Genomic DNA, 72,089 nt, shown 5'->3' with positions numbered 1-72,089 from the left:
TTTAACTGCAATAGTGACCGAACCCTAGGAATGAAATCAAGGTATGTAGAAATTTTGTGGTCTTTTTTTTAATCATAGTAACATATAAGTTAACAAAGTAACATAATTCGGTTTTTTTTATTGCTATAATGATGTGAGTTTGAATTCCAAAATAAATAATCTAATCTTTAATTTGTTGATTTGGATACAAATGGAACTCCTTATTTTAAGACAGATGGTATGATCAATTGATGTGTAGGTATGCCTGATTCCTGTGCAGGCATGCGATTTATGTGTAGGCATGTTCGATTCTTATTTAGGTATGCTCGATTCATGTGTAGGTATGATGATAGTTTGTATAATCGATTCCTGTGTAAGCATGCTCGATTCGTGGTTAGGTATTCTAGATTCATGTGTAGTTATGATAGATTAGTAATCTCGATTCATGTGTAGGTATGACGTTAGATTTGTATGCTCGATTCCTATGTAGGCATGTTCAATTCTTGAGTAGGTATGGTCAATTCATGTGTAGCTATAGCTGATAAATTAGTATGCTCGATTCATGTGTATGTATGATGTTATATTTGTATGCTCTATTCATGTGTAGGTACGATATAAATGATGCAGAAACTTAATGAGTCAACTATGTGCTATAGTGTTGGAATAATTTTCATGGATGTATATAACTACAATATTTAGTTTTAGTGAGAAGTTGTTATTTGTATTATATGTTTTTGTATGTAATTGTGTATAATCAGTATTAAAGTTGTGTTGATGTCGTATATATACAAATGGATAATACAATCTTATTTTGATCTAGGTTATTATGATATATGTAGTACTTATGATTTTGTAGATGTAGTTTAATGTGTGTTAAGCTGAAGATGTATGTTACGCAAGAGGTTGTGTAGGGAATTTGTGTTTTTGGGATTTGTGAGGTTATCCGTATGATTTAGTCATTATAATATATTGGAATGTTTACTTGTGTGAGATAATATGTTACTATAAGAATAAGTATTTGTAAGATTTATGAGGGTATTATGTCTCTGTATGCTATTTTGTTGATATGTAGATTTTGTAAGGAATAACATATGTGGATTTGGTTGTGTAGGTTTGTGTTATTTCTGCAATTTGGCTGTGTAGGGTTGTGTTATTTAGTGTAGGGTATATTTGCTGGAAATATTGAATGTATGTTGTCTATGTAAAATAATCTATTGGAATGTTTGGTTGTGCGGGATATTATGTTAGCATAAGAATAAAGTATTTGTAGGATTTTTGAAGGTATTATGTCTCTGTATGATGTTTTCTCTATGTTGACTGGGAATAACATAGGTGGATTTGGTTGTGTAGGGTTAGTTGTTTGATTGTTTGGTATATTATTTTCTTTTATTAAGAAACATTCTGTAGGTTGAGTAAGAAACCATTTGTAGTATACAATGTATCGCATATGTGTTCCGTGATTTGTTATGGTGTTGTATGAATTTCATTTTACCGGTGTATGATTCAGTATCGGGTGTTTTAAAGTTTATTTGTTTTGAATTTTTTAAACATAATAAATGATATTTGGGGCTTGCAAGGTTTCACAGATAACAAAGGCGTGGCTCTGGTAAAAAAACATAATTATACGCACCCTAAATAACGAGCTAGCTCTGATGAAAATCATCATTATACGCACCCTAAAAACAATCAACCAATAGAGGCTTGGCCTCCTGCGAACACCTTTTTTTTTAATGAACTATTGTGTTTTGATCATGGTTCTTTTGTGGATTTGGAATTATTCTTAAAAGTATTAATGTAATAAGTTAGAATTCTGATTTTCTAATTTGTATTTTGTAATATGTGTATTGTGTATTTTAATTAGCATGCACCAAGTTCTTTCCTTAGCAGTTGAAACAAGTTTTGCATAATTCAAGTATATCTAAATTATGATTGAACTTACAACCGATGTACATAGTGTATGATTATAATATGTATTCTTAGTATTTAACATGTGAATTTTAATGAACCGGGTGGAATGACCTTTTGTGAATAATAGTATATGTGAATTCCAATATAGTTGTACAAACTGAAGAAATGGACTTTTGATAATCAAATATCTTATTTTAATTGGCCATAAAGTTACACAATTGAATTGAAATATTTAGGTTTATTTGAATGTTCGATAAAAGGGGTTTGTTAGAATTTGGTTGTAGGCTATCACAAATTCAAAATTTAAAACATAATATGGAAAAGCTGATAAATTATATATATATATATATATATATATATATAAAGGGGTTTGTTAGAATTTGGTTGTAGGCTATCACAAATTCAAAATTTAAAACATAATATGGAAAAGCTGATAAATTATATATATATATATATATATATATATATATATATATATATATATATATATATATATATATATAGGGAGAGGATCATGAGAGAACTTCATTTTATGGAGAGAACTAAAGAACTAATAATAAGTATTTTTAATTTAATTAAAAAAATATTTTTAAAATTTTTTTTCTTTCATCCTCTTATTATATGTTGTTATTCTTCACCACAAAAAAAATAAAATAATAATAAAATAAAAAAAATTAACGAGTAATGCATATATTCAATACACCGACTTTTTTTATAATGCATATGCGCAATAGTGTGCATTTTGATATTTGAAATAGTGTTGAATAGCATATATATAGTTGTTTGTATTGTTTATTAGCAATAGTGTTATATTATATACAAAAATTATAAAAAATCGATATAGTGCATATGTGCATTAGTGTTGTATTACATATATGTGATAATGTGTTTTGCATACAATTATTAGTGTCGTATTTGCATATATTCAATAGTGTGTGTTGGATAATGCAATTGTGTTGTATTATATGCAATAAAACATTATTGTATATATGCAATAGGCATTAGTGCACATATGCACTACAGTACTACACCAACAAGTTGTTTTTTTTGTTTTTTTTAGTATCAATATCATCTTATTAGAATAAGAAAAGAAAAAAAATCACAAAATAATTTTTTTTAAAATAGTTAAAAATAATTATTTACTAGTTCTCTAGTTCTCTCTAGATCCAACCCATATATATATATATATATATATATATATATATATATATATATATATAACTTGCAATTTATTGTTACTTACCAAAAATATAAAAATCATATTTTACAAACATACCCCTATCATAAAAAAGTGATAAAGAAAAAGAATAAATTGTGATTGGTTGGATTTATTTCTCGCACTTCTCGCTCTAAAATATCTTCTGAAATGAGCCTGATCCTATACAATATAGGTCGTCACATAGCGTCACATTTCATTGATAAAGAAAAAGACTAAATTGTGATTGGTTGGATTTAATTGCTGACTGAGCATCGCATCACATAGCGCAAGTGGTCCCATTTTGTAGTCCCTTCACTACACATAGCCTTAGATAGCCATGATGTAATCACCTATGACTTTCCCATGGTTAAGAAACTTTGGAACAGATCCAAGCGACTATTAAACCACTCGTAAAAACACACTTCTACAAAACGAACTTCTCGCCAAACGTTTCACGAATAGTTCAATGAAATGAACGTTTAGTTCGTTTCCAAGCCTAAGTTTAAATCTTTTAAAATAGAATGGGCTTAAATTTTTTAATGTGTTTAATAGGTTATTTGAATTTAATTGTTTAAATGCTTTTGTTTTAATGGACGTATATAGTTGTTTGTTTATAAGGCTATGTATAGTTAAGGGGCTACAAAATGGGCGTTTTGCGTCATGTGACGCCCAGTCAGTAAATGGTGGGTTTTTGTTTGTGGGGTGTAATGGTGTTGTGGCTTAATACATACATATATATATATATATCACACACCCCTAATATAATAATAATATATATACACACAACACACGCTCAAGGCCGGCATCAAATTCCTTACGCCCCACCCCTTTTCGCCCCAAAAGTTGCCCAGGGGGCGGTGTGCTCGCACTTCTTCGTCCAATTTCGCCTGAAATTCCCGCCCACTACGGGTAGCCTAATGGGCTTATTTGTTAATTAGTTTATAATTATGATTATATTTGTTTAATAAAAAGATATTTTTTTTGAGGATCTTTGTCTAAACATTTTGGGGTTGATGCTAAAAGGTGTTATAATTTCACGGGGTTGTTCAAATCGTCTATATACAGTTATAAAAGAAACTAATGGGTACAGCACCCCTGCTCTTTTAATTGATACATTGACTGTAACTTGATACCATACTAAATTAAAACAATACCTACTGAATTTTAGCCACATCACGACAAAAGAATCACGGTTGTTTTTATTAAATAAGACTGATGATGCCAAGCCCCACTAGGCTGGCCACAATTCCACAAAGGAACAGTCTCTTTCTTGGTTGTTTGGTCCCGTTGGCTAAAATTATTGTCCTTGGGGCTTATTTTGGTTCACTTGTTCTCACCAAATCTATGCGGCCTTTTTAATATGATTTTTCCTTCGCTTTATGCGGTTAAAAGATGATGTTTCCTAGTTTTTAAACTCACACATTCTTTGTTTTAACACGTTTTATAAATATTTTATCTCACTGTAAAAGTGCATGCCTGATAATCAAATAACTTTCAACATAAAGCTTCGCAAAATTGATGTCAACTGAAATACAAGTGCTAGTTTGTTGATTTGATTTTACAACGTTTAAAACTACCCATACACCCGAGTGATTTTTTAGAGATGAGATGCCACGAATGCGACTACCCATAGAGTTTTGGACGTCCATCGCTTATCACGATGCCGCCTAGTAGGCATGCCTCATTATCCTCTAGCTCTGCCACGTGGGGACACGTGGCGTGACACGCGTCATGGCATGTCAGACCACGTCATCACAGTACGCGATGACATAATGACATTGGATGATCGCGTATCGCGACACCGCCCATCCTGGGAGTTTGTGACATACCCATCGCGGTACGCGATGGGTTGTCTTTCTGATCCACCGCGTATCGCGATGTGTCAAGAAATCAGATTTTTCATTTTTTGGTCCTTAAACTTGAATGCTTGCCATTTCTTGGTCTCGCTTCCACTTTTCAAAAACATTAAGGCGGATCTCAAGCGGCGCTGCGAGCGTGCGAAGTGCACCATATTGCGCCCATCGTCCGTGCCCTAGCCTGTGCCCGTGCACGTCGTCGGGTGCTTCGCACTCTTCGCTAGGACCACTGGTGCATGCATGACATAAAAAAATATTACTATGGAAACTTTTCTCCTTTAAAAGAGTTTTCAAATATTTCCTATTTTTCATGTGGGATGAACTTTATGTTCCTTATTTATACCTATGTGAAGGAGTTTCTTTTTCTTCCTTCTTTCCATGCGGGATGGATTCCTTTCCCCATTCCTTAATATGAAATTCTTCCAACTTAATACACACACACACACATATAGATACTAGTAGATACACGCGTGATGCGGCGGGGGTTTATAAAACTTGCAAACAAAAACGTTAATTGTACACAACAGAAATTTAATAAGATCATATTAACATATTGCTAAGGTGAAGTCGAATGTGGGAGTAGAAAAATACTAATGTATGTACTCACTTAAAGCGACAAATCTTTTAAGAGATTTATGTAAACAATAATCGTACTCAATAAACGAACCATTCTACACAAAAAATGTCGTATATTCTTTGCACTTAGTTTGTTATACAATTTATATCTAGATGTAGACAAAAAGTCAAAAACAAATAAGGTGCAACTCGCATACTCTAAGGTAATTTTGCAAATGATCAAAATGGAAATTTGTTGGCGGTTTCATGAGTAGGCCTGTAAACGAACCGAACGTTGGTGAACTGTTCGTGAATTGTTCGGCGGGAAGTTCGTTTATGTTCGTTTATTTAATAAACGAACGAACATGAACAAAAAGTGCGTGTTCATTTAATTAAACGAACGAACATGAACACATGTTCCGTTCGTTCGTTTATGTTCGATCTGTTTGTTTATTTATGTTTGATTATGTATTAATAAAAACTAATGAAATATTATTTGAATGATTCATCTACTTAAATTTTATATTTGTAATTTGTGTTCATTTAAGTGTTTTCATTTATGTTTGTTTATGTTTGTTTGTGTTCACATATCTTAATTTATCTTTGTTCAGTTATATTAGTTTAGATTTTAAACAAACGAACGTAAACGAACACAAATGTTCATGTTTAAAATAAACAAACATGAACATAAATATTTGTTCGATTAAGTGTTCGTGTTCGTTTAAAGTTAAATGAACGAAAACGAACATGCCCTTGTTCGTGTCCGTTCAATTTGTTTACATGCTTTCATTATTCACATTGATGAATACATCGGTCTTAATCTCTAGGCTCTGCCGATTTTATTGGTGTTCGTTTGTGTTCGTGAACCGTTCGTGAACACATTAATTTCCTTAATGAACGAACACGAACATAAAATCCAGTTCGGTAAGTGTTCATGAACCGTTCGTGAACACATTATTTCCTTAACGAACGAACATGAACAAGGCTTTGTTCGTGTTCGTTCGATTCGCTTACAGCCTTAGTCATGAGCTACTGGAATTTTGTTGTGGTAGACCAGCAACGGTGCAATTTGAACATGTCATAGGTACTGTGTTAACAGTTATTTACAGCTAGCATACGCCATTTGGATTTTTGTTGATGTTTTTGCTGATTATGTTGTGGTAAAGTATGATATCCAGATGTGGTAGAGAATCCTCTAAGGAATAAGCTCCTTGTGGCGAGTGCAAATGACACCATGTAGTCGTCCTTAAACTTCAGTGATATAGCCTGTTGAGCTCTAACATATCTCCAATAACAATCACCTGAGATTCATATGCAGTGGTAAAAAATGTGACATTTTTTCTTACAAATTAACACAAAATTATTATTAACTGATATTACATACCTCATACATCACATCAGTTTGGTTTAATCTATGGCCATTTGAATTACATCAACGTGTCCACAGAATAAATGTTTGATAAATAAATTTGCAAACGTGTGTACAACAATAACACCAAGAGGTTTGTAAAGCAAAATTTTCACATGTGCAATGGCACATAGTGCTTAACTCTCTAAGCATAAAGTTCCACACTATGTTCAGGAACTTAAATGTTTTTGACCAAGGGATGTTTAGCTCCCTAATTCGACAGACTAAATTTTGTATAAAATCTTAAAACACTAACATTGACTTTATATATCTAGAATGATATTTGAGAAAAATAATCCCTTTCGGGTTAGCCCAACCTGATTCGTTACCAGAGGCGGATCCATAAATTTTCTATACGGAGGGCACAAAAAAGACGGGTAAAAAAATGGGTTGGTCAAAGAGTACAGGGTCGGCCCAACCATTATGAAGGCCCAAAGCGAAATGAACTTTCCGGGCCCATTTTTGAATTACATTGTTATATAAATGCATGCCAAAAAGACCCGGTCGGGCCAATTTAAAAATGGTCGGATGGGCTATCAAAACTCAAAATTATGTATTATTTTGATGATTTAAGTTTTATAAAACTGCACTTTAGGAGACTATATTTATATCAAACAAAACATGTATAAAGTTAATTAAAACCAATTAAAAATTTATTTTCTCATAAGGGCTTAAACTATCTAACCGATACGTGCAACATATTCGGTAATATTGCTAAGTATGACATTATCATTAGCATAGAAACTTAAACAAATTGTATCTCAAGTAAAACAAGTATAACTTAAAACAAAACTAATATATGCATGCTTATATATATCAAACTAACAGAAAGCTCACATATAAGATGCACTATATTTGAGACACCAAGAGCATAAAATATTAATTAAACATTGTCGCATTATCACTAACATAGAGAAAATGTAAAATACAATTATTAAAAGAAACCTTAGAAAAGAGGTAATTTGTTAATGGCTATATGGAATTCTAACAACACTCAATTTATCATTAGTTGAGACCACGGGACTAATTTGTGCTTGAATTTTAAACGTATGGCTAACCAATTTTTTGTTTCCACATGAGTTGTTAACATGACAATTGAATTTAAATAGCAGCCAACAGGCGCCCGGTGGGCACCGGTCGGCAAGCGAAAGGTGGGCATCGGCGAACAGCGGCCGACTTTTGTAAGATATAAGCGGCTATTGTCAAGCACTGCGGCACGGGGACGGTGGGCACCGGCCCACCGTAGCAAAGCCTTGACTCCACCCTGCTCGTTAAGACACATGCCAAAAAACAACCCATCTTGACCTTACTCGTTTTGTTATCATATTTACACACTAAACTATTTATAAAAAAATAAAAGTGAACAAAATACATTTCTGGTCAGTCCACCCCAGCCCATTTACCTTCATGTAAAGCCGGCATGGAGACTCAACCAAAAAACAACATTAATAAACGTTGAATAATAGATGGCACAACAACCACTCCAATCATCCATCACCCCCAAGAACCTGTTTCACAAAACCGTTTACAAAATATGATCAAAAATTTAAGATGTATCATGTATCATCATATTGTTTGTGGAAGATATGAAGTCATGATAAATAGCATTATCAAAAAGTTATTACCAAAATTTATATGAAGCTGAAGAACCAACAATATAACTAACTTCTCATATGACCAAACTATCCTTTTAACGACTAATGCAGTTTTCAGTGTTCCATTCCACTCAATTTAAATCCCAATCCATTTTGACCTGACCCATTGAAAGTCAAAATTAATGAATCTTCTACATGCTAAACAAATATACGGAATAGCATCCTATGTAAAGCATTAGCTTACTAACTCTCTGTAAATCATACAGGTATTAGATAAACGAACAAATAATAAAAAAATATAAAAGTTTGTTTTCAATCTTGCATATATGTATATACACATAGTCATCTTCTAACACATGAGAAGCCCATGTGCCCACACTACCCAAGTCTAGCCAATCATCCACATTCAATCGGTCGGACTTACAATTGTGTTAATGCCTTCAAGTTTCCTCCTCTGAACATATACATAAATGTGACTTTTTATCATTTTATGTTAAAAAAGTTTTGAACAACCAAATTTATATTATGCTAAGTACAAACAATTTATGTATATGTCACAACTGCACTAACCTAAACTACAAACTTAGATCTTTCCTATTTTGGTTTGGCTTAACTTTTCAATCTGACCCATTTTAACCCGACCCGTATTGTGCCCACCCTACCAAAAACTTTTGTATCCGCCTCTGTGTTTTATTAGTGATATATAGTATTATTATATATAGATTTGGTAGTCAATGTTGAATATTAGCCTAATATAGATTTGACCCTTTGTACTTTATATATTTTGATATCTTTGTGAATGAAATGGATCGAACATTATTCACCATATTAAAATGTTTGAAGTACAACACGAGCTCAGGCTGAGTTTAGGCCCGGTTAAAGTTTTTCTCAAAATATTTAAAAATAATTAAAAAGATATATGGTTTTTCTCAAAATATTTAATTAACTAATACTATAAATATGGTTTCCTATTTAACTAAAACCAAATTTTTTTTTGATTTTGCTATCTACAAACCAACATAACCAAAAAAAAGACCCTTACTAACTAATTTTTGAAAAAATTAGGCTAAGAATGTCCAAGACCATAATATTGTTGGGTCAACTTTTTTTCAACGCAAAGATTTTTAAGCACAAATGTTAAACCAAAAAAAAAAAGAAAAATCAAACTAAACCCATTGTGAAAACCAAAACCAAACGGTTACCAAAAAATAAATAAAAACCTAGTTTTTAGTTCGGTTTGAGCTTAAAACCATCCTCTAGTTCAATTCGTATTTGACACGCGTGTCTTAAAAAGTTTGCAAAAATTAGATGTACTCTAACACATGAACTGCAACATGATTCTAAAACTGTTATAATAGCCTAAAATAAGAGTATAAAAATTACCATAATACCCTCAAACAACATGATGACAACTAAGCTACAAGTCTTTTGGTCTAATTTTCATTTGTTACCTCTGGAAGTGTCGTGCATGTAATTTAAACGGGCTTGCTCTAAATTATCATTTCTACTTGAACTCACTACAAGCAAATGGGATGATATTCCCAACCCAGACATACTTCCCTGCACACAAAGAAAATAAGTTATGTGTTAGTTCATTTACATTCGTTTATATCTTAAAGTCGTCCGCTTAAATAAGTAATAAAATTTATTTATTACTAATGTTGGTTTAAAATCAAATTGAATTTCATATTAAAAACCTTTACTATATATTTTAGTCTAATTTAAAATCAATTTGGATATTTTGTTTCCTAATAAACCCATAACATCAAACACAAAAATAAGAATAAAATCAAATAGCATGTTCAAGCTACCTCAATTTTAGCAAGGGCTATATCATAGCAGCCCATATTTCATTACGCTGAATAAACACAAAAACGTAAGAAAAACTATGTGAAAATTAAGTCAAATTCAAACAACTTATGCAGCAAGAACAAACCTGAGCCAAATTAAACAAGGTCCTCAAAAGTGGTGTATGTGGCTTTATCTCTGATCTGAATAATAATTCAATTTGAAAAGTATTTGAGTATCATCTTGTTTCATGCATCCTGTGACATTCAAATTTGCATACTCAAAATAGCAAAGATCTATTTCACACATTCCCAAACCAATAACAGCTACTATAAGGTAGTGCAACTGTATTATATCCTTCCAATGTTTCATTGTTGCACAAAATTAAGAAACCATAAAAGACCAGGATAAGATAAGCTAATGACTTAAATCAATAAAATGGCAAAAGTGGTGTCATCTTTCCTTTTAGGTAACCTATGTAAGTATTCAAGTTTGTTTGTAAAAGCTAACATAAATTAGTTTTAACCACAACATTTATTACTTATTAGTTTATAAAATATGTATAACCCGTGCCCTTCGAACTAACCCCATTGTCCCAAACTAAACACCAACAGTTGTGTTTCTTTTGACTTTGGAAATGAGTTGATTTTTGTTTTATTTTTTTTAAAAAAATTTTATTATTTGTTTTTGCAGATCTTATTAAATTGACCTTGTGACATTGTTATAAATATACATAAAAATTTGATATGCTTAACTAATTCAACCAATTTCATTTGCAGCTCCTTAATATTTTGCCCATTTAATCCGCTATAAGTTAAACAACAAATTACATGGCTTTTTAAAAGATGAACAAAATACCTTTGACAAACAATGAAAGTTGAGTGAGAGTTCTTCACATCACGAATTTTCCCCTTGTAAACAATTCGAGCTGCATGAAACCAAACACATATCATTAGAAACAAAATAAGCTATCAAGTTAATATCCAAAAGCATGTTAAAAGGATATAGTATTAAGGATTGTTAATGCAGACATGTCGGGTCGATAAAAGGTTAAAACATGTAAAAGTTGGTTAGTGTTGTAAACGGGTCGGATTGATTTTTGAGTGACTGAATATACCTCTTTTTGAGTGTAGGTGTCATCTGTGATATAACACGTGGAGCAATGATATCTTCATGCTTTGTTAAAAGGATGACAACCAAATAAACATACTATTAGATTGTGTTAAAAGAATGGGTTAAGATTATTTAGGCTAGCTTGATAAAACAAAAAGGAATACTTACTTACATGACTATGTACTCTTTAGAGAGATCTTATATTCTTCACAAACCTAAACATCGGAAGAAACAAATAATGAACAAATAGCTTTTTAAATCACTCACTAAATTTAGTTGTGAGGTTCTGATTAATAATTGAGATAAACAATTTGAAAATTTGATTAATAATAATAATAATAATAATAGTGGTAGTAGTAGACAGAAAACCTAAAATTGAAACTGATAAGTTGCAGTGAATCCAACGAAAGGCTATTTAGATGAAGACTTATAATTACCAGATATAGATGTCATTTCCGGGTGGGTCGAGTCGGATAAATCGGGCCACAAAATGGCGCGTCACCCCTTCAACGACACCATTAGCCGAGGGTTTACTCCAATCCAATTTCATTACACCGGCAGATTGCAATTATTACCGCCATGGTAAGCCTCCGGCTGCGTCTAGATCGGAAAATTGAGAACGGGTACAGAACCCCCAGGTGACGGAGGAGACGAACGTAGATCTTAGCATGACTCCATTTTGAGCTCAGATTGTTCGATCTGTACCAAATTAAACACAAAATCGTTAACGAAAAAGTGTGGAATAAGTGGGTGGAGTCGAGGGTTGGGTTTTCTTCTATTTCAAAGACGATCGTAGAGGAACCGATGGAAGATTTTTCTGTTTTTAAGAGATCTAGGTTTGGTATTTGATTTTTTTGAATCAACCATAACAGACCAGAGCACACGGGATATGTTGGTTTGGAAACCTGTGCATTATAAAGTTATACTATATGCATCAAGAGTAGTGAAACTCTTAATACTAAGAGTTTTTGATAAATAACAATTTGTCCATCCTATATACATTTTAATATAGTATATGTATATATATATATACACTGTATATTATTTCTTTACCATAGTTATTATTAAAATAATTTTGGGTCCTTCTATTTTCAAAGTTAACATTTTTTACCCAAAATAAATATTGTATTTTTTTTTAGATGTTACAAATTATGTCTTGAACATGATACCTAATAATAAGAAAGATGTAACGCCATATGGAAGTTCGATCTTTCCTTGGTTTGGCCGGGTATTATCGGCGTTTCATTCTAAACTTCTCCAAAATCGAGTTACCCCTCAGTGCATTAACTCATTAGGGAAAAACTTACGAATGGGGAACGAAATAAGAAGAAGCTTTTCAAACTCTAAATCATATGCTTTGCAATGCCCCCGTTTTAACCCTTCCCGAAGGAAACGACGACTTTCTTGTATTTTGCAATGCATCCAACCAAGATCTCGGTTGCGTTCTCATGCAACGAGGTCAAGTTATCGCTTATGCCTCAAGGCAACTTAAAGTTCACGTCAAGAATTACACGACTCATGATCTCAAACTTGGTGCCGTCGTTTTCGCTCTCAAAATTTGGTGACACTATCTTTACGGTACTAAATGTATAGTATTCACCGATCATAAAAGTCTTCAACGCATTTTCGACCAAAAAGATCTCAACATGAGACAATGTCGTTGGGCCAAATTACTGAGTGACTACGATTGCGAGATTTGCTACCACCCCGGTAAAGCGACCGCGGTCGATGCCCTTAGTCGTAAAGGTAATGTCAAATCCATTCTGCTTCATAGCATCATCATCGCAACCGATCTTTAAGACCGCATCTATCGATCCCAATGCACCTCTTTGATGAAGGCAACATGTACGACGAGAAGTCGTGTGGAGACGAACTTCAACTCGAAACCAAACCCGATGGCTTGATTTATTTTCTCAACCGTTTATGGGATCCCAAACGTGACAACCTTCGTACTTTCATTCTAGACGAAGCTCATAAGTCGCGATATTTTGTACATCCCTGTGGGGATAAAATGTACTTCGATCTTCGTTCCATTTTTTGGTGGCCCGGTATGAAAAACGATGTGACACTTTACGTTTCAAAATGTCTTACATGCTCAAAGGTTAAAGCCGAACATCAAAAAAATTTTGGTTTACTCGAGCAACCACCGATTCTCGTTTGGAAATGGGAAGACATTGCCATGGACTTTATCACCAAGTTACCCACCACTCAAAAGCAAAATGATAGTATTTGAGTAATAATCGATCCATTAACCAAATCGGCCTACCCATTTGAGAGAAGTACTATGTCGAACAACTCGCTCAAATCGATGTCCGTGAAATCGTGTGCCGCCATGGTATACCACTGACCATTATCTCCGATCGTGATGCTCATTTCACCTCTCATTTTTGGAAATCACTTCGAGAAGCTTTGGGTACTCGCCTTGATCTTAGTACCACGTATCATCCTCAAACCGATGGCCAATCCGAGCATACAATCCAAACCACCCTAGAGGATATGCTTCGATCTTGTGTACTTGATTTTCGTGGAAATTGGGATTCCCATATTCCGCTTATCGACTTCTCATACAACAATATATTTCATTCTAGCATTGGTATGGCTCCATTAGAAGCTCTTTATGGTTGCAAGTGTCCCTCTCCGATTTGTGGAACGGGACTGGTGAAGCCCAAATTACCATTCCTGGGATGGTTCAAGACACTACATATCATATCGATTAAATCCGCAAGAATCTTCTCGTCGCTAGAAGTCGTCAAAAGAGCTATGCTGAAAATGTTGAAAGCCTCTAGTGTTCAATGTTGACGACCTTGTCTTTCTTAAAGTATCCCCTTGGAAAGGGATAGTCCGTTTTGAAAAGAAAAGAAAACTAGCACCCCGTTTCGTAGGCCCATTCAAAATTCTCAAAAGGATTGGAAAAGTGGCTTATAAACTCGAGTTACCGCAAGAACTTACCGGTGTTTATCCGACCTTTCACGTCTCGAACCTCAAAAAGTATTAGCCGAAGATAACCTCCACACACCTCTCGATGAAGTGCGTATCGATGAGACAATGCAAATGATTGAAAGACCCATCGAACCAAACGAAGCCACATCCGATTAGTTAAAGTCCGTTGAGAATCACGGCATGGCGTAATATTTACTTGGAATGAGAACACGTTATAAAGGAAAAGTACCTGCACTTATTCGTTACTCTTTATTCCTAATTTCTGTAAGGCCCCAAACCCGGTGCCTCACTTTAACGTTGGATTTAATCATAAACACAGTTCTAAATATCAGAGTTAATTAAAACTTTCGCGGAAACGTTAACTTCAAACATTCGTTACAAAACATTTGATCTTTTCTTTAAAACCATAACATAAATCAACATATTAAAACATCATTTCTTCCATCTTCAGATGCCAGCCATTTAATCCATGCCATGTGCCATCCTCATGCTATCTTGTTAAACCTATTTACCTGTGTGCATATTAAAAGTCAGCTACGCTGAGTGAGTTCTAGTTAATCAGGCGACATACAACACATACGTATATCATACATACATACATATCCGAAGATACATACCCATACTTAATCAGTTACCCTAATACCATACATACATACATATCTACAATCACTAACCTCAGTCTATCGAGAGTACGTTCATAGTCCGCCGTCTATACCTGTACTCAAGGTCATGAACATGAAAAAGGTCCGCAGTCCTTACCTATGTTTACCAATTATGGGATGTGCAAGGTCCGCATTCCTTCCCTATACCATCCTATATTAACAACACGTACAAGGTCCTCAGTCCTTCCCAATGTTGCAACCTAAACCATAGCACGTACGAAGTCCGCAGTCCTCCCCTATGCTACCACAACACAAATACAACACGTATAAGGTCCACAGTCCTTTCCTATTCTGGGGCCTATCTATAATACGTATAAAGTCCACAGTCCTTATCTACGTTGACGTCTATTATATATAACACGTATAAGGCCGACTGTCCTTATCTACGTTCACATCTATCATCAATATCACGTATAAGGCCCGCAGTCCTTAACTACGTTCCCATCTAACATCTATCACACGTATAAGGCCCGCAGTCCTTAACTACGCCACCACATGCCAAGTCTATGTCCAACGGAAGTTAGAGGGATTTGCCGTCCTAACTTAGTATGTTGGACGTAGAACTTACATACCATTCCCGTACCTGTATAGATATACAATAAGTACACTGTAGCATAAGAACACGCTAGGCGTTCTTAACATCCTTTGTTTAACAGTCATACCCCTTGTCGGTACGTGTAATATCCAAAGATCGTTCACGCCCCGACAAGTGTTCATTTATAATGTTCATACATCATCCCTACATTACATATGACATTTATATCTTTATTTATAAACTGACAGTACGCGCAATATCCGAAGATCGTTCACGTACGACAATCAATCATTCATATATCATATATACACATCAATCATACCATTAACTATCACTTGACGGTACATGCAATATCCGAAGATCGTTCATGCATCGTCAAACAATCATCATACACAAATCATACAAGTCATACACTTACCAATTAAGGTAAGGGTATTAACTATCACATCAAGTATGCACACAGCCCCGAAAACATAACAAGGAAGTGGGGCTAGAAACTCACATGAACTCAGTTACTTCTTCCGTTAACGGTTATCCCCTTCTTGGGTTGTGCGCGACTAACTATTTAATCATTACATATATCAAATACTACTCCAGCCATTCTCATTGCTACTTAATTAGTCTTACGCGTCTAAGCCGGTTTTACTTCCTTGAATCATTACCGGGTTAGTTAATCCTGACTCGTTAATCCTTTATAGGTATCTTTCATAAATTATCAAAGTCCAAGGGCTAATATGTAATTATCTCATTCTTTTCTAAGTCCAGGGACTGTTCTGTCATTATGCCAAACTTCTAGTTCGTTATCCAGTCCTTAACGAATTGGACTATATAACGAACTGGTCATCATAACGAATTGGACATCATTCGTATGGTTTGGTTAACGAATTGAACTTCATAGCGAACTGAACCCTTAAACGAACTGAACCCTTAACAAACTGGGGTTCATTCGTCAGTTCTTCCAAACTTCTAATTCGTTATTCAGAACCCATCTGGATTCGTTACCTTAACATAGCGAACTGGTGAATAACGAATCACCTGATTCGTTATTTTAACATAACGAACTAAGCGAGTAACGAATCACTTAATTCGTTATCTTGACTTATCATAACGAATTGGCTTTAACGAATGATCGTAATGAACTGCATAACGAATTAAGGCTAGTTCATTGTTTTCCTTAAAGAATCATCATAACGAATTAACACGCGAATTGCTTAGCGAACGAGACTAGTTCGTTAATGTTACGTAACAAATTAGGGTTAGGGTTCGTTAGATGTCAGATGTCACATCAGAACATTCCTTGATGTGACTTAACCTTCGGCGCCGCACTTGCCGGAAAAACGTATTCCAGCACCGTTTTCACCGTTTTCCGTCCCGTTCGATCCAGATCTGAGCTAGGGTGAACCCTAAGCTCATCTTAGGTTCGGTTTATACCCGATTCCACCCGGATCTTGTGACTTTAAGGGTTTAACGGTGTCGGCTCGTCGTTTCGTGACTCAATCTAACGGGTTTGAGTTCAAACAACATCATACTATCATTACCTCGGGTCGGAAATCGGTTCTCCTTCTTCTTCTCCTTGGCTTCGGCTTAGAGAGTGAGAGAGAGTAAGATGACAGAGAGCTAAGTGTGTGTTTTGGTGGTGTATGGAATATGTGTAAAATGAATGATTTAGGCATCATGAAGGTATTTATATGATGGGTCATGGGCATGAGCCCATGGTCTATCTTCCTTACATTTTAACCCAAGTCCATTACCCATATTACTTAACCCAACACAAGCCCGACTCGTATTAACTCCTACTTTATTTTATTGTCTTCCCACTAAACCCGAGTAAACTTTCCCACTAATATTTATTAATATAATTAATATTATCCTTAGAAATTTCGGGATGTTACAAGTCTTCCCCCCTTAAAGAGGTTTCGTCCCCGAAACCTAACTTATTTCTCGCAGAAGGAACACTTCTTATATTCACACACTTTATTGAACCGCCTTTGCTTTTCGGGTTATCCTTCTTATCCTGACTTGAATTCTTCGAGTGGTGATCATGTGTTTTAGCTATTAAGGTAGCTTGTCCATGAGGCTCTCGATGTCTCAAGTCTCATCTCATCTTCCCAAGGAACCTTGTTTTATTTACTAATGCTAACGCCTAAGATGACACTCTAACACAACACAACTATTTATCATAACCAACATGCATCCAAGACAATTCATAACATAATCAATAAACACCGGTCTAAACTTTAAAACAAGTACATAAAAACACGTGTCAAGTCATTCATAAATCAAACATAAATTAAAACTTAATAAGACTATTGCATAAGCAATTATTCCTTCATCGAGTGATCCTCCTTGCAGTTGCCCTAAGTCCTTACCCCCTTCGCACCTCCCACCTCTTATTCCTTGCAATCCCCAGCCATGTGATCAACTCTTCCGCATTTGAAACACTTCGGAGGATCAGGGCATTCTCGAGAGTAATTCCCACTCTTTTCGCACCGGTAGCACCGGTCTGTCCCAGTATTGCATTCTCCCTGGTGCACTTGTCCACACGTCTTACATGCATCCTTGTTCCTAACCTTAGCCTTCCTCTCATCAGTTGTTGTCACCATTTCGCCAGACCGCTTAGCAGAGGTAGCCCATTTCTTCTCCTTATTTTCCTCCACCACCACATCGTCCTCAGCCAGGTCAGCATAAACCACTTTTGCCAGCTCGACAGCTGAGTCAAAAGTAGCAGGTTTATTTTCCCTGACTAACATGCGGACTTTTTGTGGCAATCCCCTCACATAACATTTGATTCTCTTAGCCTCAATATCAACTATATTAGGCACTAACCTAGACAGTCGGTTGAATTCAGTAGTATACTCGCGGTGTGTCATCTTCCCCGCCTTCAGATTCAGAAACTTCATCTCGGTCCTCTCAACCTCAGCATCAGCACAAAACCTTTTTATCACTAACTCCTTCAAGTCCTTCCATCTCATTGCCTCAATCTCTTCTCGGGTCTTCCTTTGTTCCACAGTTTCCCACCAGTACATAGCCTCATCTTCAAATGACTGAGTGGCATAACCCACTGCTTGGTCGGGACATCACTCGCTAATTCGGATAATCTTGTCCATTGCGGTTATCCATTGGAGAGTAGCGATTGCGTCTCCCAAAACAGTTAGCTTCGGTGGGTCACAGCCCTTGAAGGACTTGTAGTTACACCCACCTCGGCCTCTCTTTCCATCATCAACCTTCACCGATTGGCCTTCGCTCAAGTCACCCTTCTCCCCTCCGTCATCCTTTTAACCTTTTTACCATTCTCCCTTGATCGCGCAGCAGTTCTTGCAGGACTTTCAGCAGATTTCTCAGGATTCCGATCCTTCATGGCAGTTGCCACAGCTTGGGCAATGGCATCTAGAACAGCAGGGGCAAGTTGATGTCCTTCGTTGTTACCCGGATTTCCTCCAGTTGTGCTTCCTTCATCTCCGGTGTTGGAAGCTGTTTCTACCGAGGGTTGTCGGACCATACGAGGCCTGCCTCGACGCCTAGTGCGACCTCCAGTGCCAACATTCTCTCCTATTTCAGCAATTGGTATTCTGGAAGAGGAAAACACAAACGTCATCACTCGAGGAATTATTTAGCACATGATTCGTAAAGTAAGTAGTTAATGACGTTCATCAAGTGTAATTAACTATTTGCATTACTCCTCAGGTCCTACATTCTTCCCTTCATGATTTCACTTGTGCTAGTTTCTACTTTTAAACAGTTAATCAACCGACAATCAAGAAATCATATCCCTAACCTGCATATATCCTTCCTTTAACAATTAAGCAAACATCTTTATACATTATTTAACATACTTTATCGTTACTGAGCTTGCTTGAGTGACACATGGCTATCCTGAACTGGCATCTTCTTTCCTTTCTTACTAAATTCCCTTTCTCCGTTTGAGTCTCAGCATGTAGGATGCTTAAATCTCTCGAACTTTGCTCTGATACCAACTTGTAAGGACCCGAACCCGGTGCCTCACTTTAACGTTGGATTTACTCATAAACACAGTTCTAAATATCAGAGTTAATTAAAACTTTCGCGGAAACGTTAACTTCAAACATTCGTTACAAAACATTTAATCTTTTCTTTAAAACCATAACATAAATCATCATATTAAAACATCATTTCTTCCATCTTCAGATGCCAAGCCATTTAATCCATGCCATGTGCCATCCTCATGCTAGCTTGTTAAACCTATTTACCTGCGTGCATACTAAAAGTCAGCTACGCTGAGTGAGTTCTAGTTAATCAGGCGACATACAACACATACGTATATCATACATACATATATATCCGAAGATACATACCCATACTTAATCAATTACCCTACTAACATACATACATATCTACAATCACTAACCTCAGTCTACCGAGAGTATGTTCATAGTCCACCGTCTATACCTGTACTCAAGGTCGTGAACACGAAAAAGGTCCGCAGTCCTTACCTATGTTCACCAATTATGGTACGTGCAAGGTCCGCAATCCTTCCCTATACCATCCTATATAAACAACACGTACAAGGTCCTCAGTCCTTCCCTATGTTGCAACCTAAACCATAGCACGTACGAAGTCCACAGTCCTCCCCTATGCTACCACAACACAAATAGAGCACGTATAAGGTCCACAGTCCTTTCCTATGTTGGGGCCTATCTATAATACGTATAAGGTCCACATTCCTTATCTAGGTTGAAGTCTATTATCTATAATACGTAAAAGGCCCACTATCCTTATCTACGTTCACATCTATCATCTATATCACGTATAAGGCCCGCAGTCCTTAACTACGTTCCCATCTAGCATCTATCACACGTATAAGGCCCGAAGTCCTTAACTACGCCACCACATGCCAAGTCTATGTTCAACGGAAGTTAGAGGGATTTGCCGTCCTAACTTAGTATGTCGGACGTATAACTTACATACCACACCCGTACCTGTATAGATATACAATAAGTACACTGTAGCATAAGAACACGCTAGGCGTTCTTCACATCCTTCGTTTAACAATTATACCCCTTGTCAGTTCGTGTAATATCCGAAGATCGTTCACGCCCCGACAAGTGTTCATTTATAATGTTCATACATCATCCCTACATTACATATGATATTTATATCTTTATTTATAAACTGACAGTACGCGCAATATCCGAAGATCGTTCATGTACGACAATCAATCATTCATATATCATATATACACATCAATCATACCATTATCACTTGACTGTACATGCAATATCCGAAGATCGTTCATGCATCGTCAAACAATCATCATACATAAATCGTACAAGGCATACACTTACCAATTAAGGTAAGGGTATTAACTATCACATCGAGTATGCACACAGCCCCGAAAGCATAACAAGGAAGTGGGGCTAGAAACTCACCTGAACTTAGTTACTTCTTCTGTTAACGGTTATCCCCTTCTTGGGTTGTGCGCGATTAACTATTTAATCATTACATATATCAAATACTACTCCAGTCATTCTCATTGCTACTTAATTAGTCTTACGCGTCTAAGCCGGTTTTACTTCCTTGAATCATTACCGGGTTAGTTAATCATTACTCGTTAATCCTTTAAAGGTATCTTTCATAAATTATCAAAGTCCTAGGGCTAATATGTAATTATCTCATTCTTTTCTAAGTCCAGGGACTGTTCTGTCATTATGCCAAACTTCTAGTTCGTTATCCAATCCTTAACGAATTGGACTATATAACGAACTGGTCATCATATTAATGTGTGCTGCGTGTGGTAGTAAAATTATAACAGATGGATTGATTTGCTTTTTCACAAGATCGTGTTTTAAATTTATAAAAGTGATTTCTACAAAGACTAAACACACACAAAATAGGCAAGTGTACCTATCGTATATGTAGAATAGTATTGGTAAGAATCAAGTATCGATCCGTGGACACAAATGTTTCTAATGATAAATCGTTGTTTTACTTTAATCAGAGGTTTTAATCATTTTGGGGTTAATTTTTGAACTTTTTATAAAATATAAATACTTATATATATAATATATAGGTGACCAAGACGAGAGATTCTAAACGAGTTGTTCAATTATGCGAAGGTTACCATCTAAGATCAAGAATCCACTCCATTTTAGCATAGATAATTAATATTCAAACATATGGTAAACTTGCCGTAACAATATATGATAGAAATCTCCTTAAGCCTTAAGTGATCATTTTTGGCACTGATGTACATAAAATTATACATCTTTTCGGCATCAAATAATCTCTAAAAACTGTAATTTTTATCAAACAACATAGCATAAAAGGCTACTTCTCATAATAAAATGTAATTTCAGGTGAAACCAAGCCCCAAACGAAGAAACAAGCGAAAAGACGAAGAAAAACAGAAGAAAACACAAGAAAAACAAAGAAACACACCCCCATGCTTCAAGAAACACACCCCCATGCTATTGAACACCAGAAAAGATAAATATTTACAAGAAAGACAAAAAACTGGGAACAAAAGCACCGGACCGTGGCTCTCAACCACGGGGCCGTGGTCACCTTTCAGAAACGACAAAATGAAATTAGCACATGTCATAAAAAGACACGGGGCCGTGCCTCAGGAAGCACGGGGTGGTGGTGAGTCATCATGTACGATCTGACAACATGCAACTTGGACACGTAAGCACGAGGCCTTGCTTGATAAAGCACGGGGCCATGCTTTTCTCTCTAGACAACCTTTAAATAGTGGCTCGTGTGCCATTTGAAGAGTGTGCCTTGAAAAGAATTCTATCCGATTTTCTTTTATAAACACACACACTAACACTCTCATAGGAGATTTAGTGAAAAGTTTGAAGGCATGGAGGTCATCACCATCAACCATCATCATCATCCATCATCACCATCATTAAGAAGGAAGATTCATCTACATTTGGTTAGATCATTCCAAGTTTAATCATGTATTTGTTATCATCATTCATCTTAATGTTTATCATTATGCTCATTATGAGCTAAACTCCTTTTACCATCTAAAATCTATGAAGAAGCTTTGTTCTACTTGATAGTTATATAAAACATGTGATGTAGTCAAGTAAAGTACATGGTTATATTACAATTATCTTTTGATGAGAAATGTTTCACCATCTTAAATCATTAATTCAAAGTTGGTGGTTGTCAATTCTATTGGCAGTCGTTCATGATCGATTCATGTTCTTGAAAGATAGAAATACTTTGATACATTATCGAAACTGGGATCCTTATATTTTACTTATAAATGATGAGATATAAGTTATGATGTATTTCTCTATGTCATGGTAATCCGAAAATAGCTTTGCTTAGGATATCATGCTAGTTAAAGAAATCATATGTTAATGGAATGTGTAATCATAACCTACATAAATCAACCAAGGGGAGGTTGTGTGATGAACGACAACCACCCGAAGTTGTTAGAATTGGTATTTGAGAAATCGAAGTCAATCCTAATCTTTCTACTTTACGAAACTACTTGCCAACTTAAATTGACATCATTGAGATGACATGACGTTAGGAAAGGGTGGACTTTAAAATGCGCATGCTATCTCCTTAGTGCCAAAGATGTTCACTTAAGGTTTAAGGAGCTATCTATCATATATTGCTATGGCAAGTTTATCACTTTTTTAAATATTAACTATCAATGTTAGAATGGAGTGGATTCTTGATCTTAGATGGTAACCTTCACATAATTGAACGACTTATTTAGAATCTCTTGTCTTGGTCACCTATATATTATATAAGTGTTTATATTTTATAAAAAAAGTTTGAAAATTAACCCCAAAATGATTAAAACATCCGATTAAAGTAAAACAACGATTTATTATTAGAAACATTTGTGTCCACGGATCGATACTTAATTCTTATCAATACTATTCTACATATACGATAGGTACACTTGCCTATTTTGTGTGCGTTTAGTCTTTGTAGAAATCACTTTTATAAATTTAAAACACGATCTTGTGCAAAAGCAAATCATTCAACCTCTTTTATATATTATACCACACGCACGCACATCAGGCACTAAGGAGGTAACATGCGCATTTTAAAATCCATCATTTCCAAATGTCATGTTACCTCAAGAATGTCAATTTAAGTTGGCAAGTAGTTTCGTTAAGTAGAAAGATTAGGATTGACTTCGATTTCTCAAATACCAATTCTAACAACTTCGGGTGGTTGTAGTTAACTCACACAACCTACCATTGGTTGATTTAAGTAGGTTAAACTTACACATTCCATTAACATATGATTTTTTAAACTAGCATGATATCCTAAGCAAAGCCATTTTCGGATTAACAAGACTTAGAGAAATAGATCATAACTTATATCTCATCATTTCTAAATACAGTATAAGGATCCATCTTTTGATAATTTATCAAAGTATTTCTATCTTTCAAGAACATGAATCGATCATGAATGATTGCCAATAGAATTAACAATCACCAACTTTGAATTGTTGATTTAAGATGGCGAAACATTTCTAATTAAAAGATAATTGCAAGATAACCATGTACTTTACTAGACTAAATCACATGTTTTAAATAATCATCAAGTAAAATAAAGCTTCTTCATAGATTTTAGATGGTAAATGGAGTTTAGCTCATAATTAGCATGGTGATTAACATTAGGATGGATGATGATAACAAACACATGATTAAACTAGAACAATCTAACCAAATGTAGATAAATCTTCCTTCTTAATGATGAAGATGATGGTTGATGGTGATGACCTCCAAGCCTTCAAACTCTTCACTAGATCTTCTATGTGAGTGTTAGTGTGTGTTTTTATAAGAGAAAACCGGATATAACTCTTTACAAGGCACACTTCTCAAATGACACAAGAGCCTCTATTTATAGGTTGTCTGGAGGTAGAAGCACGGCCCCGTGCTTTATTAAGTACGGCCTCGTGTCTACGTGTCCCAGTTGCATAGTGTCAGATCATACATGATGACTCACCGCGGCCCCGTGCTTCCTGAGGCACGGCCCTGTGTCAAGTTGTCCTTAATTTTGTCTTTTCTTGTAGATTTTTGTCTTTTCTAATAGGTAAGCATGGCCCCGTGCTTCCAGAAGCACGGCCACATGCTTCCAGAAGCACGGCCCCGGATATCAGGCTAGTTAAAGAAATCATATGTTAATGGAATGTGTAATCATAACCTACATAAATCAACCAAGGGGAGGTTGTGTGATGAACTACAACCACCCAAAGTTGTTAGAATTGGTATTTGAGAAATTGAAGTCAATCCTAATCTTTCTACTTTACGAAACTACTTGCCAACTTAAATTGACATCATTGAGATGACATGACATTAGGAAAGGGTGGACTTTAAAATGCGCATGCTATCTCCTTAGTGCCAAAGATGTTCACTTAAGGTTTAAGGAGCTATCTATCATATATTGATATGGCAAGTTTATCACATGTTTAAATATTAACTATCAATGTTAGAATGGAGTGGATTCTTGATCTTAGATGGTAACATTCACATAGTTGAACGACTCGTTTAGAATCTCTTGTCTTGGTCACCTATATATTATATAAGTGTTTATATTTTATAAAAAAAAGTTCGAAAATTAACCCCAAAATGATTAAAACATCCGATTAAAGTAAAACAACGATTTATTATAAGAAACATTTGTGTCCACGGATCGATACTTGGTTCTTATCAATACTATTCTACATATACGATAGGTACACTTGCCTATTTTGTGTGCGTTTAGTCTTTGTAGAAATCACTTTTATAAATTTAAAACACGATCTTGTGAAAAAGCAAATCATTGAACCTCTTTTATATATTATACCACATGCACGCACGCGCACCAAGTTTTTGGCGTCGTTGCAGGGGACACGGTACGTTTCTAAAAACGATCCAAGTTTTATAATCATTTTCTGTAATTGTACAAATTTTTCTTAACTTTTATTTTATTTCATTTATTTTTTATACTAACTATTAAACTATATAATTTTACGGCTAGCCTAGTTTTAACCTTTATTTACCTTACTTACTTTAGACTTTAGTTTAGTTTAGTTTAATATAGCTTAGCCTAACTTGTAGTTTAACTTAGACTAATCTTAGCTAACTTTTGCCTTAGTTTTAATTTTGATTTAGTCCTATGTATGTCCTCTACTTTTGAGCCTGAGCTTGTTTCTCCAATTTCTGAACCGGAACGACTCTTTCGTCGACGAGTACGTAAACGGACAGCAGAAACCGCCGAAGCAATCAAAGACGAATCAGTAGACGCCACCACATCAGGAGAAAATCAAACCGAAGAAATGTTGGCGGCCCAGAACAATGAGCCGAACGTGAGCCAATATGCCAAGCCAACTCTCGAAGGCTACGGCAATGGAGTGGCTCCACCCGATATCACTGAACATTTCGAAATCAAATCAAGCACCATTCACATGGTGGAAAATTCAGTTCAATTTCACGGTCTCCTCGACGAAGACCCTCTTTCTCACATATCTCGATTCTTACGAATCTGTGGAACCTTTAAAATTCAAAACTATTCAGAAGATCAAATCAAACTCAAACTCTTTCCATTCTCTCTATGGGGTCAAGCCTTAGAATGGATAGAATCCCTTTCCTCTGGTTCCATCACTACCTGGGACCAGATGGTTGAACAGTTTCTCCTCAAATACTTTCCGCCTGATAAAAATGCCAAATACCGAGCCAGCATTACCGGATTCCGGACCGATGATGATGAATCGCTACACGTAGCATGGGAGAGATACAAAAGTCTTCTGAGAATATGCCCACACCATGGACTGAGCGTATGGTTACAAGTACAAACTTTCTTTGACGCACAATCCAGCCAAAATAAACAGGCCATCGACCAAATCGCTGGTGGAGACCTGGGATTCAAATCACCTAACGAAGCATTTGAAGTCCTGGAGAAAGCCGCAAAGAAGATTTTCGCTTACAAACCCACCAAGATCTACACCTAACCATAAAGGAATAAACCACGTTGATTCCAACACTCTAGTCACAGCACAGCTTGAAGCCCTTTCTAAAAAATTCGAACAACTCCAAGCCGAGCTATCAAAAACTAGACTCACTTGTGACACTTGTGGAGGGAGTCATAAGACAAGTGACTGCAAACAAGTCATTATGGCTATGAAAGAAGTTGATTTCATCGCTCGATAGAACAACGCTTTCAGCAATAACTACAATCCAGGATGGAGAAACCACCCGAATTTCAGCTGGAAAGACGGAGGTAACACTCAACCCTTACCCGGATTCGAGAAAAGACCGATGAATCAACCCTTCCAGCCTAAACCTCAATTTCAAGATCAAAGTTCTAGTAGCCATCAAAACCCAAGCTACTCAAAGATCGAAGAAATGTTAATCCTACTCATGACCAAAACAAACGAAGCAGAGAAGAAGGCCGACTCAGAGCTGTTGATATCAGCGGAGTGTTGTTAAAACATGAAGCCGATCTTAAAAGTCAACAAGCATCACTTCAGAATCTAGAAACTCAAATCGGACAAATTGCCCGACAATTATCCGAAAGACCACCTGGCGCTCTTCCAAGCAACACAATCATCAACCCGAATGCAACAGCTAACGCTGTTACACTCAGAAGCGGTACAACTATTGTTACCTCACCCACTTCAGAACCAGTTACGGAAAAGGTGTCCCTCAATGAAATGCAGGACAGACTGACCCCGACGGGCACCGTTCAACCCAAGGAGCCAGTCCGAACTTATATTCCACCTATTCCATACCATGGAAGAATGAAGCAGGAACGATTGGAAGCTCAGTACGGAAAGTTTTTAGAACTCTTCAAACAACTCCATATCAACATCCCTTTTGTCGATGCCATCGGTCAAATGCCAAAATATGCCAAGTTTCTCAAAGAAGTGCTGACAAACAAAAGGAAGCTGGACGAACTCTCACATGTCACCCTAAGTGAAGAATGTTCAGCAGTTCTCCAACGCAAACTACCCGAAAAAATGACCGATTTAGGGAGCTTTACTATCCCTTGTCTTATAGGAAATTTGTCTGTTAGCAATGCTCTGGCTGACCTAAGAGCTAGTATTAATTTAATGCCCTATGCGGTTTTTGCAAAACTAGGGATAGGAGAACCAAAGCCCACCCGCATGAGCATTCAATTAGCTGACCGATCTGTTAAATATCCCCGGGGCATTGTTGAAAACATGCTTGTCAAGATTGACAAATTTGTTTTCCTAGTAGAATTTGTGATTTTAGACATGGAGGAAGACAAAAGTGTACATCTGATTTTAGGAAGGCCCTTTTTAGCCACGCAAAGGCTATTATTGATGTTTACACCGGCAAGCTCACTCTCAGGGTCAACGACGAGGCAATCACTTTTGACATAGGAAAATCTATGCAATATCCGCAACAACACGATGACACATTATACTGTGTCGACATCATAGATTCCATCGTGAGTTGCTATATGCGAGATTCCTCCATTAATACACCGCTAGAAACACAAGTCTTGGACAAAACACTCAACATACCCATGTTAGAAAATGAAAATATCAAATATAATTATCAGGAAGCATCAGAAGTAATATATGAAATCACCGAATGTAATGAAAAATAAAAACCATCAATCGAAGAACCACCAGCCTTAGAATTAAAAGAACTACCAAATCATCTCGAATACGCCTTTTTAGAAAAAGATTCTCAACACCCAGTAATTATTTCATCTCACCTTTCCAAAGAAGAGAAAGACGAACTTCTTAAGGTTCTCAAAAACCATAAGAAGGCCATTGCATAGAAGATCATAGATATCAAGGGCATCAGTCCCTCCTTTTGTACTCACAAATTTCTCATGGAGGAAGAATACAAACCCGTGGTCCAACATCAAAGACGTCTCAATCCCAACATGTAAGATGTGGTGAAGAAGGAAGTAATCAAACTGTTTGATGCCGGATTAATATACCCGATCTCGAATTCACCTTGGGTAAGTCCCGTTCAAGTAGTACCCAAGAAGGGAGGAATGACGGTCATAATGAACGAAAAGGACGAGCTGGTACCAATGAGAACCATCACAGGCTCACGAATTTTTGATTACCGGAAGCTTAATGACGCCACAAGAAAAGATCATTTTCCACTTTCTTTCATCGATCAAATGCTTGAGCGATTATCTGGAAAAATGTTCTACTGTTTTCTTGACGGATTTTCTGGATATTTCCAAATTCCTATTGCTCCTGAAGATCAGGAGAAAACCACCTTTACATGTCCGTATGGAACCTTCGCCTACCGAAGAATGCCATTTGGACTATGTAATGCTCCAGCCACCTTCCAACATTGCATGGTGTCCATCTTTCATGAAATGATCGAAAACTCGATGGAAGTCTTCATGGACGACTTCTCAGTCTTTGGAGATTCCTTCGATCATTGTTTAAACAACCTCGACAAAATGTTGGCTAGGTGTGAAGAAGTAAACTTAGTACTCAACTGGGAAAAATGCCACTTTATGGTCAAAGAAGGCATCATTCTAGGTCACAAGATACCCCAAGCAGGACTAGAAGTTAATAGGGACAAAATAGAGACCATATCCAAACTTCCACCGCCAACTTCAGTCAAAGCCATTAGAAGTTTTCAGGGTAAAGCAGGTTTCTACCGCCTCTTCATAAAACACTTTTCCAAAATTTCTAGGCCTATGACCAAACTTCTGGAGAAAGACGCACCCTTTGTCTTCTCTGAAGAATGTGTTGAATCATTCAACATATTAAAAGACAAACTTGTCAACGCACCAATCATGACTACACCCGATTGGATCCTTCCATTCGAAATCATGTGCGACGCAAGTGACTTTGCAATTGGAGCCGTACTCGGACAACGCAAAGAAAAATAGTTTCACCCAATTTACTATGCAAGTAAAACTCTTAATGATGCACTTACACCGCAATAGAGAAAGTGTTATTAGAAGTATTTTTCTCCTTTGAAAAGTTTAGATCCCACCTAGTCCTTTTCCAAAACCATAGTTTACACCGACCATGCCGCCATACGGTACCTCTTCAATAAGCAGGATACCGAACCCAGACTTATCCGATGGATCCTACTACTCCAAGAATTCGATATAGAGGTCAAGGACAAGAAAGGAGCAGAGAACGTCGCCGCAGACCATCTCTCACGCTTAGAATGCCCAGCTTCAAAAGAACACCGCGAGGAAATCATCAATGATAATTTTCCACATGAAGTTCTCATGCATATCCAAGCATTCATAGAGGAAAAACACGAAAGTCCCTGGTATGCCGACTTCGCAAACTACCTAGCTTGAGAATCCTAAGGAAAGGGCTTACTCGTCAACAGCGGAAGAAATTCTTCTCCGATCTTAAGTTTTACTTCTGGGAAGATCCATACTTGTTTAGGATAGGTGCAGATCAGGTTATTCATAGGTGTGTAGCAGGAAAGGAAGCCCTAGATATCCTCAAACACTGTCATAAAGGACCAACTGGTGGGCAACACGGTACCGCCACTATAGTCAGAAAAGTGTTTGATGCAGGATTCTTCTGGCCCACCATATACAAAGATACACATACTTTGATCCAAGCATGCGATACTTGTCAAAGAGCCGGGAACATCTCATCCAACAATGAGATGGCTCAAAAGGGCATCCAGATTTGTGAAATCTTTGATGTATGGGGAATAGATTTCATGGGCCCATTTCCTAACTCATTCGGAAATAAATACATCCTTGTAGCAGTCGACTACGTATCCAAATAGATAGAGGCACAAGCTCTCCCCATTAACGATGCTCGAGTTGTCGTACGATTTCTGAAAAGGTTATTTTCATGATTCGGCACTCCAAAGGCCCTAATCAGCGACAGAGGTACCCACTTCTGTAATGATTTAATGGACAAAGTTTAAGCACGATATGGAGTTCACCACCGACTGGCAACACCATATCACCCTCAGACTAGTGGGCAAGTGGATGTCTCAAATCGAGGAATCAAAAGGATTTTAGAGAGAACCATAGGGATGAATCGCAAGAATTGGGCAGAGAAATTAGATGATGCTTTGTGGGCCCTCAGGACGGCTTACAAAACTCCCATAGGAACGACACCCTTCAAGCTTGTTTATGGAAAAGCATGTCATCTACTAGTAGAATTAAAACACAAAGCCTATTGGGCTCTCAGAACAGTAAACTTTGATATAACGTCCGCCGGCATAAACCGGGAAGATCAAATTCGCAAGCTCGAGGAACTAAGAGCATTGGCTTATGAAAGTTCCTGGTCTTATAAGGAAAAGACTAAACGTCTTCACGACGCTCATTTAAGAAGCAAGAAATTCCAAGTGGGCGACCGTGTACTGCTATACAACGCTCGTTTACGTCTTTTTCCAGGAAAATTGAATTCTCGCTAGACAGGTCCATACGTAGTTGAATCAATTTTTTACTATGGGACAGTTGAGATCTCAAATTCAAATGGCCAAAAATTCAAAGTAAATGGACATCGATCAAAGCCATACATCGATGGACCATTTGAGAAGTTCTGGAGGTATTAACCCTCCAACTCCCGGAATAGGAAGGAAACAAGGTATGGCAAAGACCTTCGCAAAAACTAGGCCCTATAAATAAAATATTAAAAAAAACTAACTAAAACCACGGGGGCGTGCTTCCAAAAGCACGGTCCCGTGCAAAAAAATCGCGAACCGAAATCTTCGCTGCAAAATCTCAGTCAGACTGGTTTGCAACAGAATTGTCAGAGCAAAGACACGGGACGTGCTTCTAGCAGCACGGGGCCGTGCTTAAGATACTGGTTAGCTATAAAAGGCACCTTGTGCCATTGCATTCCTTGCACCAACCAAAACCTAACCAATAGTCTCTGAAAATTCAAACATGCCAACTGAGATGAGTGAAGCAATCCCCGTTTCCCGACACCCGAGAAACGATGCCCGCCATGTTTCCAAAACCGAGATTCTCTTGAAAATTCAAGACTCGTCAAGGAGCTCACCGAGATGAATGTCCTTGCGGAGATGCGTCTTGTTCAACTCACCGAATCAGTGGAAAATATGAAAATGGAACTTCGAGACATCAACGAACAACTCCAATTTCAAGTTCTCGGTTTCACGTACTTTCCACCACCAGGATCATTCGGAGGAGGAGAGCCTTTTGGAAACATCTAGGAAAATTAATTTTTTACTTTTATGTTTAAACAAGTGCTTTATGCACAATGTGTTAGGATTTCGAGCTTAACCCGATTATTTTCTTAATTTTAGGAAAACCGGGTTTATCCCGTTTTTGTTTTTAGGATTAATTTAATGAAAAGTAATTTTTAGGATGACTAAACTTCTAAAAAATCATACTAAACTTCATTCTAAGAATTCCAGCTCTCGCGTTTTGCTGAAAATTACAAGAAAATCATATGTGACAAAAAGCACGGGCCGTGCTTCCCTAAGCACGAGGCCGTGGTAACCCTAGAATCTTCAACATGATACGCACTGACTCCGTACAATTCTCTGACTTGGAAACATTTATTCCCCTAGCAGCACGGGGCCGTGATTCCCTAAGCACGGGGCTGTGTTCAACTTTCCAGTCTCTATATAATGCATGCATAAACTCACTATTCCATTCACACCAAACACAACATTACTGAAATGGAAAGCAAGAAGGTTGAATGGAGACCAGTGAGGAAGGGCAAGCAACATGAATAATCCTCAAATCTTGAGGATGAGGTCATGAGGCTACAATGCAGCATGAGAGACCAAGTTGAAAGCAACATTCAAAACGAAGCTCACATAATCGAGCTGATCAACAAAGTCGAACTACTGAGGTTCGAAAAGTTCCATGTTGTGGATGGCCACCACAAAGATGTGGCCTCCAAGCTCAACTTTCTCAACCAAGAAATCGTTAAGCTCGAGAAAAAGCTCTCCGAGCTCTTGGAAGCCAAACGAGCACCTCCCCACATCCAGGACTTGTTCGGGAATGGTGGTCGTTGAAGTCCCGACTTTGTTTCATGTTGAAGTTGCTCCCGCTAGTGTTATGTGTTAGAATCAAGAACTGTTGTTGTACTTTTCATTTCCATTATGTTTTTATGTTTTTATGTTCTATGTTTTAATGAAATTTAGGACCTTTAATTATTATCTTAAACTAACCAGCAAAGAAAATCAGTTAAAAACGAACCAGCTCGACAAATAAGCAAAAATCAAAAGAATACTGTCTGCATCATGCAGCACGGTACTGTGCCTCCAAAAGCACGGCGCCGTGCTTTTGACTTCTGAACAGTTACGATTTGTAAATGATTAAAATAACTTTTCCAAAACATCAACCCTAACATCCACTTCGTTTCTGGACGAAAAACGGCCGACCATTCCATATAACACTGATTTCTTCACCAATTCATCAATTTCGAACCAAAGGTATGTTAAATTAACAATTATATTATTCAATTTCATCATTCTAGGTTTAGTTTAACCCTAAAATCTCTCGAATTGACCAAATCGGGTCTAAACCCGAAAATAATATGGGTTACTCTATTAGTATAGGATGATTGGATTGTTGAAAGTTTGATTGTTAATGATTAACTGAAAGGAACAATTCGGGTTTTGGATCTTGAAATAAATATCCAACAAACTACTAAACCCAATTGTTATAACCGGTTAGAAACGAGAGTTCGAATCTGAATAGAGTAGAAATTAGTATTAAAAACACGAGCCGTGCCCGAAACAACACGAATCATGGTCAATCATAAGTCAACCAAAAGTCAAAATCAACAGGAAATGAACAGCAGCAACAGCACGGGGCCATGCCTCTGAAAACACGCCGCCGTGCTTTGCTCTCTGTTCTAGCAATTTGAAATTTTTTTTGACTAATTTGGGTATGATTTGCAGATGGTCGAGTATGGAGACGATGGTCATGCGTTCCTAGTCTTTTCCCGACGAAGAACAAGAGCCAGACAAGCTAATGCACGGTTAAGCTACCTAAACAGACGATTCCCAGAACCAAATTTCTACGCTTGTGAAGACACGTTGCGCCAAGTTAACCAATGGGACGGATACAACACGTTTGTAAAAGGGCCATGGAAAGGGGTCTTTGAACAAACGGGAGAGGCGGTAACAGAACTGACAAAGGAGTTTTTGGCTTCTTTCACCACAAGGAAGAAGAAATTTGACATGTGGGATGAGGATGCAATTGAGTTTAGGTGTGGGGGTGAATGGCACACAACTTCTGTCACCCAATTGGGAATTGATCTGGGAATTTACACGACCGAGGAAACTGACTCAGACATTTGGTCTGATACTAAAACAACATTTGCAGATGAAGATGATGATGATGAAGGTGAAGCAGGAAACACAGGATTAGAGGCTTGGGAACAACTGAGTTATGGTACTGAAGCATACAATGCAAGCGTCTCAAAGAGCACCTTGCTACGAGACCAGCTCATGAGATACATTCACCGGTTGCTCAGTCACAGTGTCACTGCCAGAGGTCAAAGCGAGGGGTTGTTAATTTAAGGGATCTTTGGGCACTTTACTGCATGAAGAATGACGTCCCGTGTAACATCACGATGTTATTCTGCAAGCTGTTCACAACAAATGTAAACGCCAAAGGAAACACACTGATCTTTGGCGGGCCTTGGATCTACAACCTCTATGAAGCTTATCGTGTGGATACGGAAGGAACCCGAAGCCCAGATCTGATAGCCCTCAGCCTTGTTTATTGTGATAGCATGCAGATGATTCAGCGAATCGGGCATAACCCAGATGTGTGGAGATTTTGTGACAGATATAACCAGGTTTGGGACCCAGAAGACCCTGCAGAAATGATGCTTCAGGATGTGCATGAGAGGAAATGATCACCTCCCAGACAGTACCGCCGCCTCACCTACCATCAGCGAGGAGGCCCATCTTCATCAGGGGCCAGCCCCAGCTCGTCACATGACAACCGATACTCTTTCGAGGGTATATTTGGACTCATTGATCAATTCTCAGCTAACACTACCGCCTCATTTAACAGGATTACAGAGCAAATGGCTGCCTCAGATGCACAGCGAGCAGCCGAATATGCAGAGACGAGGCGAGAGATTGATCGGTTAGGATATCGCATGGACAGACAGTGGGAACCATTTGACCCGGACATGGGTAACTAATGACTAGCGGCACTGGTAGGTCGGGCATGGGCATGGTTTTGTGGTACTTTAAATTATTATTATTATTGTGTGTGTTTTAAAACAATTTACTTTCTGTCATGTCTGTGTTTGTTTATTTGTTGGTTTGGATACTTTTATGGCCATATGTGCTAAGACATTATGGTAGGAACTAATTCAACCCGATAGGGCAAGGGATGGATGATTCCATACCCAATTTTCAGCAGTTTATTCTTGTTTTTTTGTGGTTGTTTGCAGTTTTTTATTATACCGGTACAAAAATAGGAAAACGGACGATATACAGGGGACGCTCTGTCAAAATTTCGTTAACCCGTAGGGAAGTAACTCTCCATTCTAACCCACTATACTCAATCAGAATTTTTATCTATTTCATGAATCTTTCAACATTGAGGACAATGTGAGATTCAAGTGTGGTGATGAGAATTACTTGACCAATTGTTTGTTCAAATAATTATAAAAATTCTCTAAATCAACAAATATTTTTGCAGCAAACAAAGATTATTTTTAGAAAACCAGAAGAGAAATCCAAGAAAATTTTTTCGCAAATAACCAATTAACAAAGGAAAGTGAAAAAGTAAAAAAGAAGTTTCGTAATATTGAGAATAAATTTATGCAAAATATGGCATTTATACCCAATTCCTCCGTTACTGTGAGATAAAACTCATGCCATATAAATATTTTTTTTGGAAGCTTTGAGTGAGTCATATGTTTCGTGTGATTTGGAACTTGTCGCAATTATTCATTTCAAGACCGCACGAAGCGTTGTATAAGGAAGAAGGTAATTTTGTCACAATTCCATCAAACCATTCGCCAAATTACAAAACTCCAAAAACCTTAAACCCAAACCCTACCACTTTATCCATCTCACCAGTAAAATACAACACTGGTCTTTTACCGGTAGACCCTAAAGAACTGGAAATGCATTCTTTCGATTTCATATTCCTTTGCTGCAAACATTTCACAAAACCTAGGTTGTCTCCAGAACTTAGGGAGAGAATCTTTTTCTTTAGCAATGAGGTGAGGAAAAAGTGGTGCCAGGAAGAGCAAAGGCCACCATTTTGTGGAATTTCCAAGAACGCAATGAATAGAAGTGCAAAATGATACGAACGATGCTTAGGTTGCGGAAACTGGTCCCATGAAGGAAGATGTAGAAGGAGTCAAACTCAGTCTCAGCATGAATATACCGAACTAATGAGGGTGGGGGCTATTAGGCTCAAAGCCGAACGGTCCACTAGAGTTGGAAGTTATGTTCAGAAAAGGATTGAGGAAGAACTGATCCACATCATCGACAAAACTGGTCTTGACGATCTGACCTTAAAAGAGTCACTAGGTCTCTAAAAAAATAAATATATATCATCATCGGGATGAAAAGATAACTATCGAAAACATCTCAGAATCCCCGATTATCAGAAAAGTTGTATTTACCATTCTCCACCAAGAGCCCTTATCCTCCACAAAATACCAAAATTCCATCTCACACAAAACCAACCCGTATTACCATCTGATTTATATAACCCTTCACAAAGGTGGAGATTTGAACTTGTTACAAGCTTATTTATCACAGGTTGCATTCTGACTAAGAGTGTTCACATACATACATCACATGTATGATCAGATAAAAAAATAAACCGAGTGTGAGTGAACATTGTGAGAACGTGACGTTTTGTATAAACGGAAGCTCATAAAAACAAAATTCTCTTTTTATTTATCACTAATTAAGATTGGTTATTTTGTTTCCATTTTCTCGGAGCTCGCTTAAGGGATGGCTATAATCCAAGTTTGCTGTTTTTAGAGAATATTTATAAAAGATTGCTTGAGGACAAGCAATGTTTAAGTGTGGGGATGTTTGATGTACATAAAATTATACATCTTTTCGGCATCAAATAATCTCTAAAAACCGCAATTTCTATCAAACAACATAGCATAAAAGGTACTTATCATAATAAAATATAATTTTAGGTGAAACCAAGCCCCAAACGAAGAAACAAGCGAAAAGATGAAGAAAACACAAGAAAAACAAAGAAACACGCCCCCATGCTTCTGAACACCAGAAAAGACAAAGATCTACAAGAAAAGACAAAAAACTGGGAACAAAAGCACCGGACCGTGCCTCTCAACCACGGGGCCGTGGTCACCTTTCAGAAACGAAAAAATGAAATTAGCACATGACATAAAAAGACACGGGGCCGTGCCTCAGGAAGCACGGGGTCGTGGTGAGTCATCATGTACGATCTTACAACATGCAACTGGGACACGTAAGCACGAGGCCGTGCTTGATAAAGCACGGGGCCGTGTGTAGGACCGATTCGGGACTCGGTTTCCTAACGATTCACGGGGCAACGTGTTAGAGTGCGGAATCCTCTAACACGGCGATTCGGTGGTGATCAACGGGCACGTAGGTACGATTCCTAAAGGGGTTTGACGCCTAGGATTGGAGGAAACGACCAAGAACACGAAGAACAGTAGAGAGAGTTTCTGTAGGCTGCTGGTTCGTGAGTGTGTAATCTGTGCTCCCCCTTGTGAAATTTCCCAAGTAACGTTTATATACCGAAGACTCATTCGGTCGAATGAGATACTCATTCGATCGAATGAGATCTGGTTCGATCGAATGAGATCTGGTTCGATCGAATCAGTCACTGATTCGATCGAATCAGCTTCGTTTGACATTTTCAGTACGTTAACTTGGTTTCACGATCGTTGGTTTCATGTTGAACCAACCTGATAGAACTGGGGACATACATGTGACATTTCATGTCCTAACAAACTCCCCCTTGGAGCCAGTTCTATTTACCTGTAACCAATCGAGTTCTCTTGCTCGATCGTAACTCCCCCTTGGAGTTATCTCACTCTCTCTTTTCTCAAAACTAGTGGTGCATACGTTGCATCCACAAACTCCTTTCTTCATGGAGTTCTCTCTTGATCAAATGGTACAGTCAGTCAGACTTACCATAGGTTCCGCATATCCTGAGACGCTGTCAATTGGAATTTTGGATTAACATTTAAGCACAATTGTATTAGATTTGTAAAATTGACATTAAAGCATAATCTATCACAATATTCCAAATCATATTTCATTCAATTCAAAACAATTACAATCAGAAGATTTAACTTTGAATTACAACAAGAAACAAGATAAACGAAAGACATGACAATTAATCTTTAGTTTCTTGGGCATACTTCTTCTGTTGTTCTTTCCAATTTGATCCTGCATGTATGTCACAGGCAAAGCAAATCCTAATGACATTTCTGTACGTTAACGCTTGCTCTATGTCTTCAGGAGCATAAAGAATCTCTGTCTTGTACAACGTATAGACATCCTCCCTTGACAAATTTGTGAGCCACATTGGATCAAAAATACGAATTGTGCTCCAGTTTCCATAGTCATTGAGCACAATAACTGCCTCATGCAGTCTTCCATCATAGTACCAATGCCTGAATGATTTGTAGAAGTCCTGCTTCATCTTTCTAAGAGGAATCTTCTTCATTGTGAGTGGTGGCATGTACTTCAAAATAACTTTTGGCCTGTTGGTGATCGGATCGATCTCCTTTTTGCTTATATATCTCTTCGGCCTTTGTGGTGTGATCATCTTCCATTTTGTGTTGTACTCTTTTCGCAATACACTCTGATAATACGTGGCAAATGGAGATGAGTTGGCGTATAGCAGATCAAGATAATTCAGACGGTTCAGATCATAAGTAGGAAGGGTCTTCAAATCAGTAATACGTTGAAAGTATTCAACCCCCCTTTCTCTCTTGACAGCTACGCAGTTAAGATCCTTCAGACATGCCCAAGCGATAATTTCTCCTGAAGTTCTGCGACCCTTCATTTTATATGACGTTGTTTGAGGAATGGTCGGCTTCGCTTGTCGTCTGGATCTTATCTTCTCAAGAATAGCATTGAATGCTTTCTTGCATTCCTCGGTTTTCTCTAAAAAATCGGCTTGATCCGCTTCAGAAGGCTGTTCCATATTGTTTGACCTTTCTTCAGCCTTCTTCTGTATTTCCTCCTCTGTTACATTTTGGAAGAAACTTGCAGAGTTAGGAAGATCGTCATTTTGAGACGTATAGTATTCAGGATACTCTTCCTTTGACAAGTCTTCCATTTCAACTTCATCAAATTGAGAGGGATCGACGTGTGAGGGATCAGTGGCCGTTGATGATGATGAATCAGGTGTAGCAGCAGAAGAAGACATTTGTTCTGTTGGAGGCAAAGCCAGATACTTGCCTGTTTCTACGTTGGATAATTCAAACATTTGTTCCAATTCTTCTTCTGTGAAATTATGAGAAATTTCACCTTCTTCCAAGTCTCCACTTGCGAAGTTTCGCTGCTCATTTGGATTGTCCAGTAGAAACGTGAAAAATTCTGCTGCAGTTTTTGATTGCAGCGGTTGGACATTAAACGGATCATCATCACCTGTTTGATTAAACAACCACAATTTAACAACAATTTTAAGTAAACATATGTAATATCATAAACATGAAATACAATATCATTACATATGAAACTGAGTCTATACAAAAATCATCATTTAACAAGATTTAACATTTAAATCCTCACTACATTCACTCAATTCACTCTTTAGTACCTTCACCTCCATCATCTGAAGAGTCAAGTTCGTCTGTGTCCACATCAACATTTGTTGGACCTTCCAAACGTAGAACATCTCCTTTCAATTCGGTTACTTTCGCCTCAAGGCTTAGATTTGACTCTCTTAGTTCCTTGATAGAAGAGCCCTGATCAGCGACAGTCGCATTCAGCTGACTGTTTTCAATTCTGAGCATGTCGTTTTCGGCTCGAAGTTGGGCAATCTGCTCATCTTTCAGTCGATTTTGTTCTTCTTGCCGTCTGTTCAGCTCTTCTTGCTCAGTCTTGAACATGAACATCTTCATCATAGCCTTGTGAAGATCAGCCAGTTCTGTTGCAACCTGAGGAGGTATAGACATTTCAGGTTGAGGTTGAGTAGTCGGTTGTGGTGCTGATTGTGTTGCTGGTTGCTGTGTTGGTGGCGGTGCTTGTTGAACGGGAGGAGCAGCAGACGAAGTCCCAACTGATTGTAACATTGGAGGACGTGGGAGATCAGAAAATAAACTCCGATACTTCCTTGTAACCTTCTTCTTTTGCCTCTTCGCAGGCCTTTCTTCGCCCGCAACATCCTCGGCCCTAACCTCACCAGCAAAGTGCACATCCGATGCACTTGCTTCATCACCAGCATCCAGAACCTCAACGTTAAAGAATGAATCAGCCTCTTTTTCGGCATCTGTTCTGGTGTCTGCCGGTACCGCTTCCTCCTCAGTGTCAGATTCGTCGCTGGTTTTCTGATAAGGTAAGTTCTCGACGTCTGAATCACTGGCGGCATTCCTCCACTTCCTCTTCGGAGGAGCCTTGTAAGACGGATTTGTCACGTGCCCAAAACACCGTTTGTGTGGTGGTCTTGTGGGGCGATCCTTGTAAGATTTTAAACGGTTGAGGGTTTCGTTCTTCATGTGGTCCAGTTTCACCACATCACCCTCATTTTCTTTCAGTAGACCCGGAGCTTGACTATCGACGATCATTTGCACAAATCTCGGGTACTGTAGAAACTTCTCGCCCGCCCCTTGTTTTATTGTCAGATTTTCCACCATATGGCTGAAGGTCATCTGCGAGAAGTTGTAGGGGCGGTTCATCACTAATGCAGCCATTGTGAACTGCATGCTTTCCCTCAATTTGTCAAAACTTGTTCTTTGAGGCCCTAAGCAGTGCATCACCACGTGTGCCAGATATTTGAACTCTGGACACAGATTGGCTTTATGGAGTAGACCGGCATTCAGGTCACCGTCGTACTTCATTCTTGCAAAACATCCTCGGGTTCCAGCAGGATGTAACCCAGTAGGATCTGAATCAGCATCAGCAAACCCACAGACTTCCCTGAGGATTTGGGCAGATACAATAATTTCGTGCCCTCTAACATTGGAGCGAATTACCGACGGCACAACAGTTTTGTCGTGCGAGGCATTCCTCCAGAATTCCTGTTGAATTGACATGATGGGTTCTACTACCCTTGAGATAGGTCCGTGAATCCTGGACCGTTTCAGGAATTTGATCATTGTTGCAAAGTCTTTCCCATGGCTTGCCTTTTCGTCGAGAAAGGCTACTATGTTGTGCTTGATTGATGTTTTGAAGGGAATGAAAACTTCTGCAACTTCAGCCATTTTATCTGCAAACATAAACGTGTTAGAACGAACAGATATCGAAAAGACTGAATGCGTTTAACATTTTCAAACTTTCTGGACTGGTTCAATCGAATGAGCAATGATTCGATCGAATGAGCTACTCATTCGATCGAGTGAGCTACTCATTCGATCGAGTGAGCTACTCATTCGATCGAGTGAGATCTAGTTCGATCACAGATAGTCGAATGAGATAGATATCATCTTTGACCTCTGATTCGATCGAACTACTGATCGAGTAAGTCTCATTCGATCGAACAAGAGACTCGTTCGACCGAATAGACTGATTCGACTCCTTCAACCTCAGCCCAGAATGTGAAGAAACCCGATCGACATTTTCGATCGTTTAAAGATACGCAACACACAGATAGCATCAGTTGAAGTTTATGAACATGTATCAACATTAAACTACAAGACTTAAACGGTTAAAAACAGTTTAATATCAGTTTCGTTCTAAAGTCCGTTTCCGAGAACAAAAACGACCAAAACATGATCAAAACACGGTTAAAATCCAAAAAATCTTACATTTTAGTGATGTACGTGAAAAATCGAATAAGATGAATGGATCAAAACGAGGGTTTCGCGTAAACAATTTTGAGAGTAAATTTCTGTAAAATTTTTCGAATAATTCTGACCGATCGAATGAGTCTGAGTATTTATACTGTTTCTGGACTCATTCGATCGAATGGACTTGTTCGATTGGACCAATCGATCGAATGAGAGTCTATTCGATCGAATAAGTCTCTCGCAACACCTCTCATTCTCACAACAACTGACTCGATCGAATCGGCTCATTCGATCGATTTACTCGATCGAATAGCAACATATTCGATCGAATGAGGGAAAAACTTTGGAAAAATAAACTTTTAAACTTTTTATTCCCCGCCATCGATCGTGGTGCCTTTTGAACCTGCAAGAAAACATAAACTTTTGACACTTGGTTAGTTTTCTTAGACATTTTCCGATGATGAGAGCTTAGTTCCTGCAGAACATATAGACCATAAAACATTAGTAAACACACGGAAAAATATCAGGCACAACCATCTTTGAGTTTTCTTGTCACTTCTTCTTTCTTTCATGCACAGTCGGTTGCGCAGATAAACATTTAGCAGCCTGCATGAAGTTTTCTTTCATTCCTACACACTGGATAAACATTTAGTAGGAATAGACAGGGATCAGACTACCTGTCACGATGATTTCTCATCGATTTTCAAACAAACCGAACTAAATAAAATGAAAAATAAATAGAAATAAAACCCTTTTTTTTTTTTTTAATATTTACAGGGAGGGACAGGAATCAGACTACCTGTCACTGGATGATTTCTCATCAACATTAAAGCAGAATAAAAATAAAAATAATTCAGAATAAAACTCTTTTTGAATTTTTTTTTTTTTTTTTTTTTTATAATATTCAAACTGAAATAAGCAACTGTATAAAATTTAAAATACAATATTTTTGGTTGAGAAGGATCTATAATAAGAAATCATACAGACTTATTTGACTATCTACTGAGACTTTTCGTGATTTTTCACATGTTTTTGATTTTTCTTAATAAAAGAGTATACAATATTAAACTAGACATAATGAACATTCTTTTTGTGAGAAAGATCCGAACATGGGATCAGTACTGACATTGTAGCACTCAGTAAGTTCAATATAATTTCTTTTGGTCGATGCATATTACCGATGCGATTATGGGTATATTTGTCCATTTAAACTTAAACAAACATCCTCTCGTCTGTCAATGACCATTTGATAATTGCTTGTGATCACAGCTATGTATCCCACCATATTTTGATTGACTCATGTAGGACCTCACAACATATTGAACAGTCAAATCGGCGCATCTTATTTTTGACAAACGACCATAAGCTTATAGGATCCCCTTTGTTCGCTTTTCATCAAATTTTGTTGCTTTTCTCATTCTTGCGAATTTAATTAGCAACTTGATGATTTTATCATGTTTTCACATACGTGTTCGGTATTCATCTACTTGTCCCAAAATCATTTTTTTTTTTTTTTTCAGGAGATATCCAAGTTATCAGCGCTGTCCAGGTCGATACTTACGTATCACAGAGAGAGATAATAACTTTAGATATACCAGTATGGAAGAGCGCTGTCCAGGTCGATACTTACGTATCACAGAGGGAGATCAATCCAAACCGGTGGAGCATAAGATATTTATTTAATACAGATATCCAAGTTATCAGCGCTGTCCAGGTCGATACTTACGTATCACAGAGGGAGATAATAACTTTAGATATCACAGCATGGAAGAGCGCTGTCCAGGTCGATACATACGTATCACAGAGGGAGATCATTCCAAAGCCGGTGAAGTATAAAATATTTAATACTCCTCCTTAATCAATGTTTAAAGCATTTGATTTAGAAGGGACTTTCGATGAAAGCAGACCTGCAACACGAAGATCTAACATTCTTTAAGAATTTAGCTTTAAGGGGAACCAATTTGGGCCGATGGTAATTCGTGTACGCGTGATAAGACATATCCTCAATTGATATTGGTCTTTAGACAGTGACGTCTCGTCAATTTATCTTAGATGTACACCCATAGCTGACAATCTAAATGATTTAGATAGGTCAAATCCAGACTCAATTCAGTAAGATAAGCCTACCAATATATCACATTAGTACTATGCATGACCAATTTTTCACTTTATATCTTTTTAACATCATGCTACTGTCAGTGTGCCATCACTTCCCAAAGGTTGGATACAATTTCTCATTTTCTGAATATATGAATGTTTTTGGATAAAAAAATTTAAATTATTTTGCCCCGATCAAGTCAAAGTCTTCAGGTAAACGGCTATCCTGACAATCCAATGGATCAGCTGGACCGACCACATACGAGTATGTGTCCTTCTAACTAAGTATGAACGACTATTTTTCAGCGAAAGAATAAAAACACATCATAAACCGCCCCGGTCACTTTCAGTCATCTGGTTAATGGTTATCCTCATAATCTACTAGTAGAAGTAAGGACCAAACATATCCGAAGATATGTCCTTCAAACTGAAGCAACCGACATAATTCTAAGCGATAGTGACGATTTTTTTTTTTAATATAAGGAAAATGAGAATAAGCTATACAGAAATAAAAATATTTTTGATGTCTCAGTATGATAGCGTCTGTGTACTATCATCTTTCTTGTAACAAGATCAACTTCTCAAAATTTTAAAATTTTTGATGTTTTTGGGTTTTTGTATTTTATATTGTTTTTGGTTTTTCTTGAAACCTTTCTCCCCCTAAAAATTATAAAAACAAAATCTTTTTGGATTTTTCAAATTTTTAAGAAAAGAAAAAATGAAAAACAATTTAAATGATATCTTCAGGAACATCATCTGATTGACATTTAACGCCGTTGATCTCTAGCAAATATAAAAACCGTGGTTTGTCAAATGATTTAGTGAAGAGATCAGCGCGTTGTTCCTGAGTGGGGATTTTTACCACATCGATTAACTTCTTTTCGTAACAGTCACGAAGGAAGTGATATCGAATTTCGATGTGCTTCGTTTTGCTAAAATGGACAGGATTTTTGGTAATTGAAATTGCAGCAGAATTATCAATATATATGGGAGTAGTAGAACATTCAATACCGTAGTCACGCATCTGTTGCTGAATCCAAATAACTTGAGAACAGCAACTGGCAGCCGCAATATATTCCGCCTCAGCTGTTGAAGTGGAGACTGACGTCTGCTTTTTGCATTGCCACGTTACTAAACGACTTCCAAAGAACTGACATCCTGCTGTTGTTGATTTGTAATCGAGTTTACAACCACCATAGTCCGAATCACTATACGCATGTAGATCAAAGTTATCATCATGAGGATACCAAAGACCCCAATCTGGAGTACCCTTCAGATAACGCAAAATTCTTTTGACTGCAATAAGATGGGAGACCTTCGGCTTTGACTGGTAACGTGCACAGAGACACGTAGCAAACATTATGTCCGGCCGAGAAGCAGTCAGGTACATTAGAGATCCGATGATCCCTCTATAGTGAGTTGGATTGATCAATTCACCCTTCTCGTCAGGATTAATCCCGTGATTAACCTCTAACGGAGTTCCTTGTGAAGAAGAACTCAACATCTCGAACCGTTTCAAGATGTCATTGACGTATTTTGTCTGGTGAATGAAGACACCGGAGTCTGTTTGATCAACCTGAAGTCCTAAGAAGAACTTCATCTCACCCATGGAGCTCATTTCAAATTTTTCTTGCATCACTTGTTCAAACTCCTTGCATAGTGTTTTATTCGTGGACCCGAAAATGATGTCGTCCACGTACACTTGTACCATAATGAGATCTCCTTCTTTCTCCTTTGTAAATAACGTGCAGTCGATCGTTCCTCTTCTAAACCCGTTGTTCAGAAGGTGTTTGGATAGTTCCTTGTACCAAGCTCTCGGGGCTTGGTGAAGACCGTACAAAGCCTTGTTGAGCAGGTAGGCTTTGTCCTTGTGATTTGGGTCTTCAAAACCTGGAGGTTGTGCCACATATACGGTCTCTTCGATGTGACCGTACAAAAAGGCACTCTTGACGTCCATCTGATATACTTTGAATCTCTTGAAAGACGCATACGCCAAGAACATCCGGATTGCCTCCAAACGCGCAACCGGAGCATACACCTCATTGTAGTCTAGGCCCTCGATTTGCCTAAACCCTTGGACCACCAGGCGGGCTTTGTTGCGAACAATCACTCCACGATCGTCGCGTTTACATTTGAGTACCCACTTAGTGCCAATTTTCTTCTGTCCTTTGGGGAGATCCACCAGCTTCCACACACCAAGTCTCTTGAACTGTAATAATTCTTCTTGCATGGCTGAGACCCAGTTAGCGTCTTTCAGCGCATCGGTGATGCTGCGTGGTTCTTCTTGTGCTAAGAAGCATTCATGGGCATTTAGCGCAACTGATCCTGACTTCATCATTTCAGTGTAGAGGCCAAAATTCAGTTGTCGACGTGTTTTGACACCCTGTTGAATGTCCCCTATAATGTGGTCTTGTGGATGATCACGTTCAGTCCTGACCACCGGATTGTCAGGAACGACAACATTTTGTTCCAAGTTAGTTAAGTTCGGCTCAGGAACTGGAGCGGTTGGTGCCTCTGAAGTAGACGTTAGAGGCTGATCTGCATTTGGCGCTTCTTGATTTGACGATGAAGGTTGTGGAGTAACCTGTGTCGGTGCCGATTGTACATCATCTGCTGGTGATTCATCTTCAGATTCAGATTCGGATGACTCTTGAACTTGCTCGCTAGACTCTGTGGAGGAAGACGATGATGGACCAGGATGAGGTGAAGATTGCTGTGATTCATCAGGAGGTGCATTTTTTGCGCCTCATACATCATCTGAATAGCAACCTCATACAAATTGAATGACTTGAACAATTTGTCAAAATCAAACAACCAGTCTTCTCCTGACCCCTTGGCTGGTTCTGTATAGCGTTGAACGTCGACATGGTACCATTCTTCAACTAATTTTGTTGATCTGTTGAAGACCCGTTTGAGAGGTACACTGTAACCCAGAAAATAGCCGTTGATGATCTTCTCTTCGAACTTATTACCGACTTGCCTTTTAAGTAACGTGCAAAGAGCTCCAAATGGTTCCAGGTGCTCTAAATTAGGTCTCCGTCGTTGAAGAAGCTCGAAGCTTGTCTTGCCGTGGCGCTTGACAATGCCTACCCGATTCAATGTGAAACAGGCGTTGGCAATTGCCTCACTCCAAAACGTGACAGGCAACACTGAGTCTGCTAACATTGTTCTAGCTGTCTCGATTAACGTTCGATTTTTCCTTTCAGCAACCCCGTTCATTTGTGGAACATACGGGGCACTGAACTCCTGAACAATACCTCTTTCTTTGCAGAAGTTTTCAACATTCGCATTCTTAAACTCTGTCCCGTTATCTGAACGCATTCTCCGAACCTTCAGATTGTACTGTGACTCAAGAGTTGTAACTAGCAGATTTATACACCCAAATGTCTCGGACTTTGCTTTCAAGAAAAACACCCAAGAGAATCTCGAATATTCATCAGTAACCACTAGACAGTATGAGTGCCCAGAGATACTTTTGACGCTGATTGGGCCAAAAAGATCCATATGAAGGAGTTCCAATGGAATATCAATCGAGTGGAAACTCTTAGACTTGTGGGACCTTTTTACTTGCTTTCCCGCTTTGCACTGCACACACGAATCAGGGAGACGGAAACTTCTCAGATTAACTCCCTCAACTAGCCTGTTGTGCACAAGCTTGTTCATGTTCCTGACATTAATGTGTCCCATCCGTTTATGCCATATGACAGTATCACGTTCGGATGCCTTGGACACAAAACATGTCGCCGTTGGAGACGATGACCCTGCCTTAGCCATATCCAGAATGTAGAGATCACTCTGGCGTGCGGCTGACATTAAAACCTTGTCTTCAGAAATGGTGAAATCCTTAGCCAAGATGTGGTAGTCTCGATCATCAAACATAACTTTGAAACCCTTGTCGCAGATTTGACTTATCGACAACAGGTTGTTCTCCAACTCCTTGATGAAATTAACCTTCTCAAATGAAATTCGCCCATTAGAAACAATTCCTTGGGCCGTGATGTAACCACCTTGATTTCCTGCAAAGGAAACTGCACCTTCTTTTATCTGTCTGACACTGGATAGGAGATTCATGTTTCCAGTCATGTGCCTGGAAGCTCCTGAGTCGATGATCCACATGTTGAATCTTGGATCATACAGAGCAACCTGCACACAAAAAGCAAAAGGTTTAAATATCATTGGAAACCCAAGCCTTTATGGTCTTGGGTTTTCCATTATCATCACGAATTAACAATTCAATCCATTTACCCTCATTAACACTGTTTTCTGGTTTGACATTGTTATCAACAGTGTTGTTTTTCTTTTGTTTCCAACTGTCAGTCTTCTTCTCAACATGTTTGACATAACTGGTTGAAGACTGACTTTCACTTGTTGAAGTGGAAACACTTGGGCTTGAGGGATTCGGTGATCTGTGTGGTGAGGTTGACTGAGGTTTCCTAGGAGAAACCGACCGCGGTGTGTGAGACCGAGTTTGACTTTGAATGTCAACGGTCGGTCGCCTCATAGGAGTTGACTTGACATATCTAGGATCCGTGTACTTGTAACAGAATCTTGCTATATGGCCAACCTCTCCACATGAGAAACAGTAATTTCTCCCCCTTTGACGTGGTGGAGAGTAATAACTTTGTTGTTGTTTGTTACCATAGTACCCCTTTGATTTGACATTTTGGGGTGAAGTTTGTCTGGGAGGGGGTTTTGGAAAATTATGTTTTTCATTAAAGTTACCCTCTCTGACAAACTGGGTACCATGTTCCACATGCACTTTCTCAGATTTATGATTAAACTTGTTCTTCTGAGAATTACTTGTTGTTGCCTTTGATTTAGATGTGGATGGGCCTGACTTAGTTGTGGAACCTAAGTCTGTGGCAACAACATTTGGTTTGGTCTCAGGAGCCGGGTCAATGACTTCTTTACCCTTGGACTTTGAAATTTGGTTTGTGTCCTCGGGTGTTTTAACATTTGAGTCATCATCTGGCACAGCTCCTGGTGTGCTCACAAATTGGTTCAGCACAGGGGGTGGGACATTGTGATATCCCACACCTCTTTCCTTTTTGCACCGGAACTCGGGGATAATGTGTTCTAGCAAATAAGAGGAATTGGAGTAACTTTTTAATTTGAAAGTTAATGATTCAAGATCAGCTTTTGTGTTCTCCATTTCCTTTTTCAAGACATTATTTTTATTGATATGAAAATTTATAGAATCTTGTTGATTTAGAACACATATCTCCAATTCCTTGTTCTGACGCTTAAGGCTATCAACTTTTTCTTTAAAAGCAGACTCTTTCTGCTTCCAAGCCTTGTTTTGTGCAAGAGCGTCAGTCAGTTCAATTAAAGATCTTGAGGCTGCTTGTTTATAAGCCTCGAGATCTTCAATTCTCTCTTTCAGAGAATGAATTTCTTGTTCAGACATTTCACATTTTAAACATTTGGTATTTTCTGGTTTGGGAGTAGTAGGGTTAGAACTTACCTTGGCATCATTTGATGTCTCTGCCATGAACGCGAAGTAAAGATTCCCTGCTCTTTCCAGAAAAGATGCAGACTTTGCTTTTGACAGTACCTTGTTGACTTCTTCAACAGTAGCAGCTTCTGCAGGAATTGTTGAACTTGGACATGATTGAGGAACATTTGACTCTTTTGCTTGATCCTCCTTAATCTCCACTGATGACACTTCAGCTTCATGCTCTCCTTCATTCATTTCAGTAGCTGGCTCCTCGACAACGTATTCTTCATCAGTTGAGGAATCATCAGACCCAGATTCTGAGTCTCCATCCACAATGGTGATGTCAGCCATGTTAATGCTGAAGTTCCAGGACTCGCCTTCATCACCTTGAACAGCAAGAGCAGTTTCATTGTTGATGTTTGCGTTGTTTGCTGCTGTTTGATTCTGAGGGACCAGTTGTCTCTCATTGTTGACATTTGCAGCGGCTGCAGCAGGAGTAGATGAAGTTGAAGTAGTTCGGAAGGGATATTGGTGACCTTCCCTCTTTGGTTTAGAGCACTCCTTAGCAAAATGACCAAGTTCGCCACAGTTGTAGCATTTAACTTTTGTTTTATCAAAACCAAACTTGGATTTATTGTTGATTGAAAGAGCTTGGCCTGTTTTCTTAGCCCACTTTCTAGCCCTACGGAACGCGCTGCCAAGTGCCCACATTATGTCGATGCGTTCCATATCGTCTTCATCTAGCTGTTCATAGTCATCGCTGTCCAGATGACTGTTGCCAAGTTTACCAGCCACCATTAAACTGTATGATTCAATTATTGTGCCTAACGTTGCCATATGTTCTTTGGCAACTTCCACCGTTACCTTTCCCAAGCCTTCAGTGTTTAACGTTGCCTTTTCAGTTGACTTGGGTCCGGAGTTAGAACTTGAATTTCCGGAATTTGATGTTGGTGGTGCAGAAAATCTCGTTTCGGTCCCCTTAGATTGATTTGACATTGAGGAGACAAACGCAGTCTTCATTAGAGCATGGTCATTTGAATCTGACATTGGAGAGTTTGACATGTACAGCGACTTGTCAGATGTTGCTCTGGGTTTCCTGGAGGATGCTCTTAATTCAGCGTCTTCCTGTCTGATTTCTTTTATAAAGTCAGAAAGAAGAATCGTCTCCAATTGATGACTTCTTCTCATCACAGTCAGGAAGGTGTTCCAGCTTGTTGGGAGTCCTTGAGCGAGACATCTAACCTTTTCAGTCCCTGTTGTTTTGACATTATAGGACTTTAGCTCTGACATAAGATGATAGAATCTTGACAGCAACGATTCAATGTCTTCTCCGGATTCTGGACCAAACAAATCAAATTCACGCTTTAGCTCCCGTGCGTGAATTTCTTTAAGTGACTCAGATCCTTCGCATCATTCAACCAGTGCGTTCCAAAGAGTTGATGCTGTTGAGAACTGGTTAAACTGATGGAAGAGATCGCTGGAGAGAGCTTGAGACAGTAAGGAGAAGGCTTTCTTCTCAGCATCAAAGGCTATCTTTTGTTCTTCTGACAGCCTAAAGTAGCTCAGGCTTTCACCATCATCGTTTGTAGGATGCACCCACGATGTCTGAACCGCTTCCCATAGTCCAGGATTCACACCTGTAATATATGAATCTGGAATCTTGTCTTCCAGGTAGTAAACTCATTGAGTGCCATCAACTTTGGAGGCTTGTTGAAGCTTCCTGATTCTGAATCACTCTCAAGGATCGATTGGATCCTTTTGTTTGTACTTGAACTGGCAGCCATGTTTGCTTCTTTGCTTTAATCTTTGATCTTTTAAACGAATGTGATCGAGTGTGTTCTGATTCGATCGAATGTGTTCTTTATTCGATCGAATGTGTGTTGATTCAATCGAATGACTGACTGATTAACTGTTCTGGTCTTCTGAAGCTTATCCGATCGAATACAATCTAGTTCGATCGAATGAGGTGACAGGTTCGATCGAATGGATGTCCGGTTCGATCGAAAGGGTTCTGGCAGTCGACTAAGAAAGAGATCGAATGGGTGGATCGAATCTGAGACTTGTTCGATCGACTGGAAGCAGGTTCGATCGAAAGGATGAACTGATTCGATCGAATGGACTTGGCGCAGATCACGGCGGGAAAAACTGATTCGGTCAAAATTCAAACTGGTTCGATCGAATAAGAGGCTTATTCGATCGAATGTGTTCCAAAAATGCGACTTGTTCGATCGGGATTTATGGAATTTCCAAACTTAGAAGATTTGACCAGATTTTCGGTTGTAAATTCACTAACACGAATCCTAGTTGATTTGGAAGCAAAAAATGACTCTTTTAAGTGTATTAACACTTAAACAAATAACCAACCAAACAAAAATGGATCAAACGTTTAAAAAATGAAGAACACGATGAATGTTCTTGTTAAAACCCGGAATTTTAACACCAAATCTTGAGATCAAAAACCAAAATATATGACTTTTATGAGTTTTTGATAAGAACACAATGAACACCAAGAACAAAAAACACTTGATTTCGAAAATTTTTCAAGCAAAATATATGATTTTCACGAGAAAAACACGAATATCACCACGAATCTTTCGTGAATCAAGAACCTAAAGCTCTGATGCCACTTTGTAGGACCGATTCGGGACTCGGTTTCCCAACGATTCACGGGGCAACGTGTTAGAGTGCGGAATCCTCTAACACGGCGATTCAGTGGTGATCAACGGGCACGTAGGTACGATTCCTAAAGGGGTTTGACGCCTAGGATTGGAGGAAACGACCAAGAACACGAAGAACAGTAGAGAGAGTTTCTGTAGGCTGCTGGTTCGTGAGTGTGTAATCTGTGCTCCCCCTTGTGAAATTTCCCAAGTAACGTTTATATACCGAAGACTCATTCGGTCGAATGAGATACTCATTCGATCGAATGAGATCTGGTTCGATCGAATGAGATCTGGTTCGATCGAATCAGTCACTGATTCGATCGAATCAGCTTCGTTTGACATTTTCAGTACGTTAACTTGGTTTCACGATCGTTGGTTTCATGTTGAACCAACCTGATAGAACTGGGGACATACATGTGACATTTCATGTCCTAACACCGTGCTTTTCTCTCTAGACAGCCTATAAATAGTGGCTCTTATGCCATTTGAAGAGTGTGCCTTGAAAAGAATTCTATCTGGTTTTCTCTTATAAAAACACACACTAACACTCTCATAGAAGATTTAGTGAAGAGTTTGAAGGCTTGGAGGTCATCACCATCAACCATCATCATCATCCATCATCACCATCATTAAGAAGGAAGATTCATCTACATTTGGTTAGATCATTCCAAGTTTAATCATGTATTTGTTATCATCATTCATCTTAATGTTTATCATTATGCTCATTATGAGCTAAACTCCTTTTACCATCTAAAATCTATGAAGAAACTTTGTTCTACTTGATAGTTATATAAAACATGTGATGTAGTCAAGTAAAGTACATGGTTATATTACAATTATCTTTTGATGAGAAATTTTTCACCATCTTAAATCATTAATTCAAAGTTGGTGGTTGTCAATTCTATTGAAAATCGTTCACGATCGATTCATGTTCTTGAAAGCTAGAAATACTTTGATACATTATCGAAACAGGGATCCATATATTTTACTTAGAAATGATGAGATATAAGTTATGATGTATTTCTCTATGTCTTGGTAATCCTAAAATAGCTTTGCTTAGGATATCATGCTAGTTAAAGAAATCATATATTTATGGAATGTGTAATCATAACCTACATAAATCAACCAAGGGGAGGTTGTGTGATGAACTACAACCACCCGAAGTTGTTAGAATTGGTATTTGAGAAATCGAAATCAATCCTAATCTTCCTACTTTACGAAACTACTTGCCAACTTAAATTGACATCATTGAGATGGCATGACATTAGGAAAGGGTGGACTTTAAAATGCGCATGTTATCTCCTTAGTGCCAAAGATGTTCACTTAAGGTTTAAGGAAGCTATCTATCATATATTGCTATGGCAAGTTTATCAAATGTTTAAATATTAACTATCAATGTTAGAATGGAGTGGATTCTTTATCGTAGATGGTAACATTCACATAATTGAACGACTCGTTTAGAATCTCTTGTCTTGGTCACCTATATATTATGTAAGTATTTATATTTTATAAAAAAAAAGTTCGAAAATTAACCCTAAAATGATTAAAACATCCGATTAAAGTAAAACAACGATTTATTATTAGAAACATTTGTGTCCACGGATCGATACTTGGTTCTTACCAATACTATTCTACATATACGATAGTTACACTTGCCTATATTGTGTGTGTTTAGTCTTTGTAGAAATCACTTTTATAAATTTAAAACACGATCTTGCGCAAAAGCAAATCATTCAACCTCTTTTATATATTATACCACACGCACGCACGCACATCAGGCACTAAGGAGGTAACATGCGCATTTTAAAGTCCATCCTTTCCTAATGTCATGTTACCTCAAGAATGTCAATTTAAGTTGGCAAGTAGTTTCGTAAAGTAGAAAGATTAGGATTGACTTCGATTTCTCAAATACCAATTCTAACAACTTCGGGTGGTTGTAGTTAACTCACACAACCTCCCCTTGGTTGATTAAAGTAGGTTATACTTACATATTCCATTAACATATGATTTCTTTAACTAGCATGATATCCTAATGAAAGCCATTTTCAGATTACCAAGACTTAGAGAAATAGATCATAACTTATATCTCATCATTTCTAAATACAATATAAGGATCCATGTTTCGATAATTTATCAAAGTATTTCTATCTTTCAAGAACATGAATCGATCATGAATGATTGCCAATAGAATTGACAATCACCAACTTTGAATTGTTGATTTAAGATGGTGAAACATTTCCCATCAAAAGATAATTGCAAGATAACCATGTACTTTACTAGACTAAATCACATGTTTTAAATAATCATCAAATAAAATAAAGCTTCTTCATAGATTTTAGATGGTAAATGTAGTTTAGCTCATAATGAGCATGGTGATTAACATTAGGATAGATGATGATAACAAACACATGATTAAACTAGAACAATCTAACCAAATGTAGATAAATCTTCCTTCTTAATGATGATGATGATGGTTGATGATGATGGTTGATGGTGATGACCTTCAAGCCTTCAAACTCTTCACTAGATCTTCTATGTGAGTGTTAGTGTGTGTTTTTATAAGAGAAAACCGGATAGAACTCTTTTCAAGGCACACTTCTCAAATGACACAAGAGCCTCTATTTATAGGTTGTCTGGAGGTAGAAGCACGGTCCCGTGCTTTATTAAGCACGGCCTCGTGTCTACGTGTCCCAGTTGCATATTGTCAGATCGTACATGATGACTCACCACGGCCCCGTGCTTCCTGAGGCACGGCCCTGTGTCTAGTTGTCCATAATTTTGTCTTTTCTTGTAGATTTTTGTCTTTTCTGATAGGTAAGCACGGCCCCGTGCTTCCAGAAGCACAGCCCCATGCTTTCAGAAGCATAGCCCCATGTTTTGCTATTTTCTTGGGTTCCCTTTGGTTTTTCTTCATTTTTTCATTCGTTTCTTCGTTTGAGGTTTGGATTCACCTGAAAATACATTTTAACATGATAAGTAGTTATTTTAACTATATTATACGATTGATGTTGTAGTTTTTAGAAATAATTTGATGCTAAAAAGATGTATATTTTCGTATACATCACATAACGAATTGGACCACATTCGTATGGTTTGGTTAACGAATTGAACTTCATAGCGAACTGAACCCTTAAACTAACTAAACCCTTAACGAACTGGGGTTCATTCGTCAGTTCTTCCAAACTTCTAATTCGTTATTCAGAACGCAGCTAGATTCGCTACCTTAACATAGCGAACTGGTGAATAACGAATCACCTGATTCGTTATTTTAACATAACGAACTGAGCGAGTAACGAATCACTTGATTCGTTATCTTGACTTATCATAACGAATTGGCTTTAACGAACGATCCTAACGAACTGCATAACGAATTAAGGCTAGTTTGTTGTTTTCCTTAACGAATTATCATAACGAATTAACACACGAATTGCTTAACGAACGAGACTAGTTCGTTAATGTTCCGTAATGAATTAGGGTTAGGGTTCGTCAGATGTCACATCAGAACATTCCTTGATGTGACTTAACCTCCGGCGCAGCCTTTCCGGCGCCGCACTTGCCGAAAGAACGGGCGGTGGCCTGAAAAACGTATTTCAGCACCGTTTTCACCGTTGTTCGTCCTGTTCGATCCAGATCTGAGCTAGGGTGACCCCTAAGATCATCTTAGGTTCGGTTTATACCCGATTCCACCCGGATCTCGTGACTTTAAGGGTTTAACGGTGTCGGCTCGTCGTTTCATGACTCAATCTAACGGGTTTGAGTTCAAACAACATCATACTATCATTACCTCGGGTCGGAAATCGGTTCTCCTTCTTCTTCTTCTTCTTCTTCTTCTTGGCTTCGGCTTAGAGAGAGAGAGAGAGTAGGATGAGAGAGAGCTAAGTGTGTGTTTTTTTGGTGTGGAATATGCGTAAAATGAATGATTTAGGCATCATGAAGGTATTTATATGATGGTTCATGGGCTTGAGCCCATGGTCTATCTTCCTTCCATTTTAACCCAAGTCCATTACCTATATTACTTAACCCAACACAAGCCCGACTCGTATTAACTCCTACTTTCTTTTATTGTCTTCCCACTAACCTGAGTAAACTTTCCCACTAATATTTATTAATATAATTAGTATTATCCTTAGAAATTTCAAGATGTTACAATTTCTGGACGAAATTTCTTAAAGTAAGGGATACTGTGACATGTGTCTTTTTCGGTTTGATTCGTATTTGTATTATAAACCCAACCCGTTTTACTTTCCGGATCTTTTGATATTAATAAAATAGTGTATTTTAAGTTATAGTCATGTTTCATACTTGTCTTTTTCTTTAAGGCCCTTAACGGTGTTTAAAATGCTTATTCTATGCTCTAAACGACCAAAAACAAACTACATATACCAAAGTTGCCAAAAACCAACCAAGATAAATCCCATAAATATTTTACCAACTATAAATCATATTTTTGTCCAGATTTATTTTAATTATTTTGTTTAAATTAAAGTTATTTTAATTATTTTATTTAAATTAAAGGTTTTACTTTAATTCAAAACAACCAATGGACATTTTTGTATGAAATTCTATTGGTGGAGCCTTGTCACACTCTCAAGCCTTTCTCTACGCCCTTTACCTATAAATACAAGTGTATTTCACTTATTTTCAACCGCTCACACTTCATACTCTCTCTATTTTTCTGGATAGCATGGTTTCTTTCCCTTTTGTTCTTAACGATTTGACTTTTAAAGTCAAACATGAGCTATTTCTTGATTTTTAATCCGATTTGGGTAATTAAAACTCATGTTTTATGTTTGTTTATGTTATATTACTTTATTTCCTTGTTTCCCTTCTTCAACAATGGTTGAATTAAGTGTTTACGCCATCCTAAGGCAAGTTTTGCATGTAAGGGCTATTTTGGTCCATTTTGACATTTTAACTCGCTTATGGTTATTGTTTTGTTTAAGTTTTGAGTTTACAAGTTTTTATATTAAATCTATGGTTCTTGGTATGTGATAACCAACCTCGGTCTCATACCGAGTCACGGGCCGAACCAAAACTGAACTCCCGTTTAAGCACTTTATTTAAATGATTAAAATCGAGTTGCATGCAAAATATAAGTTACTAAGCTCTTTTATTTACTTTTCATATTTGTTGATATGATATGGATTTTTTGGAACCAAAATTGGTCACATACCAAGACTTGAACCCACCACACCAAACAAACCAAACTAAACCGAGCTCACTCGCTTAAACACAATAGTTGTGTTTCGGACCACCAAATCTCATATTCTTCATTAACACTTTGTTGTAAACTGATTTATAAATGTTTTCTCAAAATAATTGGCATGTCGGATCCAACTTGATCTTATAAGAAGCTTTGACTGTTAAAACTGAACACTCGCTTAACGTTGACATTTGGAGTTCTTCCTAATAGAACTTCTAACTTGGTTAAGTTTCTGATCTAAATGAGTTATCTCATAATATTATCACTTTGGAATGTCGGGTTCGGACTTGACAACTTATCATGATCCGAACCGAGTAAACCGAACACTTGTTAAAATTCCGTTTTGGTGTTTATCTAACAAGGGGTCGTGAACTATTGCATTAAACCAGTCTCTTCATGTTTACTTAACAATGGTTAAGTAAAACCAATGGATAGAACGCCAAAACTTGATTTCAGTTTAACTTACTTTTCAAATCGTTACTTTAAGTACTTAAGTCTTTACACTTTTAAGCCCCAAAATCTTGTTTACTTATTTTGTATTGTCATTTTATTTTACTTTAAGTTTTCTCAAGACACAATACTAACTCAAGGATATTTCAATCTAGGATTCGCATGTTTACTCGTTGAGCTCGTTTTCTCGAAGTTTTTCACTTAAAACAATTCTTCATCAAAGTCACTTATTCCAAGTGAACAATTTCATCCCCGTTTTCACTCTTATATTTTGGGGGTAGCATGCAAACTTATCAAACAAAAGGTTTTAAGATACTAGATCCTCAAATCACAAACTATAGGGTGTATGTTACTTAGAATAATCACCCGATTGTGTGTTATATGCCTCATATGATTATTTTCTAATGTTTATTGCTTTCGTTGGTTTACCTCATCCTCATTAAGTATCATCATACGCTCCTCCTTGTAATTTGGTAGTTCTACCTATTAGAAAGGAGCCTTATTTATTTATTATTTATATACCTCAATTGTTACTATATATATGGTTTCTTATACGAGTTGTGGATTTTGTCTCATATTATATATACACAAAAATTATGGAATTGCTCACCAACATTAGTGTTGAAAAAATATATTTTATGCAATGTTACAGGTTTAATAATTGGTTGATTGAAGATTGAAGACGTTGTTTATTTTTAGACTTCTTAGGTTATTAGTTAAAAGAACAATTTATTTCCTTGAAATTTGGTGTTGTTTTGTATGAACAATATGTGCTATATTTGATGTTGAATGCAATGAATGAGTTCATTAAATATTGTCACTTTAATAGTGTCATTGTGTTCTTGAGCAATCCACCGTGCCCTGGCATGTTCCGCCACCTTTAGTCGGGGTGTGACAAGTGGTGAAACCACCAAAACGCCTACTAATAGGACCCAAAACAGTGGATTGTGTATTTATAGGATACACCCGTCTTGGTGGTGCATTTCGTTTCTTGTGCATGATTCTAAGAAACCTGGAATAAACAACGGCACCATAATAAAATCAAATGATGCATCATGGTTTGAACACGTGTTCCCATGCTTGAGTAAAGAAAACCGAGTTATTCTAGACCTGTTGAATAAGTTGTTCTAGAGAACGAGGGTACAATAGATGAACCTCGAGAACAATCTGAGACAGAGGAAGCTGAAATTACAAAGAGTAAACGGCAAATGACTGAAGAATATTTCAGCCCTGACTTCCTTGCCTACATGGTAGAAAAGGAACCTCAAACATACCAACAAGCGGTGAATTCCGAAGAAGAACCACAGTGGATGGAGGCCATCAAAGGTGAGATAGGTTCTATCTTACAAAATCATACTTGGGAACTAGTAGATCTTCCTCAAGGATGTAAACCACTAGGATATCGATGGGGCTTCAAGAAGAAGATGAAACCAGATTGCACAATCGATAAGAACAAGGCAAGGTTGGTGATCAAAAGATATAAACAACGAGAAGATTTAGATTACTTTGATACATATTCGCTAGTTACGTTAATAACCTCCATCCGGTTGGTGCTTTCCATTCCTGCCATTAGAAATTTGGAAGTTCACCAAATGGTTGTGAAGACAACTCTTGAATGGAAATCTAGAGGAAGAGATCCACATGGAATAACCTGAAGGCTTCATAGCCATTGGGCAAGAAAAGAAAATGTGTAAAGTTGTAAAATCCTTGTATGTATAACAAACTCTAAAACAATGGCACCAAAAGTTTGAACATGTCATGCTTGATGTTAGGTTCAAAAGCAATGAATATGACAAATGTGTATATGTAAAGGACACATCAGATGGATATGTCATTATGTGTCTATATGTAGATGATATGCTCATTGATGGAAGTGATGACAAAATCATAACGTCCACAAAGAACATGCTAAAAGCGAGATTTGGCAGGAAAGGCATGGGTTTTGAGGATGTGATTTTGGGAGTTAAAATCACACGAACCCAAAGTGGACATGTTTTAAGCCAATCCCACTACGCTAATAACCTCCATCCGATTGGTGCTTACCAATTCCTGCCATTAGAAATTTGGAAGTTCACCAAATGATTGTGAAAACAACTTTCTTGAATGGAAATCTGGAGGAAGAGATCTACATGGAACAACCTGAAGGCTTCATAGCCACTGGGCAAGAAAAGAAAATGTGTAAAGTTGTAAAATCCTTGTTGGATTGAAACAAACTCTAAAACAATGGCACCAAACGTTTGATCATGTCATGCTTGATGTTAGGTTCAAAAGCAATGAATATGAAAAATGTGTATATGTGAAGGACACATCCGATAGATATGTCATTATGTGTCTATATGTATATGATATGCTCATTGATGGAAGTGATGACAAAATCATAACGTCCACAAAGAACATGCTAAAAGCAATATTTGACTAGAAAGACATTGGTTTTGAGGATGTGATTCTGGGAGTTAAAATCACACGAACCCAAAGTGAACTTGTTTTAAGTCAATCCCACTGCGTGAATAAAGATCTTGAGAAGTTTAATGCAAATGAATCTAATGTAGCTAGAACTCCATTTTACACAAGTTAGCATCTAGCAAAGAATAGAGATGAACCCGCTAACCAATTTGAATACTCAAGAATTATCGATAGCTTCATGTATCTTGTGAGTTGCAGAAGACCAGACTTAGCATATGTTGTGAGCAAGCCAAGTAGATACACGAGCAACCCATGTTCAGTTCATTGTAATTGTGCGATTTGGTTGCTTCGGTACCTAAGATACACTCGAAATGCATTATAACAGATTTCCAACAGTTATCGAAGGACACTGTGATGCAACTTAGATATATGACACGAATGATTACAGTGGGTATGTATTCACACTTGAAGGTGTAGTCATATCGCGGAAATCGTCTAAGCAAACAGTTTAGCCTAAGGTATGATCTAAGTTCCCCACTTCAAATTATTTGAATTAACAACCTGCAATGCGAGTAAAAATAAATTTTCAACAACACATGTTGACAAGTAATTCACAGTTTGGTGTAAATATAATAATAATAATATTGAGAAATAAACAATTCCTTGCGTATGTAAATAACATTAATTAATATAAAAAAGTAGATGTGTCTTTTCGATCATGCGACTAGAATACGGGCACGTATACTCGGACGGCGTATGATCATATTATGAGGATGAGGATGAGATACCAATCAACCATAAAACCTGTAAACACATAAATCATATAGCAGTCAACCATTAATCGAACAATATCACAACCACGCAAATAATGGAACTGGTTTGAGTTCAATAGTATAATGATAATAATTTTAATACGCATAATGCCCCCAAAACAAAAATATGAAAAAGGGGATCTGATTACTCACTTGAAAAGTGTGCACGTACGTGGAAGAATAAGTGAGCTAAATGAGTGAACTGGTTAAGTTTGGTTCGGCAAGAGATCCTGAGGAATCAAAGGTCAGAACATTTTTCGGCTGCGGTTTGACTTCGGTTTGGTTGAGACTTGAACCGAGCTCGAATTTCTTAACCAGAGCGCAAGATAGATAGATTTGGATGTATGATTGAGTGTGCAAAATCCCTAGGCTACGATTAGGTGCGTTTAAATAGCCAAAAGCTCTTAACAACATGGTCAAATCATTGAATTACGAATCTCGTGTTTTAAGATAGGAGTTATGGCAATTGGCTATCTTAGGATGGAATTAACCATTTATATGCAATGTATAATGGCAATATTGATTTAGGAAATAATGGAGAACAAGTAAATAAAAAATACAAAGTAAAAGGAGGGTTGTATTCGACGAAGCAGAAGGGACAAGGGAATGGTGAAGGTTTGGATTTATAGCAAGAATGGTCCTCTGATTTAGTGAATTAGTCACATTCATATTTTATATTTAATAAATAATAAATCAAGAGGTAAACTTTATATACTAATGAAATATACATACATATATATATATATATACATATATGATAAAAAAAATACAACGGGTCGAGTTTCGGGTTTGAAATTTGACAAATGTTACAGTATTAACAACTTTTTAACAAATTTCATCCCGAAATTAGAATACAAGAAAACTTAAAATAAAAATAAACCAAAATACTAAATCATTTCCGTAATAAAACGAAACAACAGATGCTCGAGTGGCCCGAAAAACATTACAAATGGGTAATATGAAAAGTCCACTTATATATAGGATGTACCAGCGGCGTATCCACCATGATCTTGTCATATTATATATCATTTGTATCATCGTCCTATGGTCCCTTGGTTCTAAGTTGTTCGCACACCAACGTACCCACCATGACTTCCATGCGAGGGTTTTGGTAATTACGCGTGCATTCATAATTACATATTACATTGCATGGTCCGCATGGTTCATTCCGTTGGGTGAGTTAAAATCATACATACATGTATAAGAATAATCTTTTGAAAATCAAGATAAAATTCCAGAATTAAAAATGGAACAAAACTTAACGGCCAAAATAAAGAAACTATTTAAGTCAAATATCGAGATAATTAGTGCAACACTGTAATGATTGAACAAGCTCAAAATAACGTATATGAAGATAGAATGTTTTAAAATATGTCGCGAGTTGACGGGTATTGAAACTAAAACAAAAAATCTTGTTATAGAAAACGAAAATAATTATCATAATAATCAAGTCTAATATGTGAAACATTGGGGTCATGAGAGGCTAAAAATTGTGTAAACATATGATATGATAACCATAAGAAACTATCAAAATTAGTGAAATAATGACGTCAGGTCGTTAGTAATGTTATTCTCGGGGAAGTTTAATCGTTACTGGGAGAGTTTAAGTTTGAGACGCTCGCATTGAGATAATGATAAATCGCAAATGAAAATATATATCATAAAAATAATATAAATGCATAATGCCTATATTAGATAGATATGCTTTAACCAAGTACACAGTCGAGACAGATTTCGAGTGATGGTGAGAGTGTGGATTGTTGTGTTCTTCGAAAAAGGAGTGTGAGGGTCGGTATAAATAGGATAAACAACGTGTAATCTATAATGGGCAACCTCGTGATTTTTGCTCGGTTAAATTGGTGCTTAAACCCGTATAGAAACTTCCTTAACAATTGCGAGATCGCTACAATGAAACGGAGAACGAAAATTATTTTTGTTATGAGTTATGTGGTGAATACTAAGGGAGGTCCCCTATTTTTATTATATATTTATAGTCAAATGAGTCAACAAAGTCTTAAGCTTAGAAGCAATTGGCGGGGAAAAAATAATAAAATAAAATAAAATTTGGAAGGTTAAACGCTTAAAACACATCTAGAAGAAATTACGTAAGCTTGGTTTAAAATAAACTTTCTCAAAAACAATATATATACTTTACCATTTATACACCCATTTTTTTTCTCAGAATAATATAAGGAATTCGTGAGAAAGGCGATGTTTATAACCTTTTCGTTTGAGAAATCATACCTGTGAGGTTTTGTATATCAATTTAAAATTGTATATGACATATAACATATGGTGTACTCAAAGAGATTCTATTTTCTAGCAGTTTCAATATATGTGTGTGTGTGTGTGTCTATATATATATATATATACATACTATCTATGTAGTACTAAGTTACGTTTCTTAATTTGTATTTTGACATAAATATAATTGACTAGTAAAAGTTATTTATAAGTTGCTTGAAACAAAATATGACAGTTTCTAAATTCTGTAACACACCAAAATATGATAATAATAATAATAATAATAATAATAATAATTAATTTATATTAATATAACTATTACTTTTCACAAGAAAACAAAATATTAATGTGACCACTAAATCTTATTATATAAAACACTATTAATGCAATTAAATTACTTGAAATAATTAACGAATGTATAAAAAGTTAGTCTCAAACACCAATAAAACCAAGTAATAAAAAAACAGGTCGGTATCTTCATTTGATTACATTTGGGGTCACCGGTCATAGGCCGTTAGATTGAGTTGGGCATGAGCAAACAAATATAATTATATAGATAGTATAATTAAGTGTCGAGTTTCATGAGGAAAGTAAATGAAGATAGATTTATCAAATGTAAACATGTTTTCATTAATAATATTGAAAATTTGAGTAGAATGAGTCATTATTCAAATGAAAAGAACAAAGACAAAAGTAATAAATGCGAAAAGGAAAAATATGTAGCTCGTAGCACTTGTCTTCTCGTGATAGGTATGTCTTGGGCATAAGGACTATTGTGAGGTAGTGCCATGGTTTCTAAGTTGAAATTCATTGGCGTTGATGTAGTACACACGTCCTTGCGCACCCTTGCTGGCTTGATTCACTTGATTTTACTTGGCTTGGTTCGGTTGAGGTTGAATAGCTTGGATGGGTTGGGCTTGATCATCTTGGGCTTGAGGTTGGAAGGTTTGGGCTTGATATATTTGAAGCTGGTTGGTTTTGGTTTTGGTTTGGGTAGGTTTAGATTTTATAAATGAGTTTTGGAAATGTGTTGCAAAGATGGTTTGGGCTACCGCAATGATAGCATGCTTGCATGATTGGGATTATGGGTGCATAAGCTAGGGCATATGATTGGTGATATGGTTGAATAACGGGTTATAGGAAATATGATTTGTGTTGAGTTAGATTAAGTTCTCGGCGTGCATAAGCTAGGGCATATGATTGGTGATATGGTTGAATAACGGGTTATAGGAAATATGAATTGTGTTGAGTTAGATTAAGTTCTCGGCAATAGTTGATCAAGTGACCAAAGCGGTCATCATTGAAGCATTTTTGGCGATGTGCGGTAGTAGGGTGATGAAAATTACACGTGTCACAAAAAGAATATGTTCCAGTGTAGGGCTTTTTGCTTGGTTGACTTGGATCTCTTGGGTTGGTGATGGGTTCGAGTTGGTTTCGGTGTTTACGTTTGTTGTCGTTGTTGTTGGTGGGTTTTGATGAGGTTTTGACCTTGACCTCATTGGAAGGTTCGGACGTGGCTTTATCGGTAGGAATTTTCGTACTCTTACGAGTTAGAGTCCCAGCCTTAACAAGGTTTTCGGTGAGGGTACCGGCAAGAGTTATGGCATTGTGGAGGATCTTTGAGTCGCGACTCAAGATGGAATCTTGAATTTGCATGGGTAGGCCGGAGATATATTTGTTGATGGCGCGATCGAGAGGGGTGATCATATGCGGGATGAGCTAGCTAAGTTCGTGGAAACGGTCGTTATAAGTCACATTGTCACCACTTTCTTGTTTCAAATTCCAAAATTTATCTTCCAACTTCTGGAGCCCATATTTCGGGAAAAACTTCTGGAGCATAAGATTCTTAAGGTCATCCCATGGCAAGGACATGGAGACTTCCGCCCCTATGGAGTGTTTCTTATTATTACACCAAGTAAGGGCGCATAAGCGAAAGACACTTGAGGCATAGGTGGTTTTCCTATCTTCCGGGCATCCATAATGAAGAAAGACACTCTCCATAAGTTCGAACCATTGGAGGAGAGCGGTAGCACCCTCAGCCCCAACGTAATTGGTTGGGTTTGCATTGGTGAATTTCTTGAAGAAGCAAGCAATTGGGTTTGAATTTGTAGATCTGGTAGTAGCATTCATGGTTTGGAGTTGAGAAATGAGCGTTGGGAGGGCTTCCACAATTATTTTGACGATGACATACTGCGGCCTGAGTTATCAGTTCGACGACGATGGTTGTTAAGGCGAGAAGACATGATGCGAGGACAAAATCTGTAAAATTTTACGAGCTATAGGTAATTGATATAAATGTATAAGTTTTTGTGTAACAGAAAAAAATTTGATACGTGAAAAAAAAACAATTTAATAAAATAATAATAATAATAACTCTCAAATAATTTGAGGTTGAGGATTTTAATCGTTTTTTATAACGAAATTTAAAATAAAAATAATAATAATATTATATAAGAACGATTTAGGAGTTCATGAACCACCATGGCACCATTTTTAACAAAATGAGAAAACGAACATTGATATCCATAAACAAAATCAATAATAAAAACTAGTTGTTGAATTATCCATATATCACCATGGCTTTATTTCAACAAAATCATCGAAGATCGATTAAAATCGAAATATAGGGCGTGCATGCGAACGATCGGGGTATCGATGAACCATCATGGCTTTTACCACCCGTTCATTCAACTAAAACATCATAGGGAAGAACCATCCTCCAAGAATCATTTTCAAGGAGAGGTGAATAAAAAGATGGGATTTCTTAAGACAATTCCCAATAAAAAAATAGTCCTAGAGTTTTGAAAATTTATTTTGAGAGTGAGGCATAGCCTCGGAGTTATGTGTGCTTTGGTGTACAATAATTGGAATAAAATATTTGAAAATATATTTAAGCTATGAACAATTAATTTTAAACAAATAAGGAACATGTATAGGGACCCTAAGCATGCTACTAGGTCGTTACGTCTAGTGTAACATCCCCAAAATTTGGTCCAAATTTAACAATTTAGTAAAGTTGAAGGATCAAAATTACTCTCTAAAATAAATAATGAGAAAATTTTTTAAAAAAAATCGTTATATAAAGAAATAAAAATATCCCATAAATAAAGTCATCTTATGTTAAGGATATGAAATACGGAAATTCCAGCCAGGTCCAGCAAGGTTTGGCGGGAAAACATACTTTCTAGAAGTAGTTTGCAAGTCAACCATTGAATAACGTATGAGCATATCAACCATATTCTAGCACCTTCTTTTAACAGCCCTGTTTAAAAGATTAATCCCAGATAACATCTCAGACTCATCATCTGTAACACCTGTGCCTTTACGAAGTAAAATTCCCAAAAGGGTTTTCACCAAAGCAACAAAATCTCTTGCAGCCGAGAACACAAGCAGGAATTTGAACCGAGTGAGGGTAAAATGGGAATTCCCTTCTTTTTTCTGGAAGAGCCATCCGAACTCGTTCAAGAAGTGCAAGCTTTCTTTTGTTGACTTTGTTTGACCATCCATAAATTCACCCTCGAAAAGCCGTAAATCTTTGCAAAGTGTAGCATCAGCTATAATTAAATGAAAACTGGTACCTTTTAAACCGTTCTCTACCTGTTAACATATAAAGTACAAGTCAGATCAACTTTATAACCGTTCATGAGTATAAATAAGGAAGTTAAGGATCTATCCTACATGGAAAGTGGTAAACCTTTGGAAGCTCTTTATAAAGAGATAAAATTCCATAGTAATATTCTTTTATGCCTAGCATGCACCCAGTGGTCCTAGCAGGGGTGCGAAGCACCCGACGCGCACGCCACGGGCACGGGCTCGAGCGATGGGCGCAATGTGGGGCTTTGATGGTGCACTTCGCACGCTCATATCGCCACGAGCCGCTTGAGAGCCGCCTTAGTATTTTTGAAAATTGTAATAAAACCCAGACATGACAAATTACCAATAACGAAGGACTAAAAGTAAAATGTTTGAGTCCAGCAGGCCATCGCGATACGCGATGAGCCCAGGACAAAGGCCATAGCGATACGCGATGGACCTTGATGACTCAGCAAACTCATGTCAGCACATTGTATGGCGGCAGATAATATACGCGCCACGATATGCCGACGGGATTACCAAGACCCATCGCGTATCGCGATGGGTTACAGAATCAGCCTATAAATAGGGGTTCATGGCATCTCACTTTTCACACACTAAAACACACTCATTCACACACACATAGTCTCGTTTTGTGTGCCGAGTATCGTAGTGTGTGCAAAGCTCTGAGGTTCCGACAGTTTAAGCTCTAGTACGAGATAGAAAGTAGAAGTACTGCTCGATCAATCTTAGTAATCGAACTTCAAATACTCGTGTAAGGTAGGGGCTCTGCCTAAGTCATTATTTTATTATTATATTTTATGGCTTAAATCATAGTCAGGGGTATAGCCCAAACCTTGATCATAATTTTGTTTACATAAACTTTAAACATATAAAGGATTATAGTAATGTTTCTTTACAATTAAGAAACACAAATTTTACATTCATAAGGATATATAGTTACTTCGCGATTAAGAAACATAACATTTTATATACAAGGAATATATAGTTAATATATTGTATCTTCATGATTAAGAAACATAATATTTTACCTACAAAAATAGCGGTCAATGAATGTTTCTTCTTGAAGAAGAAACATATTATAGATGTTTTTTCAAGAAGAAGAAACTCAGCATATGATTTGGGAAATAAACAAAAAGACTACAGGTCTAAATATTTGATTCAAACAAATGATCAATCAAGGTTAAAGCTATGAAAACCAAACTAAAGGTCTTTAGCCGGATCAAGAGATGATCCGGATATTTATATATACCTATTTTATTATAGGTCAACCAATCAATCTATCAATCATTCACAGTCAAGGTTTAAACGCAAACCGACGGTACAGGTGAATACGTTAACCTTTACAAATTAGTCAAAACATATTTATACTCGATAAGATGAACAGGTGTTTGTCTTAAAGAGTCAGTCAATGTTTACATGAGATTATGTGATCTCTAAAACGTTATAATACAAAGTATAAAATAAAATCAACTTAGACCGATTACACATGTGTCTGGATCCAAACATAATTGTTCAGCCTAAACAGTCAAAGGCTACGTGGCCGCGGGCTAACAGTCATAACTAGTTTCTCATTAAGGGCTACGTGGCTCGGGAACACTTTTGTGTGTGTAGGGCAGTGGTACATATACCGGAATTAGAAATACTTCCGCTGAGCTTGTCAAGAAATTTATGTTTGTAGTGTAATGGTGATTCAATTATTTTTAGAGTTATACGTGTTCACCAGCACATAGCTGACGCATTTTTTTCCCACATTTCAGGGGAAACAGATTAGCACAGGTAGCAAGAAATTATAGTCATTCATGGAGTTAGATGCTCGTAAGGTAATTATGGCTCAGCTTTTAATTATTAAAATATTGCAAACAATATTTAAACAAGATTTATAAATCAAAACCCGGGTATTTATTATCAGAGAAGTTTTTAAATAAATTAATATTTTATTTAACCAAAGTCTTCCGCTAAAATAAATCGCAACTCTGATAAATTTACAAAACAGCTACCAACTATTGGTCATACGCCTAGGCCCTAAGTCGGGGTGTGACATCTAACCACCTATCTTATAGCCTTCGGCTTTGATACCAATCTGTCACACCCCAACCTAACGGCGAAACATGCCGGGGCGCGACATAATTTGTATCATAACTCAAAGACACTAAATTAATAATAAGTGTTAATATCTAATTTATTTCATTCTTATCAAAGTACATAAAGTACCTATAACAAAAGAAGTTACAACAATATTTAAACTTTGATAATTTTTAGCCTAAGGTATGATCTAAGTTCTCCACTTCAAATCATCTGAATTAACAACCTCCAGTATGCGTAAAAATAATTTGTCAACAACACATGTTGAGCAAGTAATTCGCAGTTTGGTGTAAAATATAATAATAATAATAATAATAATAATAATAATAATAATAATAATAATAATAATAATAATAATAATGGGAAACAAACAAATTCCTTGCGTATGTGAATAGCATTAATTAATATAAACAAGTAGATGCGTCTTTTCAATCATGCCACTAGAATACGGACACGTCTACTTGGACGACGTATGATCATACTATGAGGATGAGGATGAGATACCAACCAACCATAAAAACTATAAACACATAATTCATATAGCAGTCAACCATTAATCGAGAAATATCACAACCACGCAAATAATAAAATTGGTTTGATTTTAATAGTATGATAATAATTTCTAATACGCATAATCCTCCAAAACAAAAATAAGAAAAAGGGGATGTGCTTACTCACTTGAAAACTGTGCGCGTACGAGGAAGAATAAGCGAGCTAAGCGAGTGAACTGGTTAAGTTTGGTTCGGCAAGAGAACCTAAGGAATCAAAGGTTAGTACATTTTTCGACTGCGGTTTGACTTCGGTTTGGTTGAGACTTGAACCGAGCTTGAATTGCTTAACCAGAGCGCAAGATAGATATAATTAGATGTATGATTGAGTGTGCAAAATCCCTAGGCGACGATTAGGTGCGTTTAAATAGCCAAAAGCTCTTAACAACATGGTCAAATCTTTAAATTACGAATCTCGTGTTTTAAGCTAGGAGTTATGGCAATTGGCTATCTTTGTACGGAATTAACCATTTATATGGCAAGGTATAATGGCAATATTAATTTAGGAAATAATGGAAAATCGATTTAAGTCAATATGTTTGATTGTTGGTGTTAATTAGTCAAGAACACAAAAAAGTAAGAACAGGTAAAAAAAATACAAAGTAAAAGGAGGGTTGTGTTCGACGAAGAAGAAGGGACAAGGGAATGGTGAAGGTTTGGGTTTATAGCAAGAATGGTCCTCCAATTTAGTGAATTAGTCATATTTGAATTTTATATTTAATAAATAATAAATCAAAAGGTAACTTTATATACTAATGAAATATATATATATATATATATATATGATATAAAAAAATTACAATGGGTCGGTTTGAAATTTGACGAATGTTACAATATTTTTATATAAGATTTATAATACCTCTTGAGTCGGATTTTAAGCCTAAAATTATATAGATATCAAGATTTAATAATTACCTGCGTGTTATTGGACCTATAGACCGATTACAGTTGATTATTAAAAGAAAAGTTTTTAAAGAACATTAATTAAAAGAATATAAATTCTAACATTTTGTATTTACGCCAAAAATTAGTTGACCGTCAAAGGAAGGGGGTGATTAAGTTGGTGGGATGTCTATTAGATTCATTTTTATACAATACTGATACTTTTATTTATAATTTAAAATTTGTCTGCATTCTCACTTGTAACATCAAATTTATTTTAATTGTTGGTATCTTTTTCATTAAACAATAAAATCTTATGTATCAATTCTTAATTCTAGCTAAATGTTAATTATAAAAATTTGTTGATAAATGGTACATTTGCCTTTGTGTTAAAATCAATAGTCCAACTTGTTTTAAGTCTACAAAAAATGAACATTTCCTTCTATCATAAAGGATGGTGTGTAATGTAGAGCCAATTTTCTTTGGTTTTCATGAGTTGATAGTATGATGAGAGAAAAGTCTGTCACACTGTAATAGTATTATAGTAGGAGACTCTACCAGCAGTGTAAAAGAGTTAAGCCATTCGTGAACTACGTGAGTTTGACTCGTAAAAACTTTAATCAAGTCAAGCACATGCAAAAATTGAAGCTAATATAGTAAATGGGCCCGTACTTGAGTTTTATATATATACGGAGCTTCATATGTCGCACTTGACTAAACTCGCAAGCATAAGCGGCTTATTATTTATATAAATATAATACCTTTTGTTTAATATAACTAATATATCATTACAATAGTAAATCTATAATATATATATAAACGAAGATCCAAAAATCATAGGTGTCGCGATGTGGTCGCTCCCCTTTTTTTGGAGTCACCAGATTTGCTTGATTTTTAAATGGAGGCTTCTCATGCATTTGACCCGAATTCATGGGTATGGATCTTACCAAACCCATATATTCCTTAAACGGGTTATAACATCTCATTAAATAAAAAATTATTCTCACCAAATTATTGATGTAAAAATCCTATAAAATAGTATATACTAAAAACTAATATCTTATTTATTTTAAAAAAGATATATATATATATATATATATATATATATATATATATATTACTAGTTTTTATCCCCCGTATTACGGGGGTTATTTTATATAATTTGTTTTTAATATTTATTTAATTTTTGAATTTTTATTTTTTCTATTGTATGAAAGTTAATAATATACTTATGGTTAGATGATAAATTGTTTTACAAATAAATGAGATGTTATAACCCGGTTTAAAAGCTATATGAGTTTGATGAGACCCAAGACCCATTTATTTTTTTTACTATAAAATCGGTTTTTTAATTAGAAATTATATATATATCTTATTTTAAATAAATCATATATTAATTATTAGCATATTCCTACTTTATAGGATTTTTATATCAAATATTTGGTGAGATTAATATTTTAACTTATGAGATGTTATAACCCGTTTAAGAAAATATCTGGGTTTGATAAGACCCATACCCGTGAATTCGGGTCAAATGCATGAGAAGCCTCCATTTAAAAATCAAGAAAATCTGGTGACTCCAAAAAAAGGGGGAGCGACCACATCGCGACACGTAGGATTTTTATGTTTTCGTTTATATATATAGATTTAAATTAAAAAAAACAATTTTATAGTCTAAAAATAAACGGGTCTTGGGTCTCATCAAACCATACGTATATTATTAACTTTTATAAATATTATTTATAATTAAAAAAAATCAATTTTATAGTAGAAAAAATAAATGGGTCTTGGGTCTCATCAAAACCATATAGCTTTTAAATCGGGTTATAACATCTCATTTATTTATGAAATAATTTATCATCAAACCATAAGTATATTATTAACTTTGATACAATAAAAAAATATAAATTTAAAAAATAAATAAATATTAGAACAAACAATATAAACCAACCCCGTAATACAGAGGACAAAAACTAGTATTGTTATATATGTAGTCATCATAGAAAAAAAGTAAAAATCTAAATGATACATATGTAGCATCTATAATAAAAACATGTATGAAAACAATCATAAATATACATAAAATAATAAATAATAAATAAGTTAAACTTAGAGTTTTAAAAATATGGTTAGAAAATGGTGGTAGTAGCCTAGGCTAGGCTAGCTCGGACTCGACTATTATAGACTTCTACACACTTCCAAGCAATTAAAAAGAAAAACTAGATGATGGTGGTAGTGAACTAGTGATGGTGATGATTAAAAAGAGATGTTAACATGAATGTATATGCAATTGCGCATTATTGACGCATACTTGCTTCGTTACTTCACTATACATA

The sequence above is a fragment of the Bidens hawaiensis genome, unplaced genomic scaffold (assembly GCF_021521415.1).
Source record: "Bidens hawaiensis isolate Kalapana, Puna unplaced genomic scaffold, B.hawaiensis_p1.1 tig00025237_1, whole genome shotgun sequence".
Taxonomy (NCBI): domain Eukaryota; kingdom Viridiplantae; phylum Streptophyta; class Magnoliopsida; order Asterales; family Asteraceae; genus Bidens; species Bidens hawaiensis.
The sequence above is the reverse complement of the archived record's forward strand: the minus strand, read 5'-3'. Positions refer to the sequence as shown.